General features: G+C 40.4%; 3 protein-coding genes across 3 annotated transcripts; 2 read left to right on the plus strand and 1 right to left on the minus strand.

Annotated features, from left to right (window-relative positions):
• Positions 1-11,594: 11,594 nt before the first annotated feature.
• LOC139469427 (myosin heavy chain, striated muscle-like) lies at positions 11,595-25,215 on the minus strand. Its single transcript, XM_071251592.1, has 32 exons — positions 25,018-25,215; positions 24,675-24,818; positions 24,370-24,526; positions 24,123-24,150; positions 23,628-23,733; positions 23,426-23,518; positions 23,186-23,249; positions 22,758-22,856; positions 21,933-22,036; positions 21,426-21,827; positions 21,145-21,315; positions 20,690-20,993; positions 20,378-20,433; positions 20,121-20,208; positions 19,778-19,895; positions 19,348-19,605; positions 18,736-19,201; positions 17,897-18,252; positions 17,607-17,697; positions 17,394-17,450; positions 17,059-17,145; positions 16,248-16,414; positions 15,907-15,982; positions 15,427-15,672; positions 14,954-15,150; positions 14,521-14,653; positions 13,892-14,108; positions 13,537-13,777; positions 13,099-13,291; positions 12,475-12,975; positions 12,091-12,291; positions 11,595-11,741 (listed from the first exon to the last, which is right to left on the minus strand). The coding sequence occupies exons 1-32, from the start codon at positions 25,213-25,215 to the stop codon at positions 11,595-11,597; spliced, it is 5,766 nt and encodes a 1,921-aa protein (XP_071107693.1).
• Positions 25,216-33,361: 8,146 nt separating this feature from the next.
• Positions 33,362-51,590, plus strand: LOC139468367 (myosin heavy chain, striated muscle-like). Its single transcript, XM_071250283.1, has 33 exons — positions 33,362-33,437; positions 34,555-34,813; positions 37,174-37,317; positions 37,649-37,805; positions 38,214-38,241; positions 38,406-38,511; positions 38,762-38,854; positions 39,183-39,246; positions 39,720-39,818; positions 40,157-40,260; positions 40,389-40,790; positions 40,903-41,073; positions 41,184-41,487; positions 41,702-41,775; positions 42,123-42,210; positions 42,362-42,479; positions 42,596-42,853; positions 42,994-43,459; positions 43,590-43,945; positions 44,178-44,268; positions 44,383-44,526; positions 44,734-44,900; positions 46,026-46,104; positions 46,464-46,709; positions 47,064-47,260; positions 47,641-47,773; positions 48,022-48,238; positions 48,407-48,647; positions 48,801-48,993; positions 49,098-49,358; positions 49,660-49,899; positions 50,244-50,444; positions 51,148-51,590. Exons 2-33 carry the CDS (start codon positions 34,613-34,615, stop codon positions 51,289-51,291), a joined length of 5,787 nt encoding a protein of 1,928 aa, XP_071106384.1. The 5' UTR covers positions 33,362-33,437; positions 34,555-34,612; the 3' UTR covers positions 51,292-51,590.
• A 9,807-nt stretch (positions 51,591-61,397) lies between these two features.
• Positions 61,398-64,262, plus strand: LOC139469428 (tripartite motif-containing protein 2-like). Its single transcript, XM_071251593.1, has 2 exons — positions 61,398-61,567; positions 62,733-64,262. Exon 2 carries the CDS (start codon positions 62,736-62,738, stop codon positions 63,834-63,836), a length of 1,101 nt encoding a protein of 366 aa, XP_071107694.1. The 5' UTR covers positions 61,398-61,567; positions 62,733-62,735; the 3' UTR covers positions 63,837-64,262.
• The last annotated feature ends 7,827 nt before the right edge of the window (positions 64,263-72,089 follow it).

A 72,089-nucleotide genomic window follows, 5' to 3' on the forward strand; every position in this document is an offset into this window, starting at 1 on the left:
GTATGACCCTCTTTGAAATCTGCGTGGAAAGAGCACGACATTAAGATACACCAACGACTAGAGCTGCTGGAAACTAGGGGGTATATGCTGACATAAAGGTAAAGTTGCCTATTGGAAGGTTGAAGTCATCCGTATCGTTATACAGTCTTGTGAACATATTAGGCTTGAAACAACTACCTTGTGGAATTCGAACCTACACAATATGGGTGGTGTGCGCATGCAAACAAAACACTTGGTAATTCCTATGTACATGAATATGTTAAAGTACGCTATATATTGTTCATGGTTAGGTAATTGTTGTTTAAGATTAGATTTTGTTCTTAACTCATTGTATAACTTACAATAACAATTCTCTTCCTAAACTGTGACAAGAAAACATGCACTCATGTAAGTAGATATTGAAGCAGTGTTTCACATGCGCAACCCAAAGCTCGCCCCTCTCCACAGAATAACAACCTCCAACCGCAACCACCACCCACAAGCCACGGCAACCACCATCAGCATCCTTTCACTTGCTACCTTTATCAATTCACAACCCACAGCTTACAACTCACAACCCCAAACGCACAATCCTCAACCTACACATAAAACACAGGGCCACGGATAGCCATACTATAGAGCTCTTTTTCTAATGTAGTCAGTATAGTATGGTTATCCGTGGCCCTGTGACATAACCCACCAACAACTATGATTTCGATGCAAAACCGTATTACATACTACACACACCGATAACACACAACCAAGAAAAATATCATATACTGCTGTTTTCTGTTAGCGGACTTGGCATGGCATGCTCTGTTCCGACAAAATCGGTAATGGGGATAAATGCTGATGTTTCTCAAAATCAGACATCTCACTTCATAAATAAATATACTTGTTATCTGTCTCTCCCAATCAGACACGTTGCTAAACAGGGAAATACCCTAATGCATTGCAGTGTGCGATGTATTACATGAAATCCTCTTTGCTGTAGACAAACGACAAACAACTCTTAGCAGGCGATGGTTTCAATTAGCTTGTGCGTGTTTCCCTGCACAACGAAGTCGCTCTACCAAAAATAGATTGTCATTCACACGTGCAGTCTCTATCCCTCACTGCACGTACTTTCAATTACTGAAGTCAGTTACTATGTGATCTATGTTATCACCGTGCGCCAGATTCATGACACGGGCTATGTGTATAACGTCCTGTGTTTGTAGATGCAGACAAATTCTTCAGAGCCGCCAATGCATGGCTTCTGTTGGACGGTTGAAAGAAAAATGTAAATTATATGTTAATGTGATATGTGTTGGAATGCATTTGAAAAGAAAAATGTGCCAAATATTATTTTGATATTCAGTGAAACCGATTTATCTATTTCACAGCTGTTCATGCATGCAGTTACATAATACTCACGTCTCTAACATCTGTGTATCTTACGCAATGCGTTATATATTATGTAATCAACCAGGGTCTTCGTACACCCAGACTTAAGTAGCATGTCTACTAATCCTCATATATGCTGTTTGTATTCCTATGATTTAACATCTTTAATTCGCGATTTACCAGAGATTGCTTAATCAATACTTGAAGAAAAATAACAATTAGAACACTTGAACATATCTGCTGTATTGGCCGTCTAGTTTCAAACTGAAATACCCCAGTTGTGTTGTGTTTCTAATCCTACGTTAATCAATCAACGTGTTTTTAATGTCCCTTCAAAGATGAAAAAAAAATCTGTGTTTGGTTCATAAGTCTTACAGTACATATATATCCGATTCAATTTGCCTAACATAGGTAACGGGTAAATTATCTTATTCAAGGTCATTTCTCGGACACAACGGTTTCAACTACCTGTTAATCTGCCTAAATGTCTCGACAGCATATTTCTCCTCTCCAATACGTTCAGTCACCTTCATTTTAACCGTACAAACCGTCAGTGTGTCATGTGGACCTCCGCTCCACACAACTCCAGAACAACGAGCAACGCAACTAGCTGACATGGCAGTAGGTAAAACTTTTTTTCTGGAGCGGCAAACTGGCTGCAAAAGTGGCTAACAGATAAAGCACATTTTATTATTGCAAAGTACTTGTGGCTGGTATAGTTACAAGGGGCGAAGTCACAGCACCCCTCTCCCCTGACACCGTGGTGGAAACTGCTCATTATTGCAACGGGCAATGTATTCTTAGATGCTATTTTTGTTTTGCAAGGTAAATAAAACCAGCATATGGCTGGTTACAAGTATACAAGTTTGAAGTAACTTGGTGTTCTTCTTTACATCTACAAATAGCAACAACTACAACACGTATCGGTCTGTGATAAGGCAGGCGTGATAGATGATGCTCTGTCCAGTCTGCTGTTCGGACGCCACTAATTAAAGCGATTCCTCCCGCTCCAAACGTTCTTCCATGAAGCGTATAATTAAATGCAATTTATTTTCAGAGCAGCACATCTGGTTGACCATCTAGAACACTTCCATGCCCTTCTTTACAAGCCGATGGCATGTTTCACGGGTCCCCTGGCAACGTAAAGGAAGCATTACTCTCGCCGGCAAATCTGTGATTTGCAGGCAAACAGATAAGGCTAACTGAAAAAAGTGTACGCAAAAATGCAATGTTCACTGTTATGAGGCAGATGTTGCTTTCAATCTTCCGTGCGGAAAGCTGCTTGTTGTTTTTCATGCTGAATTGTATTTATGCTGAAGCGCGATACATTAGATTTCCTTTCAGTGAAAACACATACACATACATGAATATATTTCAGTTACAACGTGCAGTGCAGAATATAATGGCCCTGTTTTTTCATTGCTTAACAAATATGAAATCGTATGAACCTCATTGCTAACACTGAAAGTAGTTTAATTGCGTACATGAATTGAGGCTTAACGTGCAGACGGATTCATCAAGAGATCGGACCAGATAATACGTACTTCTGTGTTCCGTGCAGCCAGATTAGACTAACATCTAGTCTCTGAAAAGAACATATCGTACAGAAAAAAAAAGTTTTTCAATTATCTTAATACAAATATGATAAAAAGGAGCCCAGAGACTCTCTTCATTTTAAGATACGGCAGAAATCTAGACTTGCCAAACATTATAGACTTGCATGGGTTGTATTTGATATATTTGTAACTTGTTGTCTCAAAATATTTCATTTAACGTGTTACATTTTATCTGTTGTGGTCGGAGTTAGGAGGCTATGTGATTTGTGTTTTACGAAGTGTTCGCTAAGGGAGAACAGTACATGCACTTATTTTAAGTAGTATTAGTATTATTACAAATACATCGATACATCGTCTGTAAAGTCACGTCATTTTGGGAAAGACATTGTGTGTTCAGACACTGGGAAAGTTCATTAATTGTCGAGTATTTTCCAAATAGCGTCCTGTTTAGCGTTGTTACTTTATAGCATTACTTAGGAATGATATTATGCTGAATTAATCTTTGTCAGCGGTCAAAAAACGTCGACGTTTGGCACTATCAAGAAACCCGAGTTCGGGGATAATGCGGACAATTCTCGGATTATCAGTAGTGAGTTGTTAAGTGATTGAACCGACAACGTCACAGTATGCCGATGATGTAACAGTAGCTACAGTTGAATCTGTCACAGTTGGCCATGTTAATTTGTTATAAAGAAAACCCCATGGTGATTTCATGACATAACCAATGAATGTAGTAAAAGGCTGCAAAATGAATCGAACCGTCATGGTCGGTGATATGGTTGATTGTGTGTCACCTTACCCCGAAGTCGCGGGACGTTCCTCACAATATACATCACTGGTTTGTCTGGTCCAGGATCGCTTATTAACAGGACGTTAAAGAAATTAAAACAAACAGAAACTCATTCTGACTATGCAGAACAAACTAAACCTTAGGATCCCATTAACACTATGTCGCTTATCGGTGTACTAAAGTATAATCAACCAGGAGCTACTACACATAAAAACCAGTTGTCGTGTTTTTGTGTCTCTCAATAACAATGAGTATATAAAAATGTTTTGCTTATGCCTAGTGTATTTCACTCTGGAACTTTAATTATCAATGTCATCTCGATTGGCATCATATGTACGACAGACAAAATGTGTAAACAAATCGACTGTAAAAAATTAAATGTTTCTAAATTCTAAATTCCAGTTAGCATAACAATGACATTACGAAGTCTTTGAAAGGCATTTAGGAGTGATACGCTTAATGGAGAGAATGTATGGATGTTAACTGCTTTATTGTGAGGAACACAACGTTTCGGAGTACATGCTTACTCCATTACCTGAGCATCATCACCTGATGAAGGAGTAACCATATACTCCGAAACGTTGTGTTCCTCATAATAAAGAAGTTAACATGCATAAATTCTCTTCCCTAATGGCATTATGATTACGCATGTTCATTCCGAATGTTGAATCTTGTGCAACTGACAACATATTTTTATTTGAGTGAGTGAGTTGCGTTTAACGCTGCTTTTAACAACATTCCAGTTATATCACGGCGTTTCAGCTTAATGTGGGAGGAAAGCCCGAAGTGATGCAGGTCTCAGATGTTTACCACATCGGTGAAACCCACGAGCACGCGTATGGTGCTGACAAACATAGAAACATCATCGGGGCGAACCGGTATTCGAACCCACAATCATAGGTTTCTGGTGTGCCCAAGGGACGCAACTCTGCACCGCGAATCGCGGCACCTTAGACGACTGGGCCAACCGTGCCCCATATTTTTGTTTTTATTTGATAAAAGGGTAATATATTATTGATCGAAGAACACCGTATTGTTATTTTAAGGAGGCCGATAAAAGGAACATTGCAACAATATACGCATGTATCATTTGATGACTCGCAGGTTATTTAATGCGGAACACACCACCAAATCAACGCCACTTATTATGTGCCGTTGTTTTTTACAGCCAATTATCAAGCACACTGTCGAAAGCACTTCAATACACATCGTCCAATCAAGGGGTGATAGACTACATGTGTACGACCGTGTTAATTGTCATCAATATGTTGACGTATTCGGTGACCGTTACTTGTCAAGTACTACTTGTAGCTCGTAATTGATGCAATTATGCAATCAAATCACAATATATATCAATGTTGGTCTCTTACATCTTTTAGAAATTAAATTTTTGATAGGCATTTCTTGGAAGTTCACGGATGAAAAAGTAGACAATAAGTTTAAGGATAACAACTTCTTTATTCTACTGTAAAAGCGACGTTTCGGCATATATCCTAAAACTGTTATTGAGCAAGACACATGCACAAGGACTAAGATGTGTATTCCTTCTTGAATATTATATATTCGCAGTGCTGAACTGGCTGTACGGTTTAATGAAAGATTTGTCAACATATTGATTAATTAACTATCAATTGACAATTCTTATCCTATAAAACAACTACTCATAATAAACTAATGTATATAAAGAAATTATGAATATTATGTGAATATTGGAATATAGCCCATCAAGGAAAAGTGGTATGAGAAACATTAAGGAACCGCACACATTCTTGATTGTGAAGTAACATTTAGTTTCAGTTTAAAGGGTAAGATCATACGAATATGAGCCCGTGGCAATTGTTTTTCCTTCTCATTTAATCTGTTCTATAAATGCCGGGCAAACGGAAGTATACACTCAAGTTTGTTTTATGGTGGTCTAAAAATGATCAAACAAGAAATGGATATACGATGGTGTATTTGATACCGATATCATGTGTTTTGGACCTCAGATTTGCAGTGTTTCTGCGATTTTTAGCCTAGTAACGTTTTGATGACGTTATTAATGTTTTGGTGAAATCTTTTTTCAAGTGTATACTTTCTTTTGCCCGGCAGTTTACAATAGTGATATATAATAATCCAGACTTATATCTCATAAATAAAAAGATGTCTATTTTCGAACAGATGCCGAACATCAATATTGAAAAAAATATATTTCAACGGCACATAACATTCAGATGATTCACACAAAACAGTCAAAACAATCACAGACATTACGATGTCACCGCAACCCAGTCTCAAACATGCATGCATCTGTGAAACGTATTCGCCACAACACGATGTAAGACATGCGATCGAAAAAAACCTTTCCAACAACACTTTATAGATATATGGAATATCTCAGCCGTTGCTATTTATCCGTTCGAAAGATTTAGAGGCTGGCTTTCATAATCCAATCTTAGCACATTGTGTACTGTACGTTCTCCAGGTCATGTCATATAGGTCACAGAGGGTGAGGTGATTATGTGAAATGGGGTTTAACATCGCGTCCAAGGTTATTGCACTTATATAGCGACGTGCATTCATGTGTTTGTGTGTGTGTGTGTGTGTGTGTGTGTGTGTGTGTGTGTGTGTGTGTGTGTGTGTGTGTGTGCGTGCGTACGTCTGCCTGCACTTGTCCGGACTAATGCCGATTTTGTGTGTGTGCTGACCTACTGAGATACCATGTCGCAGCTTAACATGAATACCCCTACTCAGACACAGTATTGTGTCAGGGTTGTATATATGTGTGTTTTCTGTATTTTGAATATATTGTAATGAAATGATGTTTAACCGATTACTATGTTGCATTAAATTGAATAAACCTGTATAGCTGTTGTATTCTACAGCGCTGCTTTGAGCAAAATAATGACTTCATCTCTGCGTGGAGCCTTTATTCAACTTTTACGAGCTGTGGGGTGGGGTTGATAGCTTGGGACGGTCCTTCGCTTACGCATGATTGGCCTTGTTTTAAATACTAACATCCAGCGTTTAAGCAGCACAACAGCCACTACACCGTGACCATGTTGACAACCTACAACAGTCATTTGCTTTCCATGTAATATTTCATCTCTTGAGTTCGTCCTAACAGGTTAGGAATGTTTCTATATGTATTGTTATAATGTACTTGTATCTATTTGTGTCTTAATACTTCATAAGTCAATACATATAGTCACATAATTGCAGCTATTTACATGTTTTAACTAGGTAAATAAGTTTCTATAGAAATCCAGCACTGTATATCTTCACCTTTCCTAAACGTTTCATTTGAGAATGAGTGAGCGAGAGCGTATGTACTTATTATGTATGTGTTTGTTTATAACAAGGTTGTTTATGTATAATGTAAAGCGCTCATAGGTATGTTATGAGTAATACATAATTCATGTTTGCTAAGATTTTCCTAAGTGAGTATATTTGTCTTTGTATTTGTATTTAGATGCAGGCATCAAAGTGTGGTCAGTTGATATTTGGGGAAATCGGTTCGCGCCCCAGTTTTACCTACATCCTTGTATTTTCTTGTGTATTAAATCAATCATTATTATATTTATCATATCATTACGCATGTGTAGGGATACAAATGTATAATATAGTTATTGTAACAACAATTCCTTCAATGAATTTGTTAAAAACATATATACCTGTATATTGTTATTTGAAGTATATGTGATGAGAGAATCACCGTCAAGCATGTCCTGCTTGATTGTGTTGATTTTTCCATCACAAGGGATAAATATTTCAATGTTTCAACCTTAAAGGATCTTTTTAATATCAGTGTTCATTTAATTATTGCCTTTTTAAAAGAAATTGAATTGTTGCATAAATTTTGATGATATGTTTCGTATTTAGTATAATTTTTATAATTGGTAAAATAAATTTGATAACTGAGATTGTTAGTGGCTGTATCCTCGAAGGGGGTTGAAGTAGTGTAAAATTATTGTCCCCCTGAGAGGATATGTAAGACCACGTCTTTCAAAGTATATTTATTTTGACCACATTTTTAATAGTAGTATATCTGTTCGTTTACCTTTGGCTAAATTTGTCATAATCGCCAACAGCTGAAGGGATGATGTAAATCCGGCTGGGGTCCATGCAGGTAGCAAAAGTACTGTAAGTCCCCATGGACCCTAGCATGGTGGTCTACCTTCAGTTGCTGGCGATCTATAGCCCGTTTTTATACTGTCATGTTTTGTATAGTGCTATTGATTTTATGATTAAATACTAGTTTTACATTTATTTCTGTGATATATCTAGTTATTTTACTGTCCCTTGTTGACAGGTTTTTACATAAGCTTCAATCTATGTATTATACTTAACCATTGCTAGTCACGATATGGCTGAAATATTGCCGATGTGACTTAAAACTTAACTCACTCACTCACTCAATTGAAGTATATGTTTCTGGGCGTTTGGTCTGGCCGTCGTAAATAAATCATCCTTACATTCAACGACCCGTGTTTTTTAAGAACATCCCCGGTTACAAATGGAGCTCCAGGTCAGGAATAGGCAGTAGCGGATCACAAACATTCGATGGACGACGCAACTCAGATGTGATGCTTCACACCCGGTTTACACAGTACTCAGCCAAGACCAAATGGCCTATTTGGTGTATAGACTCTGACTTAATCGATCTGCTGTCAGGAGTGAATGTCAAATCTCTGAATTGAGCCAACCAGTCCTTGTTTTAGCTTATTGATGACAAGCGCCAAATTCCCTCTTTTGACATCTTTTGGTATGACGCTGACGGGGTTCGAACACCAGACTTCCGCTCTCCGGGCGGACGCTAGACCACGGAGGTGGTCAAGAGTGCATGATTTATACAGGTATCACCAATAAACAAAATGTAAGGTTTTCAGTCGCATTTGATTGAGTAAAGTTCTAAATATGCTGAACATAATTTTGTTGATAGAATGCAGACTGGGTCCGTGGTCTAGTGGATAGAGTGTGGAAGGTCAGTGGTTTGATACCTGGCCGTGTTAAAAACCAAATGACGTTAAAATGTTGGTACCTGTTGTTACCCTATATAAAAGCACGACTATAAAATAAGCATGTGTTTTATCACTATCAAACAGTGATGATGCCAGTTGTACGCGAAAAGGTGAGCATATCCTGCCCTACCGGTGGCACCTTCACAAACACATGCAAAGGCAAGTAATTGTTCATTTGAAAAACACGAGCACATTGGAACACAACATAGCAACTTTGCAGATTTTAGTACTTTAGGGCATGCATAATTACAAACGTTTGACCCAAATTTTAAAAAAGGAAGCAGACTTTTAAAAAAACGGCAGGCGAAACCCGCCACTCAGGGGATTCCCTTAATGGGGTTAAACGGGTTTCCGGCGCAACGATCGTGCCGGCGCCCAGTCTGTCTGTTGATTGTTTAGAGGGTCTTCCTATTTTTGTTATAGGTACAAATTCACCCGAGCCTGGCGATTGGTAAGACAACAGGGGATCGGATTAAGGAGGGACACCTATGATACAACTGACTGGTGATTATCTCACAAAAGGTATCGACACAACTAATGGTGAACTATATTCACATACAATTGATTGAGTGAAAGTTTTAAAAATATATATCAGTGGGTGAACTTATTAATCATTTAGAACGATTTGGGCTATAAAGGAATTTATTACATCAGGAAACAGTATTCCGCTATGTTAACTCTGCAGGTTGATTTACAGTTTATTCCAAATTCTAAGACTGGTCGGCAGTTGATTAGGAACAGACGTCAAACCGCCATTCATTGGAAATGTTTCCAATGAGGATGCCCAACCACCATTAATACCGAAGATGGCTTTGTCGTGAAGCACAATAATATGTCACTGAGCAGTGGGTCGATGTCAACAAATCATCTAAATCTGTAAAAATTCATTAATATACCGCAGGATAAGCAAGCCAATACTGCAATCACAATCACTTTATGGATAACAACTACTGGTTTATTGCACCTAGCGACGATATATACCTCTCTTTACTTTGTTGTTGTCAGCTTGATAACGGTGTAAGAATCTACATCGAAACGTCGCTATATGCAATAAACCAGAGGTGAGGTTAAATGGGGTTTAACGTCGCGTCCAAGATTATTGCACTTATATAGCGACGTGCATGCACGTGTATGTGTGTGTGTGTGTGGCTGCTTGTACTAGTCCGGACTGATGTCGATTTATAGTGCTAGCTCACTGAGATACCATGCCGCAGTTTAACATGAATACCCCACTCACACACAGTATACTGACTCAGAGCCGACCAGTCCTTGTTTTAGCCCCTTAATGCCGAGCGCCAGACAGGGTAACAACAAGTACCATCTTTTAACGTCTTTTGGCATGACGCGGCTGGGGATCGAACCCCGGACCTTCCGCTCTTCGGGCGGACGCTCTACCATTAGACCAGGGAGGCGGTCGCAATAAACCAGAAGTTGTTATCCATAAAGTGAAGTGAATCAAGCAGTGAGTGAGTGAGTGAGTGAGGTTTTACGCTGCTTTTAGCAATATTCCGGGAATATCAAGGTGGAGGAAGCCACCCAAGAAGAAGTTTCGAAACCCAGACCATTCTCATGAGAGGGAGAAAATACTTCTTGCCAACCAGAAACTAGTAAACGATTATCGCAATGCTTTTCACTGTCAGACTGTGAATTATGTAAATTTGACATGTGAAGGAAAAACGTATCTGTTGTGTATTTTTGTGTCGCAAATCGTTGACAATGTCTTACAAACACCGCCCACCCCCACAGTGTTTGATATGACCCCAGCTTAAACAAACACGATGGGGATTATCCCTTTGCCAGCTGTCAGAAGTAAAATGCTAGTTACCGATTGCTAGTTGTTGTTTTAATTATTTACAATCTCAAGATCAAAGGTGACGTTTCACACATTCAACAATGTATGCAACAGAATATGTATAACTGATAAGAATCACATAACAGCTTTTGTCACGAACCAGTGCACGAACCGACTGCGCCGGTACCTTTAGGCCACGCCCCCAAATGTCTGTTTTGGAAGCCAATAACGGATCGTGTGATTTCAGCACTTTCACTTGGACTTTTAAATACTTCCTTTGAAGGTTATGATGTTTTCGCTCTCGGAAATTGATTTAATGTATCCAGGAAATTTATAAATTCGCAAAAAGATCGCAATAATTTATTTTCAGTTTTCTTGCTCTTTTATGGGATAAAACAAGGACAGATCGGATCTGTGTCAGTGCAATGTATCGGAGTAGGGTATCTATGCAAAACTGCTGCTTCTCAGTTAGGTATGTATACCGTTGTCAATCAAGGCTACTGTTTGGACAGGATACGTTCCCATTTTACGGAACACCTGTCACTTCCATTTGAAATAGAACAACGCTCGTCTAATACATAGAAACTATTTTATTCCTGCTGTGGAAATGGACACAAACAAACAGATACATATGTTGTTAAATATAATAAATTAGTTTTACTTTGAAACGTGCGAAACATTTGTAGAAAGACGTGATATAGGAATGTGGTAGGGAATAATGTAAAATGTCAGACAGATATTGGAATTATATCACGGAAAGCATGAAATACATTTATGACATAAATTCGGAATTTATTCTTATATCATCTATAGAAGGTAAAAAAGACATGGCACATATTGGTCCTAATGTTTGTGGCTGGTTAGTACAGGGATGTGTGGCGAGGTAGGTTGTAGTGTTTAAAACCAGGCACAATAGAACCCTCGTTCAACCGGACGGCTCCTTCCGGGCGATTTCAATCTTTTGCGCACGACAATCTGTGTGCAGGTAATCCTGAAACCATTTGATCTGGAAGGTGAAGGTGAAGGTGAAGGTGACCGAAATATTCTGATAACGAGGTCCCAATGAATTACTGAGCAATATGGTCAACGTTCTAGTTACGGGCGATGGATACTGAGCGACGGTTCCTGGACCGCATCTTCAGAAGAGCTTGCTCAGCAGAATCTGCTCGTTCCTGAGCATCCTCGAACTCCTGCTGTGCACGGCGGTATTTGTTGAGATTTGTGGCTGCCATTTCCTCCTGAAACAGAAAAGGGCGAAGAGTGAGTCCCTGAATGCATGTCAATATAATTCATAAATTGTCAGTTATGTTCTCACAGGCCGTTTTAATTTGCTTCCAAAGCATGTCATGAGTCTACTGTAAGATGTGAAAGTTACAACAGCCAATTATCGCTTTGTGGCACGGGACCAAAATCTTTGTGATCATTATGAATATATCTTGCTAAATTATTGTTTAACATAATATTAGCTCATCACTTTGTCTTTCGCTCAGTCCAAAACTAGCACATGCAGCCATCCACCAAGGCTCAATTGTACTGTTTGGTAACGATTATCCCTACCATCATTTATTGGTTACTATATATACTTACAGATTCTTCAATCTGGGTCTTCAGGGTCTTGATCTTGGCATTGAGCTTCTCATTGATCGCCTGGAGTCTTTCCTGGTGTTTCTTATCCTCATCCACCTGGAAGGCGATTTCTTTGAGCCGGCGCTCAGACAGTCGAGATGTCTTAGAGGTTTCAAGATGGCGGCGCTGTTCTTTGTCCAACTCAGTCTCAAGCTCACGAACCTGGGAAATAAAATGTGTATAATAAGAGGTCTGACCTCTCAAATCGTTCATCACTGGGGACTTAATGTTAGCCATAGAAACGATCAAGCGATACATACAGTTTAAATATAATTTGGCAGAAACTCTATGCCAAATATCATTAACTGATAGTTGTATTTGTTCTAAAAACAACAGCTTAAGTACCTTCTGTTCCAGTTTCTGCATCACCATCTTGCCTCCCTTGGCTCCAGAGGCTTCAGCCTCATCAACTCTGACCTGCAATTCCTTCATCTGAATATCCATGTTTCTCTTAATCTTATCCATTTGCCTGCTGTGTTCTTGCTCAGACCGGAGCTCCTCTGCAAGACGAGCAGCATCAGCTACAGCACGTTTGTAGTTGTCTTCAGCTGTTTTCACCTCGGCTTGAACATCTTCAAGATCAGACTGTACAGTGGTCATGTCGATGTCGTGTTTTCTCTTCTGGGCCGTCAGAGTAGACACCTGAGCTGTGAGCTCGTTCACTCGAGTTTCAGCATCCAACAGTTCAGATTCGGCAGCCTTGCGGGCACGCTCACCGGATTCCAGAGCCGACCTCATTTGATCTATCTCTCCCTTCATGGTGTTAAAGCGGCGGTCTAGACTTTGGTATGCTTCACGAGCCTCAGCACAGTTTCGTTGTTCCTCTTCCACCATGGCTTCAAACTCCTGTAAAAACATATTGATTCATTGATTTGATTTGTACACTTGCAGTATAATCGTGTTTCAATGGAATTTGTGGAGATACATTGTCATGGCATATTACATATGTCTGATAATATATGTACTAACCTTAGCTTGAGCCTGGTATTTCTTGGCATAGTTCTCGGTTTCGGTTCTAGCCCTGTTGGCTGTGTCAACTACAACTTCCAGCTCGGCAATGTCCTGTTCCAGAGTTTTCTTTACCCTTATAGCGTCCATCTTGCTCTTGTTCTCAGCATCCAGACTAACTTGCATGGAGTCAAGAGAGCGCTGGTGGTTGCGTCTAAAAATATATAAGACATAAAATTAAGGTCCATTCCACAATCCTTGATTTCTGCTAAGCAGTTATAAATGGTAAATTATGAACATGTTAAATGATGAATGTGTATATGCCAGGTCATAAACTGTTGTGAAGATACTTTTTATTTGTGCATAAACATGATAAAAAGTTGACGTGAATATGAAGGAGGGAAGAGATACTCGTTCTTGGTTATTGTCATTCTGTTGTGACAGCACAATTCAACTGACCTCAAGTTATCGATCTCCTCCTCTTTCTCAATAATACGTCTTTCAATATCTGCACGTGTGTGTGAAACCTCTTGCTGGGCACGCATAACCTTCGCCTCCTCCTGTTCAAGAGCAGCTTCTGCTTCTATCAAGGCGGCCTGGAGTTCCTCCTTCTCTAACATGAGCCGTTTCTTTGCCTTTTCCATCTCACTGACACTGTGACCATCATCAGTCAGTTGCCTATTCAGCTGAACGGTTTCATCTGAAATCAAGTTTCGATCATTCATCCAGTGTTTTTGTATTTGAATCGTTAAATCGAAATAAGAATACAAGAAGTTCCTATGTATAATCAGGATGCATTATTATGTGGACTCACCAGCTAGATTCTTGTTCTCCTTCCTCAGTGACTCCATTTGGCTTTGACATTCCTCCATTCCACTTCGGAGGCGGAATAATTCGGTGGAATACTCTCTGGATTCCTTCTGAGCACATTCCAACTCGACTTGAAGGTCCTTCACCTTTGTCTGCCATTCCTGAGCGGTTTTGTCAAAGTTTCGCTGCTTCTTCTCCATGTTATGAACAGTAGCATTAGCCTGCAATGAGAATAGTATATGATTTCCATGGGGATTTACATTAGGGTTTACAGCAAATATACTCTGATTCAAAGAATTCCCATTTAGATCTTTTAGCTTTAATGCATGGTGAATTTAACCCTTGTGTTAACAATATTTTCTGTAACTGATGTTATATATATTATTTTGTAATGCATTGACAACCACTTTACTGTCCTTAAGTAACGTACTGTCGTTGCGACATTATTTTGAAAGCCACTCATTCTCATCATACTGACATAGATATGGATGGTGGTTTGTGTTACTTGAAGGCTTTCATGCATTTATCGATAAACTCTGTATCTTGAGCTGTGGCGTATGATACAGAGCAACACTATACTAGCATCACATTGCTGACTGTAAGTAACCATCGATGGTAGCAGAGTTGACATACCCTCTCAACGTCTATCATGAGATCTTCGAGCTCGCCGTCAAGCCTTGCTTTAGCCTTCTCAATCGAACTGCATTTAGCTTGTGTCGTTTCCATTGCTTGCTCAGTTTCACTCAACTTGACTTGGAGACGGCGTCTAAAATTCAAATTAAGGGTGTCTTATTGACAGATTTGCTTTAGGATTTAATTAGGAATTACTTTTTGCAAAGAGATTATATTCTTATCCATGTGTTTTACTTGAATAAAGAGAATGTGCGTGTGCAACGGTGTGTTTGAGTTGGACAGGGGAGATATCTCTGGTCAGTTTACAAAGTGATTTACATATCGGGAAATTCGTTTAATCAAACGGATCCTTGAAAATCTGTACACAGTTTACAAATACGTTTATCTTTAAATTTTTATGTTATTAATTAATGTGAAATGATTGTTTTGTTACTTTGACTCTTCGAGTTCCTCAGTTCTGGATGATCCTTCTGTCTCAAATTTGGCTTTCCACTGCATAACCTCGCCGTTGGCCTTGGACAATTGTCGTTGGATGCTTGTACGGCTCTCCTGTTCCTCCTCTAGTTGCATCTGCAGGCTCTCCACCTCCCCCCGTAGGTGTCGGCCCTCAGCCTGGACCTTCTGGCGGATCTGTTGAAGGGAATGAAGGAGATTATCACTGTGTGAACAGTAGCAATAGTTAGTGCGTAGTACAGATTAAGATTCCAGTAAATAGATACGTTGCCTATACAGTAAACAGAGAAGTAATTATCCATAAATTGTGTCCACTTTGTCATCCGTCATCTTCTAAGTAATACCTATCAAACAATTCACAGATTAAGATTACGTTAGACATATTTTTGAAGTTCACAAGAACTATTAGGAGTATACATTTGTTGCATGTAAGCATTGAATTGTTATATATACCTTAGTCTCATCTTCCATGGAGCGCTTGCATTCTTCCAGTTGGCCGGCCAGAGAAGATTTTTCCTTGTGGGTTCTACTGAGGGTACGTTCCGTCTCCTCCAGCTGACGTGTCACTTCGGTCACCTCAGAAGTAAGTCTGTTCTTCTGAGACTGTAGCTCAGTGAATTGTCGGGCACCATCATCTAGCTGAGCGTTGAGGTCAGCCAACTGAATCTGCATCTGTTTGGACACCACATCTGAGCAGCCCTGGAATTGGATTACATAATGTTACCATTTTACGAGTTATGTTGAGGTAATAAATATGAATATTTTGATTAATTTTAATCTTAATGATGCGACTTTAATGACTTTCATGTTACAGGTGCTCGGGAATACACGAGAAGACGATCCAATGCGACATATACGGTGAAAAAATAAAATCTGTTATACATTTCAAGACACAAGTGTTAACGGAGATAATATGAAATTTTCAATAATTACCTTGTTCTTTGCGTGCTCTAGTTCCGTTTGCATGTCATCAAGCTCAGTCGCCAGCTGCATCTTCTCCTTCTCAACCCTGGAATTGATGGACGATAATAATTGTCAGAAACAGAATATTCATAATAGCTGCAAGTAATCATCATCCCTGTCTATCCCTTCTTTATTCATCATTTTCGGTTGTGTCGCACTTCAGATAACTCAAAGTATTTACGTAGGTCCCTTCATCTTCGACACCATGATATTTACGCAGCTGGTCGCAAGAATGTAAAATAATTTCATCTTAGTTTGTAAAGTGATAATAGTAATATACACATGCATTTTCAAAGGAAGCTTGAACACACCTCATTTTTGTTTTCTGCAACATATCAATTTGTTCGCTCATTTCATTGGCAGAGTCTGTGTTCTTCTTGCGCATGGTAGCCACCTGAGCCTCATGGTGCATATTCGTCTCCTCCATCTCTCGACGGAGTTTCACCAGCTCCTGCTCCCGCTTCTTATTCAGCTCAATCTGCACACAAACATATATATGTAATAATGTGGTTCCTTATGCACCAGCGTGGTTCATTACCATTTATGTTGATTTGTAATAACTAATGATTTTCTCACAATAATCTTGCTTCATACATGGTTTTACATTACATATGTATGATGTCAATATGCCCCGGGGAGCTCTGTGGTACTGTAATGCTAGTGTGACCTGATCAGTTGTGTGATACTGTAATGCTAGTGTGACCTGATCAGTAGTATGGTGCCGTAATGCTAGTGTGACCTGAGTAGTTGTGTGATACTGTAATGCTAGTGTGACCTGAGTAGTTGTGTGATACTGTAATGCTGGTTTGACATGAGTAGTTGTGTGATACTGCGATGCTAGTGTGACCTGAGTAGTTTTGTGATACTGTAATGCTCGTGTGACCTGAATAGTTGTGTGATACTGTAATGCTAGTGTGACCTGAGTAGTTGTGTGATACTGTAATGCTAGTGTGACCTGAGTAGTTGTGTGATACTGTAATGCTCGTGTGACCTGATAAGAAGTGGTAGTGTGACCTGAGCAGCTGTATGATACTTAAATGCCCGTGTGACTTGAACAGCTTAGTAATACTGTAATGGTAGTGTGACCTGAGCAGCCGTGTAATATTGTAATGCCCGTTTTACCTGAGCAGCTGTAGCGCCTCCGGCTTCGTCCAGACGCTCATGGAGTTCCTCCAATTCCCTCGCTAGCTCCATTCTTTGCTTCTCAACCTGACACAGAGAGATACTATGTATGAATAAAGTGTGCCATGAATCCTTTATTGCATTTGTAGATTCAGACTCAAAGTGGAAGTTTCTTTTTACATATCATTATTATGTATTTCAGAAAATGTGGATGTTGCAGGACTATTGTACCGATCTTTTGAATTGACCTCGGGTTTTCAGTATGACAAGCCACCACACTAACATATACGCCCCTCCATGGGTCATAACTGTCACGTGGTTGATATCACACACACCTTTCCTCGTGTTTGTTTTTCAGACTCCAATTCCTGTTCAGACTCATCAAGACGATTCTGAAACATGAAATGAGTTGTTAATAATATGAGATTATTTGCAAATAAATATAATAATGAACTATTCTAAATATATTTGACAAATCATGCTCATCTGTATTGAGGATATATACGTTTAGAAAGAAAGTACAATTATAGAAGTATGTAGGACATTACCTGCAGTTCCTTGATTTTCTTTTGCAGTTGGCTGCAATGGGTCTGTTCCTCCTCCAAGAGATTATTGAGGTTAGATATTTCCTTATCCTTCCTAAAAAGGATATCATATATTTTTATATCTAATTGTTCGGAAGCAGGCATCCTTTAAGATCAGGTAATAGTGTTTCAAGAGTGTTTTGTAAAACAGCGATCGAATACATTTCCAACATCTAATACACAATGTGCTTATCATGACAGCGACTTCAAGTTGACAGTTTGCAGGTTGTGATAGAAAGACAATGAATCGTTACCTCTTGCCAGATTCCTGAAGCTCCACTTTGATATGTTCAAGGTCCTGAACAGCCTCAAGTGTTGCCTTCAGATCCTGTTCAAGCTTTCTCTTCGCTTTCTCAACATCTCCTCGAACCTTCTTTTCACGTTCCAGAGCATCCTCAAGATCATCAAGTGTTCCTTCAAGCTTCGTCTTCAGTTTGTTGAGGTGATGGACCTTGTCTTCCTCGGCCTGGAGTGAATCTACAGTTTTCTTGTGCTCATCTTCAAGGTTCTTCTTGCTTTTTGATAGCTTGGACATTGCTTCTTCTTGCTGTGTCATTTCATCATTGAGGGTCCTGATCTGCGCATCTTTAGTCTTGCACTCGTGTTCTGCCTATAGATTAAAAAAATATATTTGGTGAGAAGGCTATCCCTTCCCATATACTTTTAAGCAGGGGGTCGTAAAACATTAATATTTTCAGTTATTTAATAAAGAAATAAACGACGAGTGAGAGTTGTTTACCATGGGGCGTAGAAAATAATAATGTGTTTCGATCCCCTGCTTAAATTGAGGAGTGCTCATACTTGATTGACACACTGACACAATTATCAGCAGGAAGACATGTGTCAAAGATTTTTTTTATCTTATGTTAATTGTCCACATGTGACCCAAGGGTTGGCAATGAATATGATACGGTCCTGAATGAGTGAGTAGCTTGGATTTAATGGATGTGTTTTGGTTCTTATTTAGTCTTCTTTGTGTGATGTCAGTAAGGTTTTCATCCCTCTGGTTAAAATGCCATACCTTCCGCTTGACGAAAGTTGGCATTTATAATCATAGAGGGTTGTATACTCAAACACTTAAATTCATACACACCTTAGTCAAACTGCACTCAATGGTATCTACATGAGTCGTCATGCTATCAAGTTGACCTTCCAGAACTTTCTGTTTTTCAATCACTTTGTCATGAGCATCCTCTTCGTCCAGAAGTTTATTCTCAAGATCTTTGTTTTGTTGTTCCATATCTTCCTTCTGTTTAAGGAGTTGCTCAATCCTTTCTTCGCAGTCATCAATGGTGTCTTGTTGGGTTTGCACCTGAAGAAACAGGTTATTTTTCGCTTCGCTCAAGGTTACACTCTGTTCTTCAAGCTCCTTGCATCTCTGTGTCACCTTCTCAAGTTCACCCTTTGTTTTACCAAGTGCTTCCTCCTTCTGTTTCATCTCGTCCTCAGCAGCAGCAACGCTAAGGAGTGGCTTGACCTTGGTGTAGAATCTCCACCAACACCAGTTCCTCATGGCAAGCCACTTACGGATGTTCTTCTGGATCAGTTCCAAAGCAACTCTGGAATATACAGGACATTCATTTCATTTCAATTTCATACAATTAGATTTCACATGCGTCAAGGGAAACAAAACAGTGAGCGCTGATTAAGATTGTATATGTTTAGCATTGTGTTTTTATGATTGAACATTGTATTTGGATCTTACCTCTTGTCATGCAGATTCTTCAGATATTTCCTCATAAGATAACCTCGAATGTGAGCTTGAAACAAAGCCACAATAACTGAGAGACGTTCATCACGTATTTCCTCCAGGTAACCAAGAACACCAGCTTTGAAGAACACCTTTGTGTTACCAAGACGGAACTCGTCTTGATTCATCTCCAGAGCTTCCAGAATCTTGCCAGATACGACTTTACCTTCAACAAATCCTTCCGGAATGGCACTCGGAGCTAAGATTGAATATCTGTAAGAAACGATTCTTAGTATAAACATATGTCAAGAGACATAATACATGAAAAAGGTTATGTTAGCATATATCTTTGCTGGCTAAATCTAATAGCATTGAAATGCATTCTGATACTGTTACTGACACTTTGAAATTCATTATTTAAGAATGACAGGCATTGTAATCCTACCTCTGTTTGAACTCTGAGTAGATGATCCTGCTTGGGAAGCCCTTTCTGCAGATACGGATTCCCTCAAGTACACCATTACACTGCAGTTGGTGAAGCACTAGGCTGGCATCAATCAGACCTGAATACCACGTGAGATTGATATTTACAGCATGATAGAGTGTATTCATTTCTAGCTGTCAAAATCGGCAAGGTAACGATTTTATAAGATTCAAATATAGCATTTTAGTCTTCATGTAATCTTCGTTTAAGAGTGCAATATAAAATCAAGATCGAAATGTGAAGTACAAAATTGAAAAGCGGATTTTATATAGCATAATTCAATAGATTACAAGTTGAAATATACCTGGTGTCTTGGTCTCGTTGGGGATGATACAGCGTACGAAGTGAGGATGTGTGGAGTAAAGGTTCTTCATGAGCTTGTTCAAAGATTCCTAAAGGATGTTAACATACAACATGTTTAGAAAACAAGATCAGTTCAAAGGTGAGCAATGTAATATATATATCATTTGCTAAATAGAATGCTATATAGGTGTTAAATAGACAGTTTTGCCTTTTTACATATGCACTTCAGTATGTTAGATTCCAACAGAAAGCATGTACCCTGTGAGTGGCAGAGATGGTTTGGAAAGCAGAACTCTTCTTTTTCTTCTTGCCAGCTCCGGCCTCAGTAGTGGCATCTTAAAACATAGACAAGTTGATATGTTTACAATGATACTTATGCCTGAACAGGGACGTATATAATTTTAGTTCAGCTTTCAAATGGTTTTAAAAATTAAGACAGAACAGTTTAAACAATATCATCGTGATGCACAAAATGGGTTATTTCAGTATTATGAAATTAATGTCTTCTTCAATTATTGATCTGCTATGTTAACCAAGCGCATCAAAATATTTTGTTTCGTGAAAACAAACCTCCTGCAGGTGGAGAGAAGAGCAACTGGACAAGTGGTTCTTTGGACTGTTTCAGGAGATCCACAATGGTCTCGTTGACAGGGTCTTTGTTCTTCTCCAACCAGCCTCCGATGTTGTAGGGTACAGTTCCGGCGTAGTGCTTCAGGGCGAAGTCCCCATGTGCACCACCCTTCATTGACTTGTTGGGCTTTAGGAAGTTGGGTGATTTGCCCATGTGATTCTGAGTCAGTTTGTCCTTGAAGGTCTTGTCAGAGGCCTTAGGGAACATGCACTCCTCTTCCAGTATGGACAGGATACCGAGGGGCTGGACATGAATTATAATAACGATATATTCTAATTGCCAAAATGATGAAATAATGTAAACACGATTAACGTTATCAATATTCAGGTTTGTTTGTTGTTGCTTTGGAAATGTTGAAAATATAAAATATATAAGAATTGGAATGAGCATGTACCTTCTCGATGAGCTCAATACAGGCCTGCAAATCCATGCCGAAGTCAATGAATTCCCATTGGATGCCCTCTTTCTTGTATTCTTCCTGCTCCAGCACAAACATGTGGTGGTTGAAGAACTGCTGCAGTCGCTCGTTGGTGTAGTTGATGCACAGTTGCTCGAAACTGTTGAACTGTTCAATAGAATTGATGAATTGATATATTGATCAAATGTTTTACGTTCAGGAATGCTTTTATATCATGACCCAATTTAAGACACTAAAAATCATATAAACAGCCTTACATCAAAGATTTCGAAGCCAGCAATATCCAGCACACCAATGAAGAATTGCCTGGGTTTCTTGGTGTCCAGGGAGTGGTTGACTCTCTTGACCAGCCAGTTGAACACACGATCATACAGGGACTTCGACAAGGCACCGATAGAATAGAGGACCTGGTCCTTGGTTCGACCTTGGGTAACGTAATCCATGGCCACTTTGATCTTGGGTTTACACAGAGCCTTCAGGAAGTCACCACAGTTGACACCCAACAGGAAGGAAACCTTCTCAGCCTCAGCAGTTCCATCAGGCTCAGCCTGTTCACCCTTCTGCTTGAACTGCATCTCACCCATGTGGAGGATAGAGCCAGTGCATTTGTAGGCGCTAGTTTTCTCCTCAGCTGTGAATCCCAGGACATCAAAGGCTTCCTAAAAACAGTTAGATTTTTTAATATGAACTCAATCTAAAACAATTGCACATAACAGTTTGATCATCAATATTCTAATCTCCAGCGGTGCCAAAATGAAACTTACATCAGTCATCTTCATTTCCTCTACATCGTCGATTCCATTGACGGTGAGAACTCCCTGGTTTATGAATGTGAAAAGTCCAGCATCTGGATTGGCCAAAATCGTTTCTGAAATCAAAAGCATATTTCATAGATATCCTTATGTCAAGATATATATTTGTGTGTGTGTGTGTGTGTGTGTGTGTGTGTGTGTGTGTGTGTGTGTGTGTGTGTGTGTGTGTGTGTGTGTGTGTGTGTGTGTGTGTGTGTGTGTGTGTGGCTGCTTGTACTTGTCCTGGCCGATGCCGATTTTATAGGGCTAACCCACTGAGATACCATGCCGCAGTTTAACATGAATACCCCACTCAGACACAGTATAGTGACTCCGAGCAGACCAGTCTTTGTTTTACCCCCTTAATGCCGCGTACCAGACAGTACCAACTTTAACAACATGTACTAACTCTTAACCTCTGTTGGTATGACGCGGCCGGGAATCGAACCCCGGACCTTCCGCTCTTCGGGGGGACGCTCTACCACCAGACAACGCAGGCGGTCAGTTCGGTTCAGTATAACCAGGTTTAATTATGTGAGGAAGCATCTGAAGCTGCATGAGACTTTGTAGTAAGAAAGGCATGGAATACCAGTGGGACGGTTTTTGTTACTTGGATAATACGTCACAGATTGCATGTACACATGGACCCGATTGAACCCAACGCATATAACCCCGATATAGGAAATAATATTGCTGCAAACAACCATTCATTAACATATGCTATGTGATTAGGAAGAAGAGTGTGAACTACAAACAATTTACCGTAATTGATGCAATTACGAGACTATGATAACTAACCTGCAACTGATGGCAAAGCACCAGACAGCATCTGGTAGAAGATGTGGTAGTTTCTCTCCACAGACTGTTGGTAGGTGACACGGGATTTTTCCAGTAGATCTGAAGCCGAATAATGATTTCCAAGTTTGATGAACATGTATTTTGATATGTATCATTCACAAAATCCAGTGCAGAAAATGAGGGAGTTTTTCGACTCTTTGGTAATATTAATGCCAAATCACAGAAGAGGACACGCAGAAATTAGTTTTCGTAGAAACATTTCAACTCCGATTACATAAAATATTACTGTAGGTTTGTATATTATGCACGCTTACATTGTTCTGTCATAATTATTAAACACGATCGTGCCAGAGTATGAAAGATTAAAAAACTATCTTGAATATAACAATAACGCATTATTGATCGTGAAATATGTTTTTATAACTTACAAGTTTCGATGTCGGCACCAGCAATTTTCCCAGAAGAAGCAAAGTGGATTCGGACAAATTTACCCTAAAGAAACGTAAGATCAACATTTTGAGCAACATTGTCAAATCATTCACTTGAAAGAAAATTGAAGTCATACAGTAGTATAGATAATCGTTATTAACTAATTTTACTTGTATTTGTTTGAATCTGTCTGTCAGTATTTTGGTGAGGCGTTCGTGAATGGTGTGTTAAAAACTTACGAATCTGGAAGAGTTGTTGTTACGGGATGTCTTGGCGTTACCGTAGGCCTCAAGAACAGGGTTAGCCTGCACGATTTGATCTTCGAGGGAGCCCTGGAATCAGACATGACGATTATAAATATCGCTTGGTTTTGTCATCATTTCATCATCAGAAACGGTTCCTTTCAGTATTTGCAATTTATAAAAACCCAGTTTCATTCACCTTCTTTTCCTCTTGTTCTCCCTCTCCCTTGGAGGCAGCGGCGACAAAAGCGAAGTAGGCGATGACCTTCTTGGTGTTCTCAGTCTTTCCTGCACCAGATTCGCCGCTGGGTGACATATAAGTGTGTGTAAATATGCAACCGTTAAGCGAATAATCTAGTCTTAAATCTGTGCATATGCTACCTAACAAAATACGATTTATTATTTGATTTACTGTTTACGTATTTTCCAATACGTTGTCTCGCTTGTTACACACACAAGACTGTATGGATACATTGGTGAGTGTTCCAGTTATATCAAGTTGTTTTAACTTTTAATGGGAGGAAACGCTCAGTGACTGAGGTAGAAGACGCAAACCTAGGTGCACTGGTATGGTGCTGACAAACCAAGGTTAGCGTGCTACTGTGTAGGCAGTTCAGTACTACCTGATCCAGCGTTGCACACCATAAGAACACACAAATTAGATAAGAAAGAAACGCATCAGGGCGATACTCACGTGATAAGCATGGACTGGTTTTCTCGTTCTGAAATCAAAACAAATATAGGATTATGGTTACAAATGATAATTTTTTTTAATATGTTTTGGTGTATGAACACATTCTCAAGTGTCACTTTAATATGTTTGTTCATTACTTGTAGTATTCACAACAGGTGCGATATGCCAACGTTTGTATTTGTTACATCAGCTTCTCCACTTAAAATTAAAATTCAAAACTCAAAATTAAAACTGAACTAAACCTTACCTTGGACCATGAACTGGTAGGCGTTGTCAGAGACGGAGAACAAGTGAGGAGGCATCTCGGTCTTCCTCTTGCCTCTGTACTTGGCCACGATGGACGGGGTGTAGATGGGGAGACGGCGGTAGGGGTTGATGGCGATACAGAACAGGCCGGAATAGGTCTAAAATTGTGCATTTGTCATCCAGTTATTTAATTCCAAAGGAGAATGACTTATGGGTATGTTTTGTGAAAAATAGTTGATTGAAAAAGTTAATTTTAATGCTACAGTAAACTGAAAGAAAAAAATGAATAGTATCCAATTTACTCACATAGATCAACCCAGATGTATATCTGCTTCTCAAGTTGTACAGAACGCTGGCCTCGTTGAGGAAGGTCATGTTGGCGATGTCTTCGATCTTCTCGAACTTTGGAGGGTTCATCGACTGAATGTCATCCTTCTTAACCGTCTTCGTCTGTGAGTATCATAAATGTTTGTTATGCTAATAGTATATTTTTAAGATACGTGTACACCGATCGGAACATGAAACGGTCAGTTCCTGTTGAGAATATGCTCCTCATTCGGGGATAGAAATAAATAGCATTTTGTGCATTACTGCCTTAACAGCAATGTTATAAACATACTAACAAAGAAATGTGTCTCATTGGACGGACCTGTTTTGAATCAACAATGAGGACGGTGCATTCCTCTCCTTTCGTACTCTGCAGTTCTGCAGCAACAAAGCCCTGCTCTGCATCATGTATCCAGCAAGACTTCTTGGCATCAAAGTTTTGATTCTGCTCCTTCATCAGCTTCTTGCGGTCCACAGCAAGATACTGCATCTCAGGGTCGGCAGGATCGTAAGAGGCCATGTTGGTACAGTCGAAGTGAAACCGAAACGAAGAATATGACCGTCGACCAGCTCTATGAAAAATATGAGACCGATGTGACAAACAGTGATAGATAACACAAGGAACACGAGCTTGCCTATTGAGTCTACAGGACAAGATATAGAGCCAAAGCTCTATTTTTTAATTACATATGTGTTGGCCAAGCAAATCAAGAGATATGTGACAATATATTCTCAACTATAAAACTCAATTTCTGTTCATACATTGCATCCCATCATGTTTCTATTTGTAATACTAATAGTCGTATTTCTAGACAGTCCCGAATATATTGTGCGACACCTTCATAGTCAAACTGTGTATGCAAGTAGCACAACAAACAAGTGATAGATAACACAAGGAACACGAGCTTGCCTGTTGAGTCTACAGGACAAGATATAGAGCCAAAGCTCTATTTTTTAATTACATATGTGTTGGCCAAGCAAATCAAGAGATATGTGACAATATATTCTCAACTATAAAACTCAATTTCTGTTCATACATTCCATCCCATCATGTTTCTATTTGTAATACTAATAGTCGTATTTCTAGACAGTCCCGAATATATTGTGCGACACCTTCATAGTCAAACTGTGTATGCAAGTAGCACAACAAACAGAAGTCTTCAGAATTTGAGATGACACAGGCTTCTTGGGAAATACCCTACGATTTAACACTGAAGTATAGACGTCAATCCAGGTCTTGAAATGAAAAAAGAAAGAATCTTACTCCAACCCACAGGCAGATGCTATACTCACGGTTCGAGCTGTTCTGCTGTGGTGGCAGCTATGGTAGGTATATATACTGGATGGAATCTATATGCTTACCATCAGTTATATAATGATGTAATCAGATCTACCCGACGGTAGACTAATGGAACGGTCGACGGAAAAGTAGCAGGGTAGCGGAAGGTCGGGGCGACGGGTGAGCAGGGGATCCGACGCATGGGGAGGGATATCTGGTTGTCTCTGACGAATGATTATTAAATAATTAACAATACCCCTTGCAACCACCTGTGGAAGAACCCTGATATTGTATCATGATATTGGTAATACCGTTTTAAGGAAATACAGATGTGACGGGACTATGGCAATAACATGACATGTGGTTAGTATATGACTTGAGACTTTCTGGTGCGCAGCTAAGGCCTAATTGTCCTCTGAGATATGGACGGGCTTTGCAGGGACAATGACATCCATGATAGAGAGTCTATGTTATCGTCAACACTCGATGTACCAATATATACTCAAATTGTTTTCCCTTTCAAACTGTTGTTCGTCGCTAATGGGATTTGAAAGGTCACCATAACATGCGTAAAGAACCCTCAAATGTGCTAAACAGATGGGTTTTTTAAAGGATAATCTCCAGAAAGCCTGAGGATGTATCTTTAGCTTAATGTTCCACCGGTACACACTAAACCTTCAGGGAAAGAGAGAAGACTTCTATTCCCTGCATGGTTTGTTTGTTTGTTTGTTTATTTGTTGTTTAACGCCTCACTCAGCAATATTCCAGCTATATGACGGCGGTCTGTAAAATAATCGAGTCTGGACTAGACAATCCAGTGATTGACATTATGAGCATCGATCCACGCAATTTGAATCGATGCCATGTATCAACCAAGTCAGCGAGCCTGACCACCCGATCCCGTTAGTCGCCTTTTACGACAAGCATAGTCGTCCTTTTACGGCATGCATGGGTTGCTGAAGACCTATTTTACCCCGGAATCTTCACGGGTCCCCTGCATGGTAAATATCAACATGAATCAAATGGGTATCCTTTTGAGTATATAACATATTCAAAACAATGGTACGTGATTCTTCATATGTCGCGAATCAGACAAAAAAGAGTTCCAAGGACAATTGAGAAGAGATCTGGTGATGTCGTACATCCATGTATGCTTGTTAAACATGCTTTGATTGTAGACATGTGGTGCATTTCCAAATTTGACGCAACAGTGACAATAAGTACGTCCAATGGAATTCTTTATTATGACTTGTACTATATGTTCCCATATTTATTTCAGGTAAACACTTCACTTGCCTTTTCATGTTTTTGTGACGGTGCCACCGGTAGGGAGCATACGCTCACCTTTTCGCGAACACCTGGTATCATCGCTATTCGATAGTGATTCATAAACACCTGCTCATGATGTAGTCCAAATACAATGAAATCTTGTTTTTGGCAGAGATGTCTTATGATTATGGAAATGGTTTTTGTCGCTTGTATTAACAGAGAAACTGCTTTTTTTTGTATTGGTGACATACAATTGTCGATATCAAGTGACTAATACTGCTTGGTCCAATAAAAAAATAGCCAACGAGCTAAGAGGATTTTCATTTTATCTGTACCGAGTGAATGAATGGGTTTATATATTAAATTCATGAGGGAGAAATGATTGGCAATTTCGAGTTTCGAAAAGGCTATTCTATTGATTGGTTAAAGCGTTGGCTCGTCACGCCGAAGACCCTGGTTCGATTCCCGACATGGGTACAATTTGTGAAGCCAATTTCTGGTGTCCCTCGCCGTGATATTGCTGGAATATTGCTAAAAGCGGCGTAAAACCAAACTCACTCACTCACTCTAAATGAGGACAGAAACAAGTAACATGATCAGAAAGCTTTGAGCAGATCAGGATAATTTCTTAACTGAAAACGATTTGTTGACACCAAGATATGCTCACTGTTGAAACGAAGACAGTCTGTGTTTATAAAGTAAAATAAGCGGTAACGAATATGACGATAAGTGACAATTAAAAAAATATTAATAAAAAAAATATCAAAGCGATTAAAATGTACGGACGCTTTTTGGATTTATTAAGGTACAGTACGTTTTCTTAGTGCATTATCCCTGTCATTGACCGGATGCCTGACATTTATCTGAACTTAACAAAACTGGAATCAGTACATCTGTGACACTAGTTCTCTGACTTTAGTAAAAACACAGGTCCTTTTCCCCAAAGTTGAATATCAAGCTGTTGGAGCAACACCCTCCAACCAGGTGACGTGGCCTTGACATCAGACTTGAAAAGTCCAGCTGACTAGTTCCAAATGACCAAGAAGTGACGTCCCGACACCTATTTTCTGTCTGTTTCAACCACTTTGGTCACAAGAGTTGGCCGATTCGGCGCATCTACATGTGGCAGGCAACGAGCAGTAATCAAATCAATATCAATATTAATACTACGCAAGTCGAACTCAGGTAGGCCGAAGCAATATATTCCTGGAGTAGAAAATCCTAATTGTTTACGTCAGCATAAAGTAATGAATCACGAACAATATAAGCAGCTATAATTAACTTCGATGTATTGAGGTGAGGACCAAGTAAAAAATATCTACTGTTTCTCAGGGATCGTATGTTTTTTTCTTTCTTCCGTGATTCTGAAGTGAAGGTTTTACATATTTTAAAACGTAATCTATTTCCCAACCTGTTGCTACAACACACGCCGGTCTACACTCACTAAAACACATGCAAATTTCATTAACGAACATATCATATTTCCTCGCTGGCAGGAACAGTGATAATAAGTTAAGAGCGGCACGCGAAGACACTCAGCATTCCTCCCAGCCCTACAACACCCCCCACACTCTCGCCAGGTGCCCCCCCCCCCCCCCCCCCCCCGTACGTTTACTGGTCGCAGGGGGGTGCCTGCGCGTGTTTCATTGCCCCTGTCACAGGGAACAGCCACGGAGCCACAATCTATCGGCCTAAATTTGCCAGATTTACAGACTAGGTAGTCTGTCGAGTAAATAAACGTGGTATAATGAGGTACCTGCGCGCTTCCCCAAACGTCACGCTTTCAGAGTTATTACTAGATAAAAAGAAACAGGTTTCACGGTATAGTGATGCACACTCCCTGACAAGCCGTGTTGGAAGAGTATTCAAGGTTTCCAGCTTTTGCCGAATAGCTGACTCTCTGTAGGCTTATGTCATTCAGGTGATGTGTTTTCAATTTTAACAAAACGGTTTTGAAGAAAACATTTTTATCTCAGCATGTGAGTCTTAAATCCAATTAACAAAAAACAATTGCACAATCGTGGAATTTAAATGACCCTGATTCAGTTACACCTGAACAAGAAATGAGAAATACAAGAACATTACATGTACATTACATAAACAGAGCAATCTCAGGCGGCATTACACCTTCGCTAAATATACTGCGTACAAACAGAGCAAATTCTCGTTTTATTGGCTTCGAAGGAACAGCAAGGTATAACTTCGGATCACGTGTCTTTACAAATACACAATTATTAACTCGGGGCTGTTGACGGAAAAATACCCCACGTAGAACCAACATCTGTGAACATGTGTTATAATTAAGTAAACCTACTCATTAATCAATGCTACTAAAGCGTGTGCAGCGGCCGAACAGGCCTCCCTCTGAGGAAATTACGAAAGAAGGCCAAGGTCATTGCGTCCTCCAGCTTGAAGTAACCGTCTGGTTATGTCATTGGCTACGAACATCAGTTCGGCGCGTGATACCATGGTTTCGTAATACGCTTTCCATGATGTCGCTAAAAATAAAGGACAATTGCTGACGAGGATGAGGTCATACGTTGTTGTGTATTATGTAAAGAGATTCAATACTATAAATGAGGCTTGTCTGGTCGGCTCGTTTCTCATCATTTGGATTTGGGAACCACTGCTACTGCTTCCTATCTCACTGGGAAACTGGACATCATGTACGATAACATGTTTACATCAACAACCCCGCTGGGGATCACGCTACATCCTCGTTCACCACTGCTACACTACCTCTGCCGGATGACCTTATTAGTATGTATCTTGAAACTGTTGGAACCCTTTTGATATTATGTTCCCGCTGACATTTGAGAAAAATGAAGACTTGGTACATAACGATTAATGACATATATTTCCATTGCCGTAGATGAAATATTGTTTCCTGTTTTGAAAAATCGTAATCAGAAACCTGCGGAAAAAAACTATTAATTGATCATATGAAACACTCAGGTTGGCACAAAGGTGAAGAGAAACCTAGACATTAACAGTTTGAAATCGGTCTTAATGGTAGAATGAATTCTGGAATATAGTTTAATTATTTACAATGCATGGCGTTATGAACATAGTCGAGCATTGCATTAATATTGGTTCCTGGACGTTGTACCAAGACCCTCCCCGCCCCCACATCGTCTCATATTACTTGTAGAGTTCCGGGGCGAGATGCTCAAGTCTTCATGCCACAGTGCTGATGTGCATCGCAGCCCTCTGTGGCGCAGTGTCACTCCGATCACGGTGTGCATACGCGTTACTGGCAAGCATGCGTGAAGGAATTGGATTTCTGCGGATGCCAAAACAAAATTATATTGATGCATGCTATTTTCTTAACAAGTATCTGCTGACATACTGAGACAACGCAAGTTCCATGTTTATCTTTATGTGTATAAAGTATGAGAAGTTTTCTCTGTGACAAAAATGATGTCCGATGCAATTCCTATTTCGACTTGTACCATATGTTGCCGTGTTTTTTTCAGGTGAACAATTGACTTGATTTTGCATGTGTTTTTGACGGATGCCATCGGTGGGGCAGGATAATCTCACCTTTTCGCGATCTGGTATCATCACTATTTGAAAATGATTCATAAATACATGCTCATGATATAGTCGGCATCGTACTTTCAACTATGCTTTATGCAGAGATTTGTATTTGATGGAACGGGTTTTGTCGATTTATTCATTTCAATGAGAGAATGGTGAATGGTAAGAAAGACAACAAATGTTACAAATTTATTGGATGTTGTTTATGGCTTGAGCGCGACAAATGGAGTCATGTCACGTGTTATGTAGTCTTTCAGCACTGAGAGCTGAAAAAGGGAATTCCGAGGTGCCATAATCCTGCGGTTGTGCGTTCGAATCCAAGATTCGCCCTTCTAACGAGTCTTGGTTTGTCATTACCAAATTCGTAGATTTTACCACACTTGCCAACGACTATTACCTACATCACTTACATACTTCCTTTCACATCACGCTGCATTGCCCTGACATGATTAAAATACTGTTCTCAGCGAACAGGTGAGGAAACGATACTAACTTGGACATGGGCATTAGATCATGACAAATAGATACTTCAATTTTCGTATCGTTAATTTCACAATATTCGATGTAAAACCGCCATGAACCGGATGCTTCAAATGATTGCTCTTAAAAGTCCATCTGTGAAGAAAGATTTATGTTTGAAAGAAGGAACAGGTTACCTAGCATTTAAACAGATGGGGTTAAATATTTTCATTCATGACGTTACACGCCTCTCTGCTACTTAAGTGGTATGATCTGAACCGTTGGCGTCTGTTTAACGCAGCACTCGGCAATATTCTAGCTATATGACGGTGGTCTGTAAATAATCGAGTCTGGACCTGTCAATCCAGGGATTGATATTATGAAAATCGATCTACACAATTGGGAGTCAGCGAGTCAACCGAGTCAGCGAGTCTGACCACCCGATCCCGTCATTACTTTTTACCAACACACACCCATCGTCCTATGGGGATTCTGGACAAGAAAAAACGTTGTACATATTCGAATATTGCTGAATGTGGCGTAAAACAATAAACCAACAACAAACCGATGGCAAGAACCCCCCGGCCGCGTCATACCGAAAGACGTTTAAAGATGATAATTGTTACCCTGTCTGGCGCTCGGCATTAGGGGGCTAAAACAAGGACTGGTCGGGTCGGAGTCAGTATACTGTGTCTGAGTGGGGTATTCATGTTAAACTGCGGCATGGTATCTCAGTGAGCGTGCACTATAAATCGGCATCAGTCCGGACTAGTACAAGCAGCCACACACATACACACACAGGTGCATGCACGTCGCTATATTAGTGCAATAATCTTGGACGCGACGTTAAACCCAATTTCACCTCACCTCACCCGATCGCTAGGATCGTTGCGTATGCACTCACTCACTCACTCACTCACTCACTCACGCACGCACTCACTCACTCACTCACTCACTCTGTTTAGTAAGTTAATTACCTGATCATGTCATTAAACCATGTCACCATCACAAAACGATATCTATAGATCAGCAGGAATAGTCAGAATTTCAGCCACATTTCCTGTTTGCTGTTGGAGTACACCCCAGTACCGGTACCGACATCGCTATAAGTCATTTAGAGGTTACCATGGTGATATGACAGGTTAAATTAGTGTGAAGAGCTTGTGTGCGAACGTTTTTTTGACAAGCGTGTAAAACTGATAACCCAGGCCGGTGTTTGCGAGAACGGCGGCAGGGAAATATTTCATAGTTATTTTCAGAGCTGGAGCGTGCTGGCTCGGCAGTGTAAGATCTAGCTGACGTCATCGAATATAGTATCGCGTATTATGACCTTGCCCATCTCTTGAATTATATTACACGAAGGATATATGATACGTTACTGTGGCAACGTCACCCACACTTTCCGTTTCGGTAATAATTAGAATCAACCGGTTAAAGTACATTGTAACGTTTCAACAATATTACTTTGCACCAGAGTTAGTGAATACACAATAAATGACACAAATTCACTTCAGATTTAAAAGGGTACCGAAAAGCATCCTCAGCCATGCAACAAAGCACTTTCAGAAGGTTTTGTTTTGCGAAATTGTTTTGCTCATATAGAATACTGTCATCTGTAATAAATTCAACTGCAGATTGTACAGAAACGTAAATGTTTTGATGATGTTTTACAACAGAGGCATTTTCACGAATGCACATTTACAAGTATGCCTTAAACCCATGATGTAAAGCTAACACGAGTCACAATAATCTAAACAGGTTAAAAAACAGACAGGAACAGTAAGGTTGTAAAACAATATACCGGAAATATCTTTCGAGCTGATAAAGATATTCATTTGCAACAATGTTTGATCTTAAACATATGCTATGTTAATGCAATTCTTGTTTATCTTTATCAGCCCTCGAAGCCCCCGCCGTTTATTGCCCTCATTATGCTAGGGTTACATCCTGGTAGCGGTGACAGCGTACAACGCGCAAACGCCGGGGGCTTCTGTCTCACACGATACCGTTTATAGTGTAGAACACCAACATGCAGCGATTCCACCTACACCGAGTTTAGTCATAACGTTTCAGCAATTTCATTGGTCCGCACTTGCATGTCAGCCAATCAAACGACTTAAAACAGTAACCATGTAAAGACTTGAGGGGTACATATACACTTCCCCTGCTGGAGCCCGTATCAGACAGCTCTGGGCGTAAGTATTGAGATGTGGTACCCACTTTCTTCCCTCACAAACCAAACCCTCCTTCACCCGAAAGAAAACCTCACAACAACATACCAACCAACCCCTGTTACTCAGTTTGAAACTCCGGAACCCTCACCACTTATTTACCCGTTTTCGGTACTTTCTTTCCTGTACCGATTTTCCTCCTGAAACTAAAACAACCCTGGTAAGAATATCTTATTTCTTACCAGGAACCAGTGTTTATTTTTCATGTCTATCACCTCTTTTCTGCGTTATTCCAGCGTTTTTTGCATACCCCAAACTGTGTGTGTCCCTAACCGATCGCTCGCGCCACCTGTATCCATCACGTTCCAACACTAATGACGATTTATTGATGAATAATATTTCAGCTGAGTGTTTGCAAAATTTTACGGATATACACGGATATGCTACTGGATATGCTTCGTATGCTGGAATTTCTCTAAAAGGACGTAACAGGTTAAAAAAAGCAGATTGCTTGGTGTGCGGAAAATCTACTTTTTTGTATTTAATATTGTATTTTTACGTCAATGGTCGGACTACTTGTAACCGGTTTTGCGCTAATTTTTATATATTACATAGAAAATTGTAAGAAACCAAATGTAACGGGTTTATTTGAAGACATACTTTACTTATGGTATTCTGAAACATAAATGGCAATAGCTGTGAAAACAACATTGCGCGCTTGCATATGCATAAATGCAAACTGCAAGAGAGAAAAAATATGCATTACAAAGCGATTTGCAAGCAGCGTTTTGAAATATTGTTGTTCAAGGTCGTTAACATCTGAAGGTCATTATACTCAGGTAGGTTAAACGCGAGAAAACGTGCAGAAAAAAACACACCAACGTTCCAGATGTGCATACGTCTATGTGATACAGTCGTGTATATGTTTACCTGCAATATACATCAGTGTGCGAACGATCCAAGCATAAGCACGTTTTTACTCGAAACCGTATTTCTGAGACCGTAGTTAATGTATTAATCCTCGGCTGAGGAATATATATGTGAAGCGGTCATAAAATCATTCTTATGTGTTCATTATATCCTTTAGGGGCACAGATAAACTCCTTCTAATGCGTTAATAAAAACCTTTTGTTTCTTCTAGAGCTGTTCGACAGTCTCCTTCTTGATTTCGACCTCTCTCCGTCCAAAGTCGGGTCAACATGTCTGCCTACGACCCCAACGACCCTGATATGCAATATCTTGCGGTTGACCGCAAGAAGCTTATGAAGGAACAGGCTGATTTGAAGTTTGACGCCAAAAAAGCCTGCTGGGCTCCTGATCCCGAGGAAGGTTTCCGCTCCGCCGAATTACAGAGCACCAAGGGAGAAGAAGTCACTGTCACCATCGTTGGTACTAACGAGGTAGGCGAGATGCTCTTTCTGATACATTGTGATATATCCTCATTAGACAATTTTGGATAGGTCAGTATCGAATATAGTGAAAAGCAAACACGGAAGCTCGTCTGAGTCACGGTACATATTTTTTTCGAGGGAGCTATGTGAGGGAAATATTTCGAGTTTAAGTAAAGATCACCTGCATTTCATTATGTCTGTCAGTATTTCAATGAAGTGATTTTAAGATCTCTTCGAATACTCTACATATTGAGTTGTTAGTTTTACAAATTGCAAATGAATTGTCCTCATCAGACAATTTTGGATGAGTCAGTATCGAAGATAGTGAAAAGCAAACACGCAAGCTCGTCTGAGTCACGGTACATATATTTTGCGAGGGAGCTATGTGAGGGAAATATTTCGATTTTAAGTAAAGATCACGTGCATTTCAATTAGTATTTCAATGAAGTGATTTTAAGGTCTCTTCGAATACTCTACATATTGAGTTGTTAGTTTTACAAATTGCAAATGAATTGTTTTGAAAATCTGTTTTGATTTCGTAACGTCCAGGGCTGATTATATTTACGTTCGATAAATAAGTGATATTAAAGAAACTCTGAGTCCATCCCGCCCAGTTATAATAGTATCCCAGTAGTACAAACGAAATGATTTTAAAGCAACTTCAATTTCGACGGACACACACACACACACACACACACACACACACACACACACACACACACACACACACACACACACAGAGGGATTATGCCTGGTATGACACACACACACACACACACACACACACACACACACACACACACACACACACACACACACACACACACACACACACACAAACACACACACACACAAACACACACACACACACACACACACACACAGGGATTATGCCTGGTATGAGATGTGAATAGTAGTCATTGTATATACTTGTACAATAATTCCCAGCAGTGTATATTTGTTTGCTCATAACACATACACGTACCTGTTACATTTTACATGCATAGAAGTAGGGATTATGCCTGGTATGAGATGTAAATAGTAGTCATTGTATATACATGTACAATAATTCCCAGTAGTGTATATTTGTTTGCTCATAACACATACAAGTACCTGTTACAAACATAGAGGTAGGGATTATGTCTGGTATGAGATGTAAATAGTACTCATTGTATATACTTGTACAATAATTTTCAGTAGTGTATATTTGTTTGCGCATAACACATACACGTACCTGTTACATGCATAGAGGTATGGCTTATGCCTGGTATGAGATGTGAAGAGAAGTCATTGTATATACTTGTACAATAATTCCCAGTAGTGTTTATTATTTGTGTATATATACTATACATACGTAACATAAGGGAGCTGAGACTATGTCATCGCAGGTTGATATGAAATTAGTCGTTATAACTGTTGTTTGATTTAGCCGTTTCGGTAAATTCATGTACATTAATATGACGCGAGGTCTCTTTCTTGCCAGTACGTGCATATACATGTACATTCTCATTACCACATACGATCGTGTATAACCACATTTGAGATGCAGAGATGTTTGGGATGATGAAACTTGTGTTGCGAGTATTGCGAGGAAGGGAATGCTATAAATAAACAGTCTGAGCGACAGGTAAAGTCATATGCTCAAGATATTGAGAGAATGATACGAATATATCACAACAGCTAATATCACTACACGATTTCAAATGAAAATCCGTTATCATCGTGGAAATGGTTTTGTTGCGATTATTTATATAAAACCTACAGCGTAGGTATCTGTTAATTAGCTGTCGGCGTAACTTTATTTGAAATGGTAAAGCAAACTCCATGGCAAGTATACAATAGTATGACGCTGGTTAAGAATACACTTTCGCCATGTTCCATGAATTACAAAAGTGAAACCAAGATTTGTAATCCCCATCGTCATATATGACTGTTATGTTGTCTGACTAGCACTGACCATGGACTACATAAGCTTTTGATGTCTGGAAATGGGATGGTTGTCCACATGATTCAGATTTGTCAGTGTCTCAGGCAAAATCAAATTCACATCGTAATATAAGCCAAGGCTATCGCTTGTGACTTGGGGGCAGGGGTGACCCAGTCGTCTAAGGCGCCGCTATTCGCTGTGCAGAAACCTATGATTGTGGGTTCGAATCCCGGTTCGCCCCGCTTATGTTTCTAGGTTTGTCAGCATCATACCCGTGCCCGTGAGTTTCACCGAAGTGGTGAACGTCTGAGACCTGCATCAATCCGGGCTTTCCTCCCACATTAAGCTGACACGCCGCGATGCAACTGGAATACTGTTAAAAGCGGCGTTAAACCAAACTCACTCTCTCACTCACGTTTGTGACATTACTCCTTGTTTGTAGACAAAGACTTTCAAGAAGGATGACATCCAGTCGATGAACCCTCCCAAGTTCGAGAAGATCGAGGACATTGCTAACATGACCTACCTGAACGAGGCCAGCGTTCTGTACAATCTGAGGTCCAGATACACCGCCGGCATGATCTATGTAAGTGTGCCAAGTGCATCTATGTGTTCGTCAGAAAGTAAAGAGTACGTTTTCAGACAGGAACAAAATTGAATCCACCACTTACATTCAAGTAAACGGAGTCAAGAAACGATTTGTTGTAATATTGAACTAAGAAACATGCTGCCCTAATGCTTGACGTTCGCCCTTGTAATGTGCAATATGTAAGTAAGGAATGTGGATAATGAAAAATACAATATGCAAATATTCTGAAAATATAAAGCCTATGCATTTGGTAGTTTCGTCATCTTAGGTCCTTTTCATGAAATGTGTTAATTGCCTGCTTGTAACAAATTTGATTGTTTGATTTTAGACATACTCTGGCCTCTTCTGTATCGCCATCAACCCCTACCGCCGTCTTCCAATCTACACTCCCGGCGTTGTAGGCAAGTACAGAGGCAAGAGGAGGACCGAAATGCCTCCTCACTTGTTCTCCATCTCTGACAACGCCTACCAGTTCATGGTGCAAGGTGAGTGCTGACCCATAACAGTATTATGTTTTTCATTGGCTTCCCGTACAGATCAAATTGTGAAGTCATGGTAAGAAAGAAAGTTAGCACCACTATCGGTTGTGATCAGCGAACATGATTACTCAAGTCAACTCATAAGAGTAATTTCGAACTACATTGTGAACTCCCCGAGCAGTAGCCCTGATATTGTAAATGTTTCACGAGCACTCTGTGTTTCCAATTTAATAATACATTCAAGTATTAGTAGTCGTCCAGGTGTTGGACTTATGCACTGTATTTATTACATCATCACAGTCAAATACAACTGCCATATAGCAAGAAATATATTTACTCTGTGATCATAAATTATTTAAATTGTTGAAAATGGAACGGTTTACACACTAAAACTATGCATATTCGTTGTTTCAGATCGCGAGAACCAGTCCATGTTGATCACGTGAGCATAGCGTATTTTGTCGTGTTCTTATCCAAGCTATGATGCCAAATATTCCGATAATTGAAAGTTCCTGTTAGTTTAAAACACATGCGTTATTTTGAGTGATTCTCATTAATGATACACCGGCAACATTTCATATACAATATTCATCTATTTGTATTAAGTGGCGAGTCCGGAGCCGGAAAGACTGAGAACACCAAGAAGGTCATCGCCTACTTCGCCCATGTCGCCGCTGCGGCGAAGGTAGAAGGAGAGAAGGAAGATAAGAAGGCAAGTCAGATTAATATGTTAGAATGTCATTCTTGATTTTAATTACCTAAGAAATTAGTTCATAGTAGTTCATGGTTTGGGCACATATTGCCATTGAAAGGGAGTATATATGTCTGAAAATATACAGCCTATGCATTTGGTAGTTTCGTCATCTTCGGTCCTCTTCATGAAATGTGTTTTTGTGTATACAATTTTGAATATATGAAGGACAAAGAACATTACAATTTTTGCTTTGTTTATCATTTTCCAGGGTTCCCTTGAAGATCAGATCATTCAGGCTAACCCTGTTCTTGAGGCCTACGGTAACGCCAAGACATCCCGTAACAACAACTCTTCAAGATTCGTAAGTTCAAGATTCATGAACGCCTCATCTAAATTTTGACTGACAGATCAAAACAAATAAGCTTAAAATTATTCATTAGCGATTAACCATTAGCCAAGCTTCAGGCTGTCGTTGTAGTGAGCGTAATGCACATTTAATGATGACCTAATGTTGCACAAGCACAGCTATACGTTTATGAACAAAAGGTAAAAGTAAAGTTTAGTAAAATGCCAATTTGAAATCAGTTAGAGATCAGTACACAATTATATTTAAAATGTACTTGTGCATGATAACATGTGATTGTCTTAACAACACTCCCCACTTAAAACTGCCATCTTCACTTCAACAGGGTAAATTCGTGCGTATCCATTTCGCTACATCTGGCAAAATTGCCGGTGCCGATATTGAGACATGTAAGTAAATAACCTTACTTTGCATTTTTCTCAACTTCTTAAACTATCAACTGTTCAACAAATGTTGTAAACACAACAGCAAAAACTTCGATACCAGTCATCTTCAACACATCGTACAACTGTCAATAAACTATCGCTATTCTATTTCGTGAGGTTTAATATAATTAAAGACAACCCTTTGTAAACGAACTTTAGTATTTTAAGTTGATTATTATCATTTTATCAAAGAGGTTATCTTTTAGATTTTCCTCAATATTTCTTTTTCGCGAACACATTACATTAATATGTAAGTATTTAACTACCACTGTTTGTAATGTCTATATATGAATACAAGAATATAGGTGTTATTGCCTATCATTCATTAATGTAAATAACATAACACGGTGCGGTATCAATAATAGTAACTTATTTTTCTGAATGCAATTTTGACCAAAAACATATTAATGCTTTTTACTTTCCTCATCTTCATCTAGACCTGCTCGAGAAGTCCCGAGTGACATTCCAACAATCAGTGGAGAGGAACTACCATATCTTCTACCAGATGTTGTCAGCAGCTGTACCAGGTATCATAGGTAAGAACAGTTATGGATGTAAACTCTTTGACGTTCCATCCTCTACAGGTTGGACAATTGGCCCAGCAGTCTAAGGCACCACATCTCTCTTTGAAGTGTTGCGTCCTACAGCCATGGTCGTGGATACCAATCCTAAATTCGCTCCATTACAATACAAAGTCTGTCAACATCTTTCGTTTGGTCGTCACTTTCAAGAAAGTGGTTACATATACGCCCTGCGTTAGGATCTTCCTCTTTTCCCCTGCTACTTCGTTTTTGTCAAGCCCAGGTGAAGTTCAAAATATCTTTATGGGCATATTTCTAAATAAATACACCGATTATTTATTGTTGTCTTTCAGAGAAGACTCTGACAAGCTCCGATGCGGGTCTCTATACATTCATCAACCAGGGCGCCTTGACTGTCCAGGGTATTGACGATGTTGAGGAAATGAAAATGACAGATGTGAGGACAGTTATTAGTGACTTCAAAGAAACTATAATATACAGTAGATCTATTGTGACTAAATGTAATGCATGTCCCGCAGTTATCGTATTTATTCCAACTTGATCTTTGTAAATTATATTCTGTAGGAAGCCTTTGATGTTCTGGGATTCACTGCTGAGGAGAAATCCAGCGCCTACAAACTCACTGGCTCTATTCTCCACATGGGTGAAATGAAGTTCAAGCAGAAGGGTGAGCAGGCTGAGCCTGATGGAACTGCTGAGGCTGAGAAAGTATCCTTCTTGTTGGGCGTCAACTGTGGCGACTTCGTTAAGGCTTTGTGTAAACCAAAGATCAAGGTTGCCATGGATTACGTCACCCAAGGACGTACCAAAGCTCAAGTTGTCTATTCTGTTGGTGCTTTGGCCAAGTCTCTGTATGACCGTGTGTTCAACTGGCTGGTCAAGAGAGTCAACCATTCACTTGACACCAAGAAGCCAAGACAGTTCTTCATTGGTGTGTTGGATATTGCTGGGTTTGAGATCTTTGAGGTAAGGTAGCATTATACGCCAAATATATTTCTATTTTTTTTTTTAGAAATATGTATACCTGAAAATAAAATCATTTAAGTTGTAATGTTAAACGTATTTATCTTTAATACAGTTCAACAGCTTCGAGCAGCTTTGCATCAACTACACCAACGAACGCCTACAGCAGTTCTTCAACCACCACATGTTTGTGCTGGAACAGGAGGAATATAAGAAGGAAGGCATCCAGTGGACGTTCATTGACTTTGGTATGGACTTGCAGGCTTGCATTGAGCTAATTGAGAAGGTGAGAGTATACTGTCGCATCTAACAATTTTCAGTTTAGGTCATTTACCCATAATATTCACGAAACATAAATGTCCTGCTTCATTCCAATCTTTGATTGTATTTCTCTAGCCCCTTGGTATCCTGTCCATCCTTGAAGAGGAGTGCATGTTCCCTAAGGCCTCTGACAAGACTTTCAAGGACAAACTGACTGAGAACCACATGGGCAAATCACCCAACTTCCTCAAGCCCAACAAGTCTATGAAGGGAGGTCAACACGGTGACTTCGCCCTGAAGCACTATGCCGGAACTGTTCCCTACAACATTGGGGGCTGGCTCGAGAAGAACAAGGATCCTATCAATGAGACCATTGTGGAGCTCCTGAAGCAGTCCAAAGAGCCCCTTGTACAGTCTCTCTTTACTCCAGCTGAAGGAGGTTTGCAATAACATATGAATAATTTCTCAACAATATGATGTAAAAAATGATCTCATTTAAATAAAGACAAAGAATTTACTTGGTCTAATGCACACTCATTATAATGATTATCAAGTCATGTGTTCAAATCCCAGATTTCCTCCGATTATGATAATTGATTATCAACACCATTCCCGAGTTTGCGTTGACCCAACTAACTCATTTAATTGTGCAGATGCTGCTGCCGCTGGAGGCGCAAAGAAGAAGAAGAAGAGCTCCGCTTTCCAGACTATTTCTGCCACCCACAGGGTTAGCATAATAACTTTTTTTGAAACATGTTTAACCGAAGCGTCCAAACTACCAAACACATGATACAAATCCACCAATTACATTCCGGATAATTAAATCGAACCTGTTTGATATTTACAATGTTGTATTAATGTACAAGGTAATATAAGGAAGGTTTGTGCATTTAACTTTATACGAAAAAGTTCAGGCATTACATTTTGTCTGTTCTGAAAAGTCTAAGGTATTAATTTACAATATTTCACATATTTTGCCTTCAAGTCTTACACTTGCTGTTGTCCAGTGGACAGTCTTTTCGAGGTAGAATATGAAACAAGATAATTGTCCCCCTATCTACCATTCTTTTGCAGGAATCTTTGAACAAGCTGATGAAGAACCTGTACACCACTCACCCCCACTTTGTGCGTTGTATCATCCCCAACGAAACTAAAACACCAGGTGTGTATAGCACATTTCTCATCATGGTCAAATTATCACAAATGATTCTGAGGTCAACAGTGTGTTGATATTTGTCATGTATTTCATGTAAGATTGATGCTGCTTCTTGTGTCATTATACTACTGAAGTCACCCTGAATTTCTGTTTCCAGGTTTGATTGATGCTGCTCTTGTGCTCCACCAGCTGCAGTGTAACGGTGTACTTGAGGGTATCCGTATCTGCAGAAAGGGCTTCCCCAGCAGAGTCGTGTACTCTGAATTCAAACAGAGGTGAAGATTTGTACACTCGCCTGAGTTAAATATATCATATACTATTTGGATAATCCTTTCTGTCGTTACTCTTCCTATCAAATAGTATATATAAACTTTGACTTGTTTTTGAACAGATACTCCATCCTGGCCCCTAATGCTATCCCACAGGGCTTCGTTGAAGGCAAGGTTGTCTCTGGAAAGATTCTTGAGGCTCTGCAAATGAGCCAGGATGAGTACCGTCTGGGCAACAGCAAAGTCTTTTTCAAGGCTGGAGTCCTAGGTTATCTTGAGGAGCTTCGTGACGAGCGTCTGTCCACCATTGTGTCATTGTTCCAGGCTCACATTCGTGGTTATTTATTGAGAAAGTACAAGAAGAGCCTACACGACAAGAGGTATGGTGATCCTATGCACATCATTTCATTCCATGATAACAATGTGTTTATGGCGATGGGTATAAGGGATCTCTTGTACTTGAAATACTTACTTTTAGTGTTAGAACATATTTTAGACATATTCAAATTCGTCTTTGTAGAGCCTCTTTGGAAATGATCCAAAAGAATATCCGTAAGTGGCTGGCCATGAGGAACTGGCTCTGGTGGAGATTCTACACCAAGGTCAAGCCCCTCCTTAGCATTGCTGCCGCCGAAGATGAAATGAAGAAGAAGGAAGAAGAACTGGCGAAGACGAAAGAAGAGCTTGATAAAGTTAGCCAGAGGTCAAAGCAACTCGAGGAGGCAAACGTTACATTGATGGAGGCAAAGAATAACTTGTTCCTACAAGTCCAAACCCAACAGGACACCATCGATGATATAGAGGAAAGGGTCGAGCAGCTGCTAAAGGACAAAACTGACTTTGCATCACAACTGAAGGAATTGGAGGAACGTCTCCTTGATGAAGAAGATGCGAATGCTGATGCTGTAGAGAATAGGAAGAAGATGGACAATGAAAACAAAGAACTGAAGAAGGATTTGGAGGATTTGGAAGGTGTTCTCGCTAAGGTATAACGACTTTTTGTAACCCTTAAATAAAATAGCTTGTAAAGGCCTACCTCAACTCTGCCAGCTAAACTGCAAAATTCAAGCCACACTGTCGTTGAATTATCTGAAATATGTTTAATATTGCTTTCAGTCTGAACAAGACATAAAGACCAAGGAAAACCAGAACCGAACACTCCAAGATGAGATGGCAAAGTTAGATGAAACAATTGCCAAGCTTCAAAAGAAAGGAAAGGATGGTGATGACGATCTTCAAAGGACATCCGCTGCACTCCAAGCAGAAGAAGACAAGGTCAACCATCTAAACAAACTTAAACAGAAACTGGAAGGCTCCCTCGATGAAATGGAGGACAGTCTTCAGCGTGAGAAGAAGATGAGAGGTGATGTTGAGAAGGCAAAGAGGAAGATGGAACAGGATCTTAAGATGACACAGGAAACAGTCGAAGAACTCGAGCGTGCTAAGCGAGAACTTGAGGATGCTCTTAAGAAGTAAAGTCATATATATATATATATATTGTAAAAACACAGTTAGATAAAGTGAATGGTTGTAGCATGTCATTAGATGTCTATTCAAGACCATGATTCCATGAAATTATTGATGAATCTCAACTCTGTGTAACCTACAAACACAATTTTAAGATTTGTACAGTGAAAATATACATACCAATAGAACATTCTTGTGTTTACAGTTTTAATATATTTTACAACTATTTACTTTTAGGAGAGAAAAGGATGCTGGTGGTCTCGGCACACAGCTGGAGGATGAACAAAACCGTGTTGCCCAGCTCCAGAGGAAAATCAAAGAGCTCCAGGTAACAACCTCATTACACTCTTCCATAAGGGTCACCTTACAATATAATTACTGAAGTGTTTGAAAAAGACTCAGCATGAATGAACTAATAACGCATCACTTATGTGTTACAAAGGCTCGCATTGAGGAACTGGAAGAAGAACTTGAAGCTGAGAGGCAATCTAGAAGCAAGGTTGAGAAGCAGAGAAGCGAGCTGGCTCGTGAGCTGGATGAGCTGCAAGACAGATTAGAGGAGGCCGGTGGTGCCACAGCTGCTCAGGTTGGTCAAGAGTATGGCCCAGATAAATTGACAGATAGATATAATAAGAACTAAGTGATTCGTGAATGCATAACATTCTGCATTTTAAGTTTGTCAATAGCTACAAAAAGAAAGTTGGTATTTACATTTGTTGCATTACACAACATTCTTGTTCTGAAATAGTATATGAACGCTCAATTCACGAAAAGGCATTTGATGTCATTATAGGTTGACATGAATAGAAAGAGAGAACAAGAGGTTCAGAAACTCAGACGAGAGCTTGAAGAAGCCACACTCCAAGGAGAATCTCAGGTCTCTTCACTCCGAAAGAAGCAACAGGAGGCCGTCAATGAACTCAGCGATCAAGTTGACCAGCTTCAGAAGGTCAAAAACAAGTAAGGGTCACTGTCTTATTATACGTTATTAACTCACACCTTTTAATTATTGGTTTACAAATGCGACGATCCAAAGTTTGGAAATTTCACACAAATGTGCATAACACACTCATGACACAACAGACGCTCATTTATTTAGGTAATGAAATAAAACAAATGTACCAGGCATTTGGACTTTTTAATGCATATTTAACAGGTAGTATGACTTTCTACAAAACAACTTATTTGGATTTACAGACACATTGATGAATAATGGTTTTGATGGCAGATGTCTAGATTTGGGGGGAGGGGGCAAGGGGTGCATCTCGAAGCAACTAATACAATGTTGAACAAGAATAATTCAAGTGTCTGTTCATATTCATATGTTGACCATTAAGATTGTGTTCAGTGCACAACTAAGTGAATACTTTTAAGTGTGGGACGGCGCACACAATACACATGTTTATTTTGTTTTGTTTGTTGTTCAACGCAGCACTCGGCAATATTCCAGCTATATGACGGCGATCTGTAACTAATCGACCTACCCAGGCCACTCGATCCATTTAGTCGCCTCTTACGATTTGTACAGCTTGGTTGGACTTTGAATCCCCACTTCCGTCTTTTCACCAACAGATCCGTGAAGACCCGCGGTAGAATAGGTCTTCAGCAACCATGCTTGCCATAAAAGGCGACTGTTTGTCGTAGGAGGCCGCTAGCGGGATCGGGTGGTCAAGCTCGCTGACTAGGTTGATGCATGTCACCGTATGGTTCGATGGATTGCGTGGATCGATGGTCATGATGTCAATCACAGGATTGTTTGGTCCAGATTAGATTATTTACAGTCATATACAGTAAAATACGTTTCTACCGAACTGACGGATATTGCGAACTTAATTTTTGGTTCCTAACATTTGCTGTATAGATGTTGCATATATGCTTATAACGAACTACAGTTATAACGAACAAAAATTAGTGGTCTATTTGAGTTCGTTATAACTGTAGTTTACTGAAGCTGGAATATTCCTGAGTGCGGCGTTAAACAATAAACATTACATGTCACGTCATCTTTCCACCCACATCAAGCTGACACTACGTGCTATAACATTATCTGTACATTAACAAATATGAATTATCTCTTCATTCTAGGATTGAAAAGGAAAAACAACAGATGAGGGGTGAAATCGAAGATCTTCAAGCCCAGGTTGAGTACGTCAAGAAGAACGCTGTAAGTACATCTGACATACACTGCACTCTGTCCGAAACTGTAGCTCCATAATATCACATTATGGATACTCTTTATTACAGTTGTAGACGTTTAGTCATTTTGACACTGTGTCAAAATCAAAACTGAAAACCAGAATCTAAGAACAACAATATATAATCGGTATTACAATCAGATATTTTCTAATGCGTTGATGTCATATTTCTGTCATGGCAGATGCTTAACACTGTTGAAAAAGATGATTAACACTGTTGACCAAAAAATTAGGCTTATGTCAAACATACAGGTTAGAGATGAGCTAAATGCCATGTATTAACGATGTCTTTCATAAAAGTGATGGCAGTTATGCATTCTGATCTAAGGGTCCATCAGCAAAGCAGACCAAGCAGATGGAGAGCCAGTTGGCCGAGCTCAATGCCAAGATCGACGAAGGCGCTCGCGAAATCAGCGACCTTCAGTCTCAAAAGAGTCGTCTCAGCTCTGAGAACTCCGATGTGACCCGCCAGCTGGAAGAAGCGGAGCATAATGTCAGCCAGCTGACCAAGGATAAGGCTGGACTCAACAACCAGTTGGAAGATGCTAAGAGAACTATTGAAGATGAATCCAGGGTGAGTATTGATTCCATTCACTGGTGTGTACCCAATAAATCTTGAATCGTGCACATGAAATTATACTGGTCATACCTCTGCCCTGGTACTAAAATAATAGGTTAGTCGAAAATCATATAGAATAATGTAAAAATACAACAAGTATTTGATAATTTGCGGAATTTATTTTATAAGATCGGAGTTATAGATCACTGTTTCTTCGACGTTACCATATTGGAAATAGGGGCCGTTTTGGCCTTAACGTTGACAGCAATAATTACCTTTACAGAATTTATATATGAAAGGATGCGTTTATCAACTTCGAGAACAAAAGCGACGTGTCCAGGTATTTGAGAGTATAACTTTGTTATCTAGGCCCGCCAGAAGCTGCAGTCTGAGGTGCGTAACCTTAACGCAGACCTTGATGCCATGCGGGAACAGTTTGACGAGGAACAGGAGAGGTCTGCAACTGCCCAACGTCAAGCCTCTAAGGCCGTTGCTGAGGCTCAGACATGGAAGTCCAAATTTGAGACGGAAGGCACAGCCAGAGCTGATGAACTTGAGGAGGCTAAGTTAGTATCTAATGGAAACAAGTTATCTTTTGTATTGATGGTTTAGTAGTTCCCAGATCTGCACCGATTTTGATACCTGGCATGTTAACACCCATGTGCTTGAATAGGACTCTTAGCAAAACTGACCAAAATAAACGGCCCAAAACACACAATGCCTCACTAGACTAATGCCGGAGGATGTTCATATGTGTTACTGTAACTCTTACTGTAGATACAGGCTGTACATTTCGTTTTGCCCATGAGGCATATATTCTTCAAGATGATCTTAGGGTAGATTAATACATATTGTAACGCTATCAACGCTTTGTGAAGATGGACCCAGACCTCAAGAAGCGATCACAGGTGCCTTTTTGTAAAGTTGCTTTTCATTTGATTTTTAGACGTCGTCTCCAGTCTAGGCTCAATGAAGCAGAGCAGAACATGGAAGCTGCCCAGGGCAAGGTGAACGCTCTTGAGAAGGCCAAAAACAGACTGCAGGGAGAGCTCGAGGATGTCATGGTGGACTGTGAAAGGGTAGGAGAGACTTTGTATAGGACTAATTCAACGAACCGTAAAGGTTTGCCTCGTGGGCAGTAAACATCTTTCTCACTTTTAGGAAAAATAAGTATTCTCTGCATCAAAACCAGATTACTCAGTGGTTTTTCAACACCAACGATATTGCAATATAAACCCAAAACATATTAATCAATAGAAGCTAACAGTGATACATACATACATGTGTATCAATGAGATGTTGTACTATTCAATCCCGGTGTTGATAGGCTAACTCTGCTGCCAACAATATGGAAAAGAAACAGCGTAACTTCGACAGGACTATTGCTGAATGGGAGACCAAGGTTACAGGTCTCCAGGCCGATTTGGAGCTTTCCCAGAAAGAGGCTCGTGGCTATTCAGCTGATGTCTTCCGTTACCGAGCTCAGGTGGATGATGCTGAATCTAGCGTTGAATCTCTCAGGAGAGAGAACAAGAACCTCTCTGGTAAGTATATCTGTGGATAGTAACGTGCAGCGTACTCTGTAAAATCAAATAACTCAAAACAGACTGACAAATCGGAACGACATATTGGTTCCTCTTCCAGATGATATATGTGAAGTGCGACTTGAGAATATACAACAGTGATTTAATATAATCGTTTTTTGTTTGCAGAAGAGATCCGTGAACTCTCGGATCAGATTTCTGACGGTGGCCGTAGCCTGCATGACAGCGACAAGGCCCGTAAACGTATTCAGATGGAGAAGGATGAACTCCAGAACGCTCTTGAAGAGGCCATGTCCACTCTGGAACAGGAGGAGGCTAAGGTTGGACGTGTCAACATTGAGCTGGCTCAGGTCCGCGCTGACGTCGATAGGCGTTTGGCTGAGAAGGATGATGACTTTGAGAACACTCGGTGAGTAATAACAAAGGGTTTTTTTTAACTGTGAGTGGTAGCGAAATAATGGTTACTTATTCTACTTTGAAAGTCTTATGCACATTTCATCATAATAGTTGGACGAGCGATAAGTAAATCTGTGAAACTAAGTGGAGTTATAATTGTTTGCAGCCGCAACCACCAGAAGGCCCTTGAGTCGCTTCAGGCCAGCATTGATGCTGAGGCAAAGGGCAAGGCTGAGGCCATGAGGATCAGGAAGAAGCTGGAAGCAGACATCAACGAGCTTGAGGTTGCCGTTGATAATGCAAACCGCAACCGCGCGGATGCTGAGAAGAACGCCAAGAAATGGCAGGGTCTCATCACCGTAAGTTAATCACCTGTGCAATAAAATATGTCACATGCAGGACGATTCATGTTTTGCCATTAAGGCTGAGTTTAAAACCCCCACACCATTTGTATATTTTACAGGAAATGGAACAGAAGGTTGAGGAGGAGCGTAGAGGCCGCGAAGAAGCCCGTGATTCTCTTCTTGCAATGGAACGTCGCTGCAACAACTTCAAAGTTGAGTCTGAGGAGCTTCAAGCCAGTCTTGAAAACGCTGATAGAGGCCGCAAGAATGCAGAAGCTGAGCTCACAGAGGCTCTTGACAGAGTCAATGAGCTCACTGCTACGAGTTCATCACTCCAGGGCCAGAAGAGGAAGCTGGACAGTGACATTTCTGCCATGCAGGTACGCTGGAGAAACAATGCAAAATAATTCTGTAAAAATTAAGGGCGCCATATTTCAAAGATTTCGTCTGTATGAGTTTGCTACTCGATTTGTTTTGCCCTTGTCTTTACGGTTTGATTAAATATTAAGTGTCATAATACCCCTTACACCCTTTCCTGTCTGTATGAAGGTCTTCCAACGGGATAAAGTTGTACTAAATAACAAACATTATAGAAACAGGTTTCCGACTCTTCATATTGTCACAGCTGATGCGAATAACTTGTAATTCACACAACAATAACACCAACGCATTTTTGAACAGGCCGACCTTGAGGAGATGAGTGGCCAAGTGAGGTCATCAGAGGAGAATGTGAGACGCGCTCAGGCTGATGTACAGCGCATGACTGACGAGCTGCGTGCCGAGCAGGAACACAGCAAGCAGATGGACAAAGTGAAGAGAGGATTTGAGTCCCAAGTCAAGGAACTTCAGATCAGAGCGGAAGAGGCAGAGGCAGCTGGACTCAAGGGAGGCAAGAGGGCCGTTGCTAAACTTGAACAGAGAGTAAGTATACGAATTAAGATACATTACTGCAACAGAAATGTACAAAACATATCATCGCTTGAAATATGAAAATTTGACGCAACAACCGTCAAATACCATTAGACATAAAACACTTTAAAACAAGTCTTGAAACAATTTGCTATCTAAATGTGCTCTCTGAACAAATGAAACCGCTTGTCCAGAACTACATGTGTCAGACACTAAAAGTCCCCTAAACTATATGTTGCCATGTTCGTAGTTCCACTATGTTTGACACAGTGATAACCTTGTAAATAAAAGCGACAAGACCCTTTCCATATTCATAAGATATCTTTCTCTAACGCGTCCTGTGCTGATTATTTCAGGTCCGTGAACTCGAAGGAGAATTGGATTCCGAGCAGCGCCGTCATTCTGAAACTCAGAAGACATCACGTACTGTTGAACGTCGTCTGAAGGAGGTGTCCCTCCAGGCCGAGGAGGAGCAGAAGGGTCAGGAGAGACTCCAGAGCACCATCGACGCTCTCAACGCCAAAGTCAGAACATACAGAACCCAGATTGACGAGGCTGTAAGTGCCTTACTAAATTTTAAAAACCTGAAAACTTTCTTCTCTTTTCCTTGTAAAGAATACTTGAAGAACTACAAGAACAACGTGTTCTTGGTCCCCTGTTGCAATTTGGCTTGACTATTTTAGTTTGGTTTAGACCATACTCACACAAAATACCTTACCATTAGAGGACATATTATACTGTTATTTTCTCATATATACAATATATGTCAGTTATAGGTTTCCCTTTGTGATTTGAAGTGATGAAGTCCATACACATATAGAGAATCTCACCAGAGTGTCTTTTGATATCAAATATATCAACACGAGTTGATAAAACTGGAAAAATTCCGTGGCTTGCCGAGGATTTTTGCCACTTTTATCAACGAGTGTGGATATATTTGATGTCAAAAGACACGAGGGTGAGATTTTATTTATCATCCAACATCATTCTTCCAACTTTTTCAGTTTGTAGACAGTTATAAGCAGTGTCTTCAGTGTAAAGAGTACTGCTTACAGCTTCAGTAGCAGAGCCATTAGTGATGTCATTTGATTGTGATGTCATGGTAACCAGTGACATCACAATGATCTGCAAAGCAATATGATGTAATTTCATTGCAGCGATATCTACAGTGTAGATATCGCTTGATCTCATCCAAGCGATATCTCCTGTGGGAGCCAGTTTTGGATGATAAAGTTCTAATCATTTTGCCTTTATTTACAGGAGGAGCTTGCTGCCATGAACCTGGCCAAGTACCGTAAGGTCGTCACCGAGTTCGAGGACGCCGAGGAAAGAGCTGAATCTGCTGAGAACGCTCTATCCAAACTCAGAGTAAAGAACCGCAGTTCAGTCTCCATGGCTCGTTAAGACCACACCGAGCTTGTCATCCTTACCTCGGCATTAACTTTTATGGGTTACTTTTGGTGGGGACTTCCTAACAAGGAGCCTGCAACTATATGTATCTCAATTTACTGTATATCGGAAATACAAGAACAGTATGGACTTCGATGAAACGGTTAATCTGTTATGACTCGGAGAACACACTGTTTAGTCAGCTCGATCAAGACTTTAATGTTCAGATTCAATGACATGCTATTCTGTGTTGTGTCTGGATGCCTGAAATCTTGAAGCATAGTTCTGTACTTGAAATAAAATGTATGCAATGATTTTTTTCTCTGTCATTATAAGCTTAATTAAAAACTTTTGATAACATAGTTAAGGTCATAAAGCAGTTTAAAGTATATTAAGAAGTCACCTTTGCACATATTTATGTGACGGCAGCACCGAAGATTCATCCCGACTGTAACTTTTGGGGATAGTTAAGTATCCAACTTCAAAAATCTGATTGTTTTACAAACGGACGCCTAGCTGGCGAAATGTGTTTCCAAAACTGCTTAGGATAAAGGCATTCGAACGGTTAACGTTAGTATATTGTTTATTGCTTTGTGGTACGTTCGCAACAGAAGTGAAACGTTAAACTTGTTCAACTTTTTCAGCAGAAATTAAATGAATGATGATGGTTTTGTAACATTGTACTGCTAATTGGTTTAATCAGTCAGGATGTTTGTTAGCGGTGGGCTAGCTTAATGTTGACTTCGCAAGTCAAGCTTAGTCCTAGGATCGATCATGCGATCAATATGTGAAATCAATTCTTGGTATGATCCACCCTGATACATCGATACCACTGGAGTCTTGATAAAGCGTGGTTTAATCATGAACACTGACGTGTTCATAATGTTTACGATACCAGCAGATTTAAGTAAATTTAATCAATGTCATCACATATAAAAATACCAAATAGTCAGAGGCGGCGAGAAGACCAAGTAGTGTGTTCGCGAGAAGAACATGAAGAAAGGTTCGTTATCCCATAGTGAGTGAGTAAACAATAGTTAATTTATAGAGAAAATGTCGCTGGTAGCAGTTTTCACACCTTATTAATAACCCAGGAACACATGTTTGGTGCTGACCATATTGGGCTCGTTAACAGAGCTAATCATGGATTTCAACCCGTGATTAGTGGATCATAAGAGGTAACTCAGCACCCCAAAAAATGCTGCAGACGACTTGGCCTCATGTAATCCCGATCCACATAATATTTTGGCACGTAATCAATAGTATGGTAGTAGCCGTACTTAACTTTTCTATCAAGTCATGGTATACTCAACCCCGGATCGGAGACTTTTAAAGGCATATCAGCAAACATTCGCCACCCATCTGACCCGTTGGAGACTTACGATTGGCTACGTTAGATCTATTTCCTTACGTTAAATGACTTGAATTTGTTTCTTGACCACGCATCTTTAAGGCACTGCTTTCCCACTGATTATTTGATAGTGATTCCACATGTATCAGTGTGATTAACAACACATGAACTAGTGTGCATAACAACAAATGTACCAGTGTGCATAACGACACATGTACCGGTAGTGCATGACGACACATGTACCAGTGTGCATGACGACAAATGTATCAGTGTGATTAACAACATATGTACCAGTGTGCATAACGACACATGTATCAGTGTGCATAACAACACATGAACCAGGGTGCATAACAACACATGTATCAGTGTGATTAACAACACATGTACCATTGTGCATAACGACACATGAACCAGTGTACATAACAACACATGTATCAGCGTGATTAACAACACATGAACCAGTGTGCATAACGACACATGAACCAGTGTGCATAACGACACATGAACCAGTGTACATAACAACACATGTATCAGCGTGATTAACAACACATGAACCAGTGTGCATAACGACACATGAACCAGTGTGCATAACAACACATGTACCAGTGTGCATAACGACACATGAACCAGTGTACATAACAACACATGTATCAGCGTGATTAACAACACATGAACCAGTGTGCATAACGACACATGAACCAGTGTACATAACAACACATATATCAGCGTGCATAACAACACATGTACCAGTATACATGAAAACACGTGTACCAGTGTGCATGACGACACGTGTATCAGTGTGCACAACAACACATGAACCAGTGTGCATAACAACACATGTATCAGCGTGCATAACAACACATGTACCAGTATACATGAAAACACGTGTACAAGTGTGCATGGCGACACGTGTATCAGTGTGCACAACAACACATGAACCAGTGTGCATAACAACACATGAACCAGTGTGTATGACGACTCATGTACCAGTGTGCATGACGACACGTGTATCAGTGTGCACAACAACACATGAACCAGTGTGCATAATAACACATGAACCAGTGTGCATAACAACACATGAACCAGTGTGCATGACGACACATGTATCAGTGTGCATAACAACACATGTACCAGTGTGCATGACGACAGATGTACCAGTGTGCATGACGATACGTGTATCGTTGTGCATGACGACACATGTATCAGTGTGCATGACAACACATGTACCAGTGTACATAACAACACATGTACCAGTGTGCATGACGACACCTGTATCAGTGTACATAACAACACGGGTACCAGTGTATATAACAACACATGTACCAGTGTACATAACAACACGTGTACCAGTGTGCATGACGACACCTGTATCAGTGTACATAACAACACGTGTATCAGTGTGCATGACGACACATGCATCAGTTTGCATGACGACATATGTATCAGTAAGCATAGCAACACATGAACCAGTGTGCATAACAACACATGTATCAGTGTGCATAACGACACATGTATCAGTGTGCATAACGACACATGTACCAGTGTGCATGACGACACATGTACCAGTGTGCATGACGAGAAATGTATCAGTGTGATTAACAACACATGTACCAGTGTGCAAAACAACACATGTACCAGTGTGCATAACAAAACATGTATCAGTGTGCATACCAACACATGTACCAGCGTGCATGACGACACATGTACCAGTGTGCATGACGACTCATGTACCAGTGTGCATGACGATACGTGTATCGGTGTGCATGACGACACATGTATCAGTGTGCATGACAACACATGTACCAGTGTACATAACAACACATGTACCAGTGTGCATGACGACACCTGTATCAGTGTACATAACAACACGTGTACCAGTGTATATAACAACACATGTACCAGTGTACATAACAACACGTGTACCAGTGTGCATGACGACACCTGTATCAGTGTACATGACAACACGTGTATCAGTGTGCATGACGACACATGCATCAGTTTGCATGACGACATATGTATCAGTAAGCATAGCAACACATGAACCAGTGTGCATAACAACACATGTATCAGTGTGGATAACGACACATGTACCAGTGTGCATGACGACACATGTACCAGTGTGCATGACGAGAAATGTATCAGTGTGATTAACAACACATGTACCAGTGTGCAGAACAACACATGTACCAGTGTGCATAACAAAACATGTATCAGTGTGCATACCAACACATGTACCAGTGTGCATGACGACACATGTACCAGTGTGCATGACGACACGTGTATCAGTGTGCACAACAAAACATGAACCAGTGTGCATAACAACACACGAACCAGTGTGCATAACAACACATGTACCAGTGTGCAGAACAACACATGTACCAGTGTACATAACAATACGTGTACCAGTGTATATAACAACACATGTATCAGTGAGATTAACAACAGATGTACCAGTGTGCATAACAACACGTGTACCAGTGTATATAACAACACATGTATCAGTGTGCATAACAACACATGTATCAGTGTACATAACAACACGTGTACCAGTGTATATAACAACACATGTATCAGTGTGCTTAACAATACATGTACCAGTGTGCATGACGAGACATGAACCAGTGTGCATAACAACACATGTATCAGTGTGATTAACAACACATGTACCAGTGTGCAGAACAAAACGTGTACCAGTGTGCATAACAACACATGAACCACTGTGCGTAATAACACATGTATCAGTGTGCATGACGAGACATGAACCAGTGTGCATAACAACACGTGTACCAGTGTGCTTAACAACACATGAACCACTGTGCGTAATAACACATGTATCAGTGTGCATGACGAGACATGAACGAGTGTGCATAACAACACATGAACCAGTGTACATAACAACACATGTATCAGTGTGCATAACAACACATGTATCAGTGTGATTAACAACACATGTACCAGTGTGCAGAACAACACATGTACCAGTGTGCATAACAACACATGAACCAGTGTACATAACAACACATGTATCAGTGTGCATAACAACACATGTATCAGTGTGATTAACAACACATGTACCAGTGTGCATAACGACACATGTACCAGTGTGCATAACGACACATGAACCAGTGTACATAACAACACATGTATCAGCGTGATTAACAACACATGAACCAGTGTGCATAACGACACATGAACCAGTGTGCATAACGACACATGAACCAGTGTACATAACAACACATGTATCAGCGTGATTAACAACACATGAACCAGTGTGCATAACGACACATGAACCAGTGTGCATAACAACACATGTACCAGTGTGCATAACGTCACATGAACCAGTGTACATAACAACACATGTATCAGCGTGATTAACAACACATGAACCAGTGTGCATAACGACACATGAACCAGTGTGCATAACGACACATGAACCAGTGTACATAACAACACATGTATCAGCGTGATTAACAACACATGAACCAGTGTGCATAACGACACATGAACCAGTGTGCATAACGACACATGAACCAGTGTACATAACAACACATGTATCAGCGTGCATAACAACACATGTACCAGTATACATGAAAACACGTGTACCAGTGTGCATGACGACACGTGTATTAGTGTGCACAACAACACATGAACCAGTGTGCATAACAACATATGTATCAGCGTGCATAACAACACATGTACCAGTATACATGAAAACACGTGTACAAGTGTGCATGGCGACACGTGTATCAGTGTGCACAACAACACATGAACCAGTGTGCATAACAACACATGAACCAGTGTGTATGACGACTCATGTACCAGTGTGCATGACGACACGTGTATCAGTGTGCACAACAACACATGATCCAGTGTTTTTTTACAACACATGAACCAGTGTGCATAACAACACATGAACCAGTGTGCATGACGACACATGTATCAGTGTGCATAACAACACATGTACCAGTGTGCATGACGACACATGTACCAGTGTGCATGACGAGACATGAACCAGTGTGCATAACAACACATGTATCAGTGTGCAGAACAACAGATGTATCAGTGTGCATGACGACACATGTACCAGTGTGCATAACAACACATGTACCAGTGTGCTTAACAACACATGTACCAGTATGCATGACGACACATGTATCAGTGTGCATGACAACACATGTACCAGTGTGGATGACAAGACATGTACCAGTGTGCAGAACAACACATGAACCAATGTCCTTAACAACACGTGTATCAGTGTGCATGACGACACATGTATCAGTATGCATGACGACACATGTAACAGTGTGCATAACAACACGTGTATCAGTGTGCATGACGACACATGTACCAATGTGGATGACGACATATGTACCAGTGTACATATCAACACATGTACCAGTGTGCTTGACGACACATGTAACAGTGTGCATGGCGACACATGTAACAGTGTGCATGACGACACATGTACCAGTGTGTATGACGACACGTGTATCAGTGTGTATGACGACACATGTATCAGTATGCATGACGACACATGTAACAGTGTGTATGACGACACGTGTATCAGTGTGTATGACGACACGTGTATCAGTGTGTATGACGACACATGTATCAGTGTGTATGACGACACATGTATCAGTATGCATGACGACACATGTTTCAGTGTGAATGACGACACATATATCAGTGTGTATGACGACACATGTTTCAGTGTGCATAACAACACATGTATTAGTGTGCGTGACGACACATGTACCAGTGTACATAACAACATATGTACCAGTGTGTATGACGTCATGTTCAACAGTGAGCAGTACGACATATGAGTTGCTTGCGTGTCTGTTTGTTTGTCGATTAACGCCGCACTCAGCACCACATATGTCGTGTGCAGTGCTATACACGTACCTGTGTGCAGTAAGTGATCTGTGCCAGTGTGCATGTTTCTATCTATTTACTGGTGATACAAACTGACGTACACTGTGTCACAACTGACGTACACCATCCGCAAGCAATGTATTGGTTTACACATCGCCATTGTGTTATACTCCCAGGAAGAGAAAATCGTTTTTTGTCAAGAAATTAATCTTAAAAAATGCAAGACGAATGACGTAAATTGTATCTAAATTTTTCCTCACAACAAAGTGAGGTGCGTACATCATGACTAGGTTTAGGTTAGGACAGTGACACAGTAAAGTTGGTGTTGCAATTACTTTTCGCTTGTGGCGCGATGACACACGACATGCCTGCTTATTGTGTAAGAGATGGTCACAGAATAACTTTCCGACGTGACCTGGCTGGTCGGGGATCATTGCTGTTCACATGGTGCACCGCGGCGCATCTGATACACAGTGCATCTAACATTGCATCTCAATCTACCGTCAGACCACTTTAGCTAAAACTGCAGTTGCTAAATCTACCGTCAGACCACTGTACCTAATACTGCAGTTGCTAAATCTACCGTCAAACCACTTTAGCTAATACTGCAGTTGCTAAATCTACCGTCAGACCACTTTAGCTAATACTGCAGTTACTAAATCTACCGTCAAACCACTTTAGCTAATACTGCAGTTGCTAAATCTACCGTCAGACCACTTTATCTAATACTGCAGTTGCTAAACCTACCGTCAGACCACTTTAGCTAAAACTGCAGTTGCTAAATCTACCGCCAGACCAATTGGGCTGTTGCTGCAGTTGCTAAATCTACCGTCAGACCAATTTAGCTATTGCTGCGATTGCTAAATCTACCGTCAAACCACTTTAGCTAATACTGCAGTTGCTCAATCTACCGTCAAACCACTTTAGCTAATACTGCAGTTGCTAAATCTACCGTCAGACCGTTTTAGCTAAAACTGCAGTTGCTAAATCTACCGTCAAACCACTTTAGCTAATACTGCAGTTGCTTAATCTACCGTCAGACCACTTTAGCTAAAACTGCAGCTGCTAAATCTACCGTCAAACTACTTTAGCTAATACTGCAGTTGCTGAGATTCACCTACAAATAGGAGATGCTACTACTACTACTACTACTACTACAATTACTACTACAACAACAACAACAACAACAACAACTACTACTACTACTACTACTACTACCTCATATATAATAAGGATCAACAACTACTACTACATCTTTTACAATTAGGATCGACTACTACAACTACAACTACTGCAACTACTACTTTGCTGTTCAACTTGGAAACTTGGGATTAGAGGTAACATGTTAAAGTGGATATGGTCTTTTTTCTGAACGAACCATTCAAGTTCGCATAGGTCAAAAACTGTCGGGTATGCAGGTGAAAATAGTACCCCACAAGGCAGTGTTATAAGTGCCATTCATACAATATCATGATCAATGACGTTTTGAGGACCTGCCTCTAACTATTAATCCTGCACAGTTTGCAGATCATTGATGGTGGGGACGGATTGGTAATTTTCAGTTTGTCTCTCCAAAACTACGTAATTAAAATCAGTAATGGGTGTTTAAGACATCCCTATCAAAATCAGTGGCGATGATGATCACAAGACGAAAAATCCCTAACGATATCAATCTAACTCTCAGACATCATATATCGAAAATAGTGTCAGTTTTCAAGTAACACATGTAAACAAGATAATCAATCTATTAAAGTGTAAGTTATCTCTGTCACGTTGACCTGTCCTCGTGACTATTTAACCCGACCCCACGCGGTCAGAATGTCAACTCCGTATCATCCATCACTATCTGTCGTTTTCCTTCCTCACCCCCACGGTAATCTTTCACTGTCCACCACCCGAGCGAATTGCGGCTGAGTGAGTGAGTGATTGAGTTGGGTTTAACGCCGCTTTTAACAGTATTCCAGTTATATCACGGAGTTTCAGCTTCATGTGGGAGGAAAGCCCGAAGTGATGCAGGTCTCAGATATTTACCACTTCGGTGAAACCCACGAGCACGGGTATGGTGCTGACAAACCTAGAAACATAATCGGGGCGAACCGGGATTCGAAACCACAATCATAGGTTTCTGGCGTGCCCAAGGGACGCAACTCTGCACAGCGAATCGCGGCGCCTTAGACGACTGGGCCGCCCGTGCCCCCCGAATTGCGGCTGAACGAATTAAGGGTCTCTACCTGACTACATAATTACATATGTTTTCTTAGATCTCTGGTTAGTCATTTTGTGACTGAAGGGCCCACTGACATGACAGGTGTTTTCGGTTATCGTCTCTCAACCTCACTGCTGAGTGATCAAGTGAGTGAATGTTGCGTTCCGCCGCGGTCAGTATAAGTCAAAGACATCACGGAAGCCTGTAAAACGTCGAGTTTGAATAAACCTCAGAATGGGGTGAGCGAGTATGGGTTTACGCCGCTTTTTTTAGCAATATTCCAGCAATATCACGGCGGGGGACACCAGAAATGGGCTTCACACAGTGTACCCATGTCGGGAATCGAACCCGGGTCTTCGGCGTGACGAGCTAACCCTTTAACCACTAGGCTACCCGAAAGCCCCTAAACCAGAGAATGAAAACATGACCCACGATCATAACACACAATCACAACTACACTCAGCTCTCATGACAAGAGCAACGTTAGATTCATTACAAAATATTGCTATACCCCTATTAAGAATCTTGCAACTCCATTGGTTCATCCGTACCACGTGACGAAACAATACTTCTCATTGTCGAAACCGCAGTCATGTGACTGACACTGACCTTGAATGATGACCTGTCACGTGATGAATATTGACTCGTCTGTTACAAAACAAGTTGCCGTCTGGGACGAACAGTCGCTTTTCGCAGCTCAGTTACCGTAATGAAACAGAGGACGGTTAAAAGACTTCATTAATTTTAAAGTGAATTTCGGTATGACAAAGCGAATAATTACTCTTGACAAGGTCAATATGCGAAAACAAGGACCCGAGGACCTGTCCCCTACGGCGGTCTGACCGGACCTGTGCCTGCGGCCTCGATCCGGTTAGACCACCTCAGGGGTCAGGTTCTTTTTTTATCGCATACTGACCTCGTCAATAGTCATTATTTGTATAATATGATATATAAACTCAAAATAATGAGCACACGCGTTCTATAAGCAAAACAAAGAATGTTGGATCATATCTACCAGTATATGGTTACCCCATCGCCTATATTCTAATAGCCGATGTGTTTTGTAATTACTAAATGTAATCACGCCGAAGACCCGGGTTCGATTGCCGACATGGGTACAATGTGTGAAGCCCATTTCTGGTGTCCCCAGCCGTGATATTGCTGGAATATTGCTAAAAGCGGCGTAAAATCAAACTCACTCACTCTCTCACTAAATGTGAGACACAAACGTTAATGCGCAGCCGTGATGCAGGTAGGACGTTGATATTCGGTTTCAGTGAAATACCCGGGTATCAGTTATCAGCAATGTGAGATCTGCGCATGTCAAGTGTCGCGGGTATCTTTGTTTTCATCCCACGACACTCGATGTGTTGCCGGGTATTATGATCACGAGTTCAAAGGTCATGTCCTATCTTCCTCGTCACTCATGGTTGGACTCTTTCAAATCTTCAATGTCAGCTTTCGAAACCGGTTTCAACCACCTGTTTAGATAAGATAAATGTTAAAATGTCGGCATTTCCTTGGAACATATTATCATCTATGACACAAAAATATAATGACAATAGAGTCGACATATTAAAATACTTGAGATAATACACATACACGTGTAAATGTGAGGGGGTGAACAGTGAAGAAAAGTTCATTCGGAAACCGGTTTGTAAAATGGGAATGAATTGAAATGACGCGTTGTGTTGATAAAGTGGTACATGTTTGCTATAATCTTCTGACCGCTTCTGCTGGTGGTCGTGACACTTGACCAGGAGTAGGAACACTGACCATTTGATATCAGGACCCGAGGGAGACCGCCAAGGACCTGCCACGTTGCTTTGTCCACTGAAATACGAACTGAATTTCAAAAGGTAAGTTCATCTCTTCTTTCTTGACGGATGGAGACATAAACATAGTGCGCGTTATTTATATGTTTCATTGTTGTTCATGGTTTATGCCATTATTCCTTTTTCCACAAGTGACTGTGTATAAATATACCGTAAGTCCTCGTCAACTTTTTTCTAATGTTTGTATGGTTCCCGGTGTTGTAGAGTAATGCAGTATTCCGACACAATACTCTCAATAAACATTTGTCACATTTCAAAGCAAAAAGGTTGCAGCACACAATCAGACTCACACATAGTATGCATCAATATAGAGCTGAGAATCAAATGCTGAGAATAAAAGTGACCAATAAGAGTTATTTTTTTTATCCTTGTTTTATAGCAATACATTTCTCGATTGCATATGTTTTAAGTAGTTTAAAAAAAATATATGTTTTTTTTCGGTTTGATTCCTTTGATTCCACATACATGAATATGCTTTTTCCCCAAAAAAAGAATATGATTCATTAAAGTGTTAGAGTATATGATTGATTAAAGTATTAGAGTATATGATTCATTAAAGTATTAGAGTATATGATTCATTAAAGTATTAGAGTATATGATTCATTAAAGGATTAGAGTAGAACCAAACCAAATAAGATATGTTGTCAATTTATTCTATTGTAAAAGATAATTATTTAGCAAATGTTCGAGATCATTCCAAAATTGTTTAGTTTCATTACATTCCCAAAAGAAATGACTGATGTCCTCATTGACAGTATTACAAAAGCTAATCATCGTTAACTTCATACAACATTTAAAGGGATATCACCTATGTCGCAGCAGAAGTCTTGTCAGTAACTATTTTCTAATATCGAGACTTAGCTTTTATTTTAAAACTCGATATTTAAGCAATATCGAAGCAGGAAAAGAACCCGGGCCTTCGGTGAGACGAGCGAACACTTTAACCACTTAGCTACTCCACCGTCCCTGAATTATTAAACGTTCAGATGTTCAAACAAGATTACATTATACATACGAATTGAGCTGTTTTGATTAAAGTTAGTCTTTCAAATTCGTCATGTTCGCCGCATTGCATTAGCTTTTTCCATCATATATTTGTAAATGACAGAATAATACTGAGGATCTCTTAGCATCTCTGCACTAAATCTTGAGTAATGAGTGATTCGAGACTTATATTTCTAACAAACAGGCGATGGCAACGGTTGACCGTATCAGCTACGAACATGATCACGGGAGCCCCCCAATTCCTGTGACATCGACGCAGGGACATGACAATATGCATCCCAAGAAGCAAGTCACTTTCGGACAAGGTACCATCGTGTTGTTTGATGAGGTGGAGGAATACGTAACAGAACGGCTGCGGAAGACAAGCATTTCCGACAACGTTGACGACACCCCGCCCATCGCGCCAGAAGATACCTATCACTTGTGCAGTGAATACAACGAGAATGAACAACCTGGTTCGAGGGTGAGATTCTGTCAGATCGGAAGTCAACCAGGCGAGCTTCACAACGCAACAGACGTGGGAATTATGGGTAATGGCGATCTAGTCGTGACTGATATGATCTGTAATAAGCTCAAGCTGTTTACGTCTTATGGTGTGGTGGGGACTGTGTACGCAGCGGACGAAGTATCTGAGCCATGGGGGACGACTGATATTGGTACAGAGAAAATCGCTGTCACGTCCCGAAGATCTCAGAGTGTTGTCATAATGTGCAAAACATGGGGTAACGTTGTCAGAAGGTTTGGACACGGCTTCTTCAAATCTCCCTGTGGTATAACAACAGTTGGAGACAACGCCGTCATCGTAACCGATGATGTTGCGAACAGAGTGTCAGTTCATGACGTCACTGGTGGTAAGGTCGTTGCTTACATTGGGCAGCAACTGCAATTCAAGAACCCTAGATATGTTGCCGTGTCTGCCAACGGAAACATTATCGTCAGTGACAGCGGCAACCATTCAATCAAAGTGTTCGACCGTAATCGAAATTTCGTCCGTAGCTTTGGAAAGTACGGACGTGATGACGGATGTTTCAAATTCCCCCATGGTGTATGTACGGACAATCGTAACAACATACTCGTCGCAGATCAGTACAATAACCGCGTGTCTGTGTTCGACGAACTTGGACGATTTAGCTGTCATATCGTGACCTCGGTTCATGGAGTTTATCACCCCCATGGAGTGGCCTTGACCTCTGACCTACGACTGTGCATAACGGTTGGCGATATGACGCCAAACCGGCTTTTGATCTACCAACTGGAGAGAATTGAGACAGGTACGGGCGAGAGTTGATGATTTGTGATATTCAATGTGGTCGAGCTTCGTTATCTATAGGTGAGGTAAGGTGAAATGGGGTTTAACGTCGCGTCCAAGATTATTGCACTAATATAGCGACGTGCATGCACGTGTGTGTGCTTGTACTAGTCCGGATTGATGCCGATTTACAGTGCTAGCACACTGAGATACCATGCCGCAGTTCAACATGAATACCCCACTCAGACACAGTATACTGACTCCGAGCCGACCAGTCCTTGTTTTAGCCCCTTAATGCCGAGCGCCAGACAGGGTAACAACAAGTACCATCTTTTAACGTCCTTTGGTATGACGCGGCCGGGGAACGAACCCCTGACCTTTCGCTCTCTCGGGCGGACTCTCTACCACTAGACCACGGAGGCGGTCTAAATTATCAGTAGCCACATCGATGAAACATAATAGGAGGCAACGTCCATAAACAATATGTAAGAAGAGTTTAAACAAGATCCACGCGTTATGATACGAAACGCGTGGTTGGAGTTTGTGAATATAAAGTTAACAATTACAGGTCGACTTTGAGATTGAGATGTGTTGCACGACATCCTGGTGAACCCAAATAATATATGAAAGGAGGATATACCAATGGACAAGCCATTTCATTGTAATACGAATAAAGACATTGTGTGGAAACACTTGACTGCTTTGTTAGTTTTGCCAGTCATTGGTACAAATGGGCAACACTTCTTCTTAACTTACATTAGTTTCTATGGTTCGCGTTTCTTTTGGTGGTTAGAACTTATATCATTTTTTATATGTATTTATGATATAATCAATAAATATATATAAAAATGAGGTAGATGTTCACTCGGTGTACATGTAATATATAATAAAATAATAGAGTCCACGTTAGTCCAACATCTTCTTTATATCAGTTTCAGACATATAAAGAAGATGTTGGACTAACGTGGACTATACTATTTTATATACATACCATGTCGCTCATGGGGTTGATGGGGCGACCCGTTAAAAAGTTCACGAAATAAAACATACGTATTTGGAGGTAAATGAATGAGTTTTGTTTAACTCTGCTTTCAACAGTTTACAAGTTACAGCATGCCGTGTCAGCTTAATGTTGTAGGAAAGCCCGTAGTGATGATTTTGGTGAAACCCACGCACACGACGATGGTGCTGGCTTACCTAGAAACATAATCAGGTCGAATCAGGATTCGAACCCATGACCAGACGTTTCTTGCGTGCCCAAAGGACGCAAGACTGCATGGCGAAGACACTGGCACAGTGACGTCGAGAACAGCTGATACTAAAGATTATTATGTGAGTGTGTTTGGTCCAGGCAACTTAAAACAGTATTTCAGTTATATCACGGCGTGTCAGATTGCCGTGGGAGGAGATAATGCCGAATGAGGGGAGGGGATACCGAACCCCCTGTTTATCCGCAACGGTGTTGAAAGCACGCTTAGTGCACTTTGTGAAATTGAACACAAGAGGCCATAAAGTCATTACATACGTAATGAAAGGTGAAATTAATACTAGAATACATTCCCCCAACCGATAATACCAAATCCGATGCTGTCACCCCCCCCCCCCCCCCCCCCCCCCACCACACACACACACACACACGCTACCACATCGTAGAAGTTCAGACACTCTCCCACACAACACCCTTTCCACACACATACACAAAATACATATAAAGTACATTCATATATACATGATATACATAGTTGAAATATCAGATGTAAACCTGTTACTAACAAATTGATAATTTCAATAATTTTATGGGGTAATTTCTGCGTTGATACAAAGCAAATAAAGTATTTGCCTGTACCAAACACACTCACTTCACAGTATAATGAGTTGAGTATTTCTTTTCAGATGAAGGGGGCACGGGTGGCCCAGTCGTCTGAGAAGCCGCGATTCGCTGTGTAGAGTTGCGTCCCTTTGGCACACCAGAAACCTATGATTGTGGGTTCGAATCCCGGTTCGCCCCGATTATGTTTCTAGGTTTGTCAGCACCATACCCGTGGTCATGGGTTCAACCGAAGTGGTAAACATCTCAGACCTGCATCACTTCGGGCTTTCCTCCCACATGAAGCTGACACGCCGTGATATAACTGGAATACTGTTAAAAGCGGCGTTAAACCCAACTCACTTACTCACTCTTTTCAGATGAGATATGTGAAGTTAAACGGTAAACACTGATATCTGAATAGTCAGATATCTAGTATCGTCATACAAAGGACAGTCTATTGAGAAGTGAGTTTCATCTTCCAGGGTATTAGCAAAGTCGAGCATCTTGAGGCGTAACCGTGTGTACGTGCATAAAACAAACACGTGATATATTTTGAACCGGATAACCTGTCACAGTACATAATTTATAACATATTATCGGGTAAGTGGATGGCCGGTAATAAGTGTTCGGTCAGCAACAGTGTGTTTGTATGCCGATAATGTACTCTACTATCTATCTATGTACATTCTACCAGCTAGGAATGCTCCAGTAACTAACTTCCTTGTGAACGTGATTCACTCATGGTACATGGCTGACCTGTGGGAAATTAATCTGCTGGACGAGGTGCCACGGGGCCGAATGCGTTCAACTTGGGTCAAAACCAAAGGAAAGCAGGTCAGCCTGGTAAAACTCCAGGCATGTACTTAGTTAACATAGGATTATATAAAGAAAGTTAATAAAGGGTTAGTGTTGGGTGCCCATTTCAATATTTTTGGACTTTTCGATATTGCCTGTCGAGAATACTTAAAAGTGGAGTATAAATAATACGTAATTAATAAATATGATTTATTTAATAAATAGCACATCATGTACATAGTGATATTAATACAGTGTACACTAATAATGAAATATACACGAGTTCTTTTGCCTGGATGCCTTGCATAGTGTTCAAAGGGGCGGTCGGGTAGCCTAGTGATTAAAGCGTTCGCTCGTCAAGCCGAATGCCCGGTTGGATTCCCGGCTTGGATATAATGTGTGATGCCCATTTCTGGTGTCTCCCGCCGTGATATTGCTCGAATATTGCTAAAAGCGGCGTAAAATCAAACTCACTCACAGACTTCTGTTCAAAATCAACCAGGATGAAGACAGGATGAAGACAGGATTTTTCGTCCACAAATAACATCATGGAAATCCTGCCAGTCTGGAGTCTCTCATTCAACTGCTGGAATCAACTCCAGTTTAATTAGATTCCCACCTGGAAGGTCCGGGGCGAAAGCTGCAATCCTCTGACAGAAGCAGCATCCTGAAGTAAACGAAACGTTCTCTCGAACGTAGTTTCCTTCATGTCGGAAAGGAGGAATAAACGAGAAGGCACATCACACCGTCTACAAATGTGTGTATGGTGTACAGTTGATAGAACAGCCCATGCTTGCTGTTAGAGGCGACTATACTGGTCATGAGAGGCGACTTACGGTATCGGGTGGTCAGGCTCGATGACTCGCGGACAATCACGGACTTGATTGATGCTCGCATCGTATTCCAATTGTGTAGATCGATGCTCATGGTGTCAATCACTGGATTGTTTGGTCCAGACTCGAGTGCTTACGCTTCTTGCGACAAGCATAGTCACCTTTTACGGCAAGCATGGGTTGCTGAAGACCTATCTTCCCTGTTCTCCAGGTATCTAATAGAGAGGGAAACTTACTACAGGTGTTCTACACAAGCTTTTCACTTCTTTGTTTCTCCCCTGTCCCCCGTGAGACGTCTGTGACTAAATGCATCATAGTCTACCTATCACATATTTGAAAGACCCAACTAGACTGCGATCGGGTTGCTTGCTGTGTGTGAGCTGGGTTAATATGTGTCATTGTATGGTCAGTTGCTCATGCTGTAAATATAAAACGTAAACGACAGAGAATAACTAGTCTTGATAATCAATAAGCCGAAACAGTTTCAATTTGGCATAAAGGGCAAAATAGCTGTGAACATTATAGCGGATGCTATATAATTACTTTTAGTGGATGGGCCACTAAAAGTCAGTTATGACACCAGGTGTCCGCGAACCATGTGTGTCTAGTCAATAGTTAATGACACTGGGTGTCCGCGAACCACGTGTGTCTTGTCAATAATAATGACACCAGGTGTCCGTGAACCACTTGTGTCTAGTCAATAGTTAATGACACCAGGTGTCCATGAACCACGTGTGTCTAGTCAATAGTTAATGACACCAGGTGTCCGTGAACCACGTATGTCTAGTCAATAGTTAATGACACCAGGTGTCCGTGAACCACGTGTGCCTAGTCAATAGTTAATGATACGAGGTGTCCGCGAACCACGTGTGTCTAGTCAATATTTAATGACACCAAATGTCCGCGAACCACGTATGTCTAGTCAATAGTTAATGACACCAGGTGTCCGCGAACCACGTGTGTCTAGTCAATAGTTAATGACACCAGGTGTCCGCGATGACACCTCACAGAGTACGCGTATACTTTAGATATTCCTTAAATTAGGATAGGTTTTACTAGTTCACTAACATTATCAAGGCAACAATAAATTACAAACATCAATACTGAATTTAGAACGAAATGGGCCTTAGTTCGTTGAGTCATCAGCACATCTGTCCCCGGAGGTCCTCGGAGGTATTTCTTGTCAAGTTATTATTTACTTTGGCACCAGACAATATTTGTCCCCACTTCCTCGCGATAAGAAAAATATTGATACATGAACTGTGAATTATAAATCATAATATCTTGTAAAATATTAATCAACAGTGCAGACAAATAGGTTGACAGTTGCACTTCCAAGGTCCTATTCCCGAGGCAAAGGAGGTAACTGACTGTAAAAGTTTCCACCCTTGCTGAACTAGGCTGGGATTATGGAGTTATATTTTGGCTGGATTAACGAGTCTATGCAGAATCAAATCAAAATCGCGTAACGAAATCGAAATCCGGGGCATAAACTGCCGTGTAGATTTCGGTCGATTGCAGGATGTGCAAAACATATGTACCGTCAACTTAACTTCCACAGATATTTTCAAAATCTGTTCGTGTTTTACCTTTAACTGTGTATAGGTGTGATAGTTACACGTACCACTCGTATCGCGCATACCACATGCGATGTCAGCTTAAAGGTGGACCGGCCGGGTCCGCGCAACACGTGAAGGGAAGATGAATTGTAAAGGACCGCACATTATATGACTGTTCCCTGCACTGCAATAAACGCTTGATTGTACATGCAACTTGCTCTCCATGTCCGATCAGGCGCCACCTTTAGATGCTGCTACTATCCCCATCAAACATTTATTTTTATAAAGACTAAAAGTTGAGTGGTGTGGCAGTCAGTCATTACCAAACATTATAAGTGATGTACTTATTGTGTCAAGTTTTGTTAATGTCTCACATGTCTCCTCATTTGAGTTCCCTCAATATATGACAAACTCAGCAGACGTCGTTTATTAACGAAGCAATAAACACTCACGTATCAAGTTTTTGCCATTTATAAACATACTTCTCAATTGCATACTTGATACTGGACAGTTCCTCGATACCTGGAACATAGGATTTATATTTCCATCATAAGGAAGGAGATATAAATTACCCTTACAACAACCCGATCTATTGATCTATTGCTTCAACATTGTCTACACAGTAAAATAGGTAACCTAATTCAAAGTATTTACAGTAACGTTCAGGCATATGTGAGGTACAACGGAAATTCTTGCCACACATACGGGTCTCAGACAGGGTTGTATATTGTCGCCGGTCTTATTCATCATCCGAATCAATGAACTTGTAAACGACACAAGGGCAATCAATATCCGTGGAAGAAACACTCCAAGCACTATCAACATTATTGTTTACCGATTATGTATCTATTTCTGTTGATACTATCATTTCGTTTCAAAGAAAAAGTTATGTTTGACTATCAAAAAAACAGTGGGTCTTAGTATCATTATAGATAAAACAAAAGTAGGTGTGTTTGGAAAGGCGGCAAACTAGCGAAAAAAAGCTTGTGAAACTATGTCACAGCAAGCGGAAAATGCTCTACAACCAATTAAACATTTATGAGAAAATTTAATTCGAACGTAACATTCAACCTATTTGTCTTTATGGATCTGGATCGTCGGGTTTCATTCCTGGACCACCAATTGAAACCTTTCATACACAATCTGTAGATATTCGTTACAAGTTTGACAGAGATCTTGAAACAAGCTCATTGTAGCAGAAAGTGATCATTACTCATTGCCATTTCACTCTGTGGATCACTTTCAATCAGAGCACTTGGATCAGCTTAAATAGACAAACCAAATACAAGATACACCAAAACAGGTAGTAATATGATATGCTCAAATGTTTCGATTATTCTGGAAGTGGAAAGCGGGTATCGCATGGAAGAGGTTTATTGTTTCCTTATGGTTTTGGAAATGTATGGACCACCCAAAATGTTGGTAAGTCGTTGCCCAGTCGTCTAAGGCGCCGTGATTCGCTGTGCAGAGTTGCGTCCCTTGGGCACGCCAGAAACCTATGATTGCGGGTTCGAATCCCAGTTCGCCTGATTATGTTTCTAGGTTTGTCAGCACCATACCCGTGCTCGTGGGTTTCACCGAAGTCGTAAACGTCTGAGACCTGCATCACTTCGGGCTTTCCTCCCACATTAAGGTGACACGCCGTGATATAACTGGAATACTGTTAAAATCGGCGTTAAACCCAACTCACTCACTCACTCATAATTTTACAAGAATGGCTAACAGAAAATGACTTTCTTCATGTTCAGAAACTGCAGTAATCTAGACTTGCCCCTAAGCTGGTATACTAGTGCTAGTATAAGTAAAAGCTACAAAACCCTTTCCATACTCATAAGAATGTATGCAATGTTTTATATCGTATATAATATTGTTCTATATAAGATGGGACATTAATAACAAATACGCAGCTTGTGACCATGCACTGGTAATATGGCGGAAGACAAAGTGATAACATGTACATTGTTCATATACATTAGTGATCGTTAATCCATAGTCCCGGAATTACCGTTGATCCATAATCTCGGAAGCATCGGTGATCCGTATGCCCAGAATTGTTGGTAGACACATTCAGAATATACTGTTGACAACCCCGGATGTTTGTTGAAGGAAAATCTATTAATGTTTGTATTTATATGCCACATAGCCATTTGAAACCTAAGAATGAAAAAAAAACCAATAAGAACTATTGATGTTGGTCAATAAACGGTTTGTATATAGATGTATATTCCATATATTGCCTTGGGGGAATACATTTCCATACATAGACCTGCATATGACCACCCTTATACATTCAGCTCAATTTACCGTTACTCTAAGAATTGCCATTTCCTCTCAATTGTATAGTTAGAAGCATGCAATTATTTATCATTGGTAAGAGGATGTGGCTGCTGGGTTACAATAAGACTATTACTATTGAAATTCAGCATGAATGAACTACCGACCTTTGTAATAGAAGCTTTCATCTTTCATAAGAATATGTATGCTATAGTTATTTAGTATTTCTTGGATATGCTAGGGAATATTGTATGGGTCATGGCATGTGTTCAGAATGAAGAAATGACGCCTAGGCATCCAATACGAGAAATTAGCATTGGTGATATATCACGTCAATCAGTTCCAGTTGAATGAATTACAAGCATGAACGTGGTTAACAATCATTCCATCATAAAATATATCTACTCTGTACTTAGTGGCTAATTCAACAGAACTTCGTCCAAGTCGCCGTGACAGAAGACTTCATGTGCTAGCCTTCAGTTCGAATCCTGAATGCCAGTTCCGTCGTTGCCATGAGACGTTCAACTGACACTTCCGTCAGTTCATGCTAGGTCACAAGAGACATAAAGCGTATGCCACACAATAGGTCAAAAGAAAAGATGTTTCTGTTGAATGTCTTTCGGAGAGGGTTACGTCAGTGCGTGATGTTGTCATTGGTAGAATGCACAAGTGAAAAAGAGGAAACCGAATCGGAATCAACCGATTCTTCCCCAGCCAGGTGTCATTCAAAGTCTGGTTGCCTTCCATCAATAGTGTGTCGCTTTTCGCATTGACAGGGCCTCGGAGTGAGTGAGTGATTGAGTTGGGTTTAACGTCGTGTTTAACAATATTCCAGTTATATCATGGTAACAAGGCATCAATTAACATAAACATTTAATATTAGCATCACTACATCAATATAAACTTGGTACAAGTGACATATCAAATAAGGAAGAAATCTGCCCAAACAACGCATAATGTCATCAATCTTTGACTCTAAAACCTGAAGACTCGTCCATTCCTCTTCAATGGAATGGATTCA

The sequence above is a fragment of the Haliotis cracherodii genome, unplaced genomic scaffold (genome assembly GCF_022045235.1).
Source record: "Haliotis cracherodii isolate W230 unplaced genomic scaffold, xgHalCrac1.p SCAF_2, whole genome shotgun sequence".
In the NCBI taxonomy this organism is placed as follows: Eukaryota; Metazoa; Mollusca; class Gastropoda; order Lepetellida; family Haliotidae; genus Haliotis; species Haliotis cracherodii.

Bases quoted from the DNA above. Each gene is read 5' to 3' on its own strand.
- LOC139469427 (XM_071251592.1), bottom strand. From the start codon at position 25,215: ATGGCCTCTTACGATCCTGCCGACCCTGAGATGCAGTATCTTGCTGTG. The intron at 18,253-18,735 runs GTGTGTATGAAT...TTTAATCTATAG, and splicing joins TTGAGTGCAGTTTGACTAAG to GCAGAACACGAGTGCAAGAC. The intron at 14,109-14,520 runs GTATGTCAACTC...TTCTCATTGCAG, and splicing joins TCATGATAGACGTTGAGAGG to GCTAATGCTACTGTTCATAA.
- LOC139468367 (XM_071250283.1), top strand. From the start codon at position 34,613: ATGTCTGCCTACGACCCCAACGACCCTGATATGCAATATCTTGCGGTT. The intron at 38,242-38,405 runs GTGAGCATAGCG...ATTTGTATTAAG, and splicing joins AACCAGTCCATGTTGATCAC to TGGCGAGTCCGGAGCCGGAA. The intron at 44,901-46,025 runs GTAAGGGTCACT...TCTTCATTCTAG, and splicing joins CTTCAGAAGGTCAAAAACAA to GATTGAAAAGGAAAAACAAC.
- LOC139469428 (XM_071251593.1), top strand. From the start codon at position 62,736: ATGGCAACGGTTGACCGTATCAGCTACGAACATGATCACGGGAGCCCC.